The sequence below is a fragment of the Gouania willdenowi genome, chromosome 20 (genome assembly GCF_900634775.1).
Source record: "Gouania willdenowi chromosome 20, fGouWil2.1, whole genome shotgun sequence".
In the NCBI taxonomy this organism is placed as follows: Eukaryota; Metazoa; Chordata; class Actinopteri; order Blenniiformes; family Gobiesocidae; genus Gouania; species Gouania willdenowi.
Window position 1 is genome coordinate 8054363 of NC_041063.1, and position 60948 is coordinate 8115310.

Here is a 60948-nt window from a genome sequence, read left to right on the forward strand (position 1 = left end):
ACCAATAGACACAAAGTAGTTCCTGTTTTTGAATAGGACTCAAACCAGTTCAGTGCCATGCCAGAGAGTCCCACACAGTTTTCCAGTCGATCTATTAATATGTTATGGCCTACTGGGTCGAATGCTGCATTGAGGTCCAGTAATACCAAGTCTGAAATTTTGCCGTTATCTATTTAGGTGGATATCATTGAGGACCTTAGTCGTGGTAAAAAGGAGACAGGAGGACACATTAGTGTGTGACACATTAAGTGGTTCATAACGTACATCCTCGATTAGATCAGTGGTTCTCAAACGTTTTAGGCTCTAGTACCCTCTTTCTCTTATTTCTGAATTTGTAAATAAGTGGAAAGAAACAGTATTTAGTGCAGTGGTTCTCAACCTTTTATGTATTGTGACCCCATTTAAATATCAAGAATTTCTGGAATTTTCTAGAATTATGTTTTCACTGCATTTTAGTTCAACTATGTTCACAAAGTGAAAGTATAGAAATACAGTTGTTTAAGATTGTGTTGAAAAATCCAAAAATCTATTTGAATTTCTCAGAAATTTCAGGCGACCTCACATGCGGTCCCAACCCCAAGGTTGAAAAACACTGATTTAGTAGCTCCTGAATAGATTTATTCTTATAGTTTTTTATCATTTCCAGTCATCTCACGCCTGTGGTGGGACCAAGATTGATACTTTATTTGTTAAAAAATCTTAAAAAGGAAAAAAATAAATAATAAATCTAAATCTAAAAGAAAAAACAACAACCAAAAAATCTGCAAAACTCGCAAAATAAAAATCGGAAAAACAAAAACCTTGCAAAAGAATAATCTAAAAAACAAAACAAAAAAATAATCTAACTAAAAAAATGACAAAAGAGAAACAAACCGATAGAAACTCGACCTTTATTTTGTGCACATTTACCATCATTTTATATCAAATGTGTAAGTGAGCTGTTTAAATAGACAATGTATTTGTTAATTTGTCTTGCTCTCTTTTTCTTTTTTAAGTACCCCCTGTAGTGCCATCGCGTACCCCTCGGGGTACATGTACCCCCATTTGAGAAACACTAGATTAGAACACTGCTTCACAGTTTGCTCACAAAATGTGGCAATAACAACTTCACCTTTGAACTCACACTTCTGTGTGATATAAAGTTTTACCATAAATAGTGATCAAAGTCATCCTGCCTTTGATCTCAGTGTGTTGGTGGCAACAAAGTTACTGGGATTTCTTCCTGCTGGGCAGTCTCAGTCTGACACACACACACACACACACACACACACACACACACACATGAATCCATGTTCATAAAAATTCTGGAATCCCACATAATTACTTTTTTTCTCACGGACGTCAGTAACTACACATCTTTATTTATTTATTTTTTTAAAAAGACACGAAGAAGAAAAGAGCTCACACTAATGCTGCACCACCTCCAGCATGAAAACAACATCCAGGCTTTACATTTTCATCAACGCTGGAGCTTTGATGATGATTGCTTGTGTTGTGAAAATAATTAAAGGTATTTATAGTAATCTAATTACTTTCAAAGCATCAAAGAAACAAACATGAAATTAAGTCTGTGTGACGACTTGCTGAGGATGGTTATTTAATTAAGACGCTTTCATTATTTAGAAACATGTGAGATGAGAACAAATTATAATAATTTCTAAATTTAATTATTTTCCTTAAATTAATGAATAAGGATGAGTTTGATGAACTAAGTTCACTGCATTTATTGGTAATTTCATTGGAGAATAAAACAACCATGTTTACATTTAGCGTACAAGTAAAAAAAATACACATAAATGCTTCTAAGATTATATTTAATAAGAACAAATATGAGTTATTTTCAGGTTGGGGTGATTATTGATTTTAAATGGGTGGAAGATGAGAGGAAATAAGCCAATCAGAAGCAACACCAGTTAGAAAATAAAATAAGTATTTTTTAATAAAATTTAGTAAAAATAAAAATTATTCTAATTTATTTGATAGAATTTTAAATATAACATCTGCCTCCAGTAAGGAGTATTTATATTTTATTATAAGTGACAAATTAGCTCTGTACTTTCTTGAGCGAACTGAATGCATGTTTTTTTTTTTGTGGTCCAGTTAAAGAACTGTTAAATGTGCAAAGAATGTATTAGTATTTGGTTGATTGAATAATTATTGATACTAATATTGTTTTGTGTCTAAAGCATAATTGTAATAAATAGTAAGAATTTAACCAATTTGAGTGATCACAAATGTAAAAAAAATCATTTCAGTAATATCATGCAAATAAATTAAAGTTTCACTGATTTATTTCCATAAAAAAACTGCTGTCCAGTCTAATCTATTCATATTTCCAATACGTACCTTTTCAATAAGTTAACCAACTCATTGATAAATTAAGCAGATGTAATTATTACAGGAAATCACTTTAATCCACATTGTTAATGTGTTTTATCAGTAAAGTTTTCCTCTTCACAGTAGTTTATAGTAATTGTTGTGTATAAATGCTCATTGCCAGATAAAGCTGATGAATTCCCTCCAAACGACATCAAACAATCACATCCATTGATCATGTTCAACGATCACTAATGAGAATATTCATCAGGACAGTTTCCTGTTTCAGTTTTTGCCCCTCCCCCTTTGTTCCACTCCCTTCCATATCCAGCGTGTTCTTAACGTGTGATGTTTGTTTATGTGAAGCTGTTTTTCTCTAACATTCATCATCTCTCACTTTTGTCCTTTCCTCCATTCTGCAGTCAATGAAGAAAAATGGAGCTGCTACTCTTCCTCCTCCTCTTCATACGAACACTCCTCTAGGATCCTTGACCTCCTCCTCCTCCTCCTCCTCCTCCTCTTCTCTGTTTATCAACCTTGTGCCAAAGACACAAAGATCTTATTCTACATCTATTCCACTGCTCTGTATAAATGATAAAGGACTGGTAAACATGTATACACGAGAATGAATTGGTTGGTTCTGTTGTGTTTTATGTAATCAATCATGATCTGCTTATTGATTAAGTTAGGGGTTCTCAACCTTGGACCACATTTGGGGTTGCAAGACACTGAGAGGGGGTCACCAGATGCCTTCAAGAAACTAAGAATATTTTTTGAAGAATTTTATTTTTACCATTTTTCTGCAACTACACCAAACTTGTCATATTTTAACCTATTTTCATCACTTTTTCTTGCCATATTTTTGCTTTTTTTAATGCATTTTTGCTACATAAAATTTTGATGTCTTTTCTGCACATTTTTTTTTTTTTTTTTTTTATCAATTTCTGTGTTTTTTTAAATCCCATTTCACCACCTTCTCCACCATTTTTTGTCTCTTTGAACCGATTTTATTTGTGATTAAAACAAGGATTTTTCATATATATGACTATATACCAGGGGCAGACTGCAGTGGGAAAGTGGCCCAGGAGTCATTGATAAACCGGCCCACTTCCTGCGCAGTGTGGGGAGCCAGTCAGCAACACACGTTTCATGTCCCTTGAAAAAAACTGCATTTGATGTTGCTTTGGACAATAATCATATATTAATAATTAAGTTGAACCTATAAGTAGCATACAGTAAAATAATTACAGCAGTAAAGTCATATTAAAGCTAGGGTAGGCGATTTTCTCCAGATACACTTTTTAAGTTTTTGGTTGAAATTGTCTTTATGTCCTGACAAAAATTAAGTTAAATTAAATCTTATCTGCTCTGAAAAAGGAAATCTGTCAACTGTAGTTGCTGTAAATCTGTAATAACTTCAACCAATGGAAAAAAAACAAGCCATTTTTTTTAACCAATCACGTCTCCCTGCTCGTCCTCACATGCATGAGCTCACACTGAAAGCGCGTCACCACTGACAGAGTTAAAACACAGTTTTTGGTCATGTTTTTTAACATATATAATGGTACATTTTATTGTTTACTTACTGCTGAATGAGACATGAGACAACGAAGCTTCTACACAATACAAGCGATGAGCTGAGCTCCTCTTCTGCAGCAGCTGTGCACATGCATGTGAGTGAGACGGAGCACGGGGGGAATGTAGCCATCAGGGAGGCTACATTCAAAATCCTGCTAGCTTTTGAAAATCGCCTACCCTGCCTTTAATACTAACAGGTTATTGATACAATAAAATTTGTCTGACCCACCATTAACCAAGCTTCAGTATCCCTTATAATTTAAGACAAGTGTACAGGAAATCTAAAATAGACACTTATCAACCACTTACTAAATAGAATTATGTGATTAGAATCTGGTAGGCCTACCTTTGTTGACATTGAAATTCTGTGAACATTCCTACTAGGGCTGGGCAATATGGACCAAAACTCATATCTCAATATATTTTCTCAAAATGGTGATATATGATATAAATCTAGATAATATTTATTTCAAATAAAGTCTGACCAGAAAGACAATTCTGGGTTAAATTTGCTGATGTAAAATGCCACACAGGCACATTAATTAATTAAACAGCCGCACAATATGTGTCACTTTTGGCTTTTTCTCCTGTAAGGGACAGCACGTGTGAGTGAGTTCTGTAGTGTGGCTTGTTATGGGGAAGGTCTGGGTTGGGACGCACTAAGAAATCCATCTAACTGAGCTTTACTTCTGAAAAGTAAAAGCAGTGACTCCTAAAACAAGTATTTTTTATACAAACTACGATATATATGCAATATTGTATTAGTTTTAGTTTTTATTTTATTAGTTTTAGTTTAGTTTTTATTAGTTTTAGTTTTTATTTTAGTCGTTTTAGTTTGGTTTTTATTAGTTTTAGTTTTTATTTTATTAGTTTTAGTTTGGTTTTTATTAGTTTTAGTTTTGATTTTATTAGTTTTTGTTTGGTTTTAATAGTTTTAGTTTTGATTTTATTAGTTTTTGTTTGGTTTTTATTAGTTTTAGTTTAGATTTTATTGTTTTAGTTTGGTTTTTATTAGTTTTAGTTTAGTTTTTATTAGTTTTAGTTTAGATTTTATTGTTTTAGTTTAGTTTTTATTTGTTTTAGTTTGGTTTTTATTAGTTTTAGTTTTGATTTCATTAGTTTTAGTTTGCTTTTTATTAGTTTTAGTTTAGATTTTATTAGTTTTAGTTTGGTTTTTATTAGTTTTAGTTTTGATTTTATTAGTTTTAGTTTGCTTTTTATTAGTTTTAGTTTGAATTTTTATTAGTTTTAGTTTTGATTTTATTAGTTTTCGTTTGGTTTTTATTTGTTTTAGTTTAGATTTTATTAGTTTTAGTTTAGATTTTATTGTTTTAGTTTGGTTTTTATTAGTTTTAGTTTAGTTTTTATTAGTTTTAGTTTAGATTTTATTGTTTTAGTTTAGTTTTTATTTGTTTTAGTTTGGTTTTTATTAGTTTTAGTTTTGATTTCATTAGTTTTAGTTTGCTTTTTATTAGTTTTAGTTTAGATTTTATTAGTTTTAGTTTGGTTTTTATTAGTTTTAGTTTTGATTTCATTAGTTTTAGTTTGCTTTTTATTAGTTTTAGTTTAGATTTTATTAGTTTTAGTTTGCTTTTTATTAGTTTTAGTTTGAATTTTTATTAGTTTTAGTTTTGATTTTATTAGTTTTCGTTTGGTTTTTATTTGTTTTAGTTTAGATTTTATTAGTTTTATTTTAGATTTTATTAGTTTTAATTTAGATTTTATTAGTTTTAGTTTTGATTTTATTAGTTTTCGTTTGGTTTTTATTCGTTTTCGTTTGGTTTTTATTAGTTTTAGTTTAGATTTTATTAGTTTTAGTTTAGATTTTATTAGTTTTAGTTTAGATTTTATTAGTTTTCGTTTGGTTTTTATTCGTTTTCGTTTGGTTTTTATTCATTTTAGTTTTGATTTTATTAGTTTTAGTTTAGTTTTTATTAGTTTTAGTTTTGATTTTATTAGTTTTAGTTTGGTTTTTATTAGTTTTAGTTTGGTTTTTATTAGTTTTGGTGTTAGTTTTTATTTTTGTTTAGTTTTTGTTTATTTTTGGTTAGTTTTGGTTTAGTTTTTATTAGTTTCGTTTTTTGTAAATCTGGGTAATTTTGTCACGTGCAATTCTCAAAATTGTCAGAACATACAGAAATGTAGAAGAACATTTATTCAAAATATTGATAAACAGCTTCCCACGAATCAAATAAAACAGTCCACACGTGCAAACTGATTCATATTTTAAGAAAGCAATAAGTACTGGGCGCATTAATGTTAAACATTTTTATTTATTCAGACTTAATGTTTAATTGTATTTTGATAAAAATACAGATATTTCTTAAACGTTCGCTCTGATTAAGCTGGATAAAATTCATTAATAAATTGAACACACACAAATCCTTAATGATCATCCTTCGTTCACACTCAAACCCCTATTATTAATGCCACGTTCAACCAAACTGATACCAGGACTGAGGTCATATCTGATGTTTTTAAAGACAACATCAATAGTTGTTTTCCCCTCGAGGCATTTCCGATTTCACGCCAGAGGAGGCTTGATGTGAGAAAATGTAACAAGTGTGAAGGAAAATGTGAATGTTTTTCCTACTTTATAAATGGTGATGAATAGATTATTTGTTTTCTTTCCTAATCTCAGTGTGGCAAGTGTGTGATTTAACTCCTAACCCTCCCCGTAAGGTCAGAACGTACAGAACAAATAAATAAATTAGATAAACCTTTTCATATCTGATTGATTTCAGGGTTTTTCCATGAATAACAAATATAACAAACATTATGAACGAGTTTAGTGCTGAAAATTCATCTAGTGCACACATGTCAAACTCATGGCCCGGGGGCCAAATCCGGCCTTTTGAAGCATCCAATTCGGCCCGCAGGAGAAAGTTAAAATGAGAGAGAAAACATGAATCATTGTGTAAATGAAACTCAAAGTTATCTTGGTGCTTATATCACATGATTGCAGTCATTTTTAATGTCAAACTGTTGAATAAAAAATTCTTACAAATTCCTCCAATTTTCCAAAAAGTAATACATATTTCCCTTAATTTAATAGAAATTGGTACACAAAATCTAGTTAACTTAAAGATCCTGTTGTGACTGAAATCTCTTTGGTTAAATATTGTCGGTTTCTTACATATTATAGGTCAACACGGTTTATAAGTCGTGAAAATGTCTTGAAAGTGGAAAAAAAGTGCAGAAAAGACATTGAATTGTGATGTAAAAGTGTCAGAAATGGGAGTAATGTAGCAAAAATGCATTAAAAGGAGCGAAAAATATGGCAAGAAACAGTGATGAAAATAGGTTTTAATATGGAAAGTTTGGTGTAGTTGCAGAAAAAGGATAAAAATAATCAGAAATGGGCTCAAATTATCTTAGTTTCTTCAAGGCATCTGGTGACCCCCTCCCAGTGTCTCACGACCCCAAGTGGGGTGCCAACCTCAAAGTTGAAAACCACTGATCTACTCATACATTCACTGAGAATCTATGAGTTTTTGAAATTTTGCATCAACAGTGAAGAAATCTTTAGGACATTATGTGTTAATGAGTTAAATCCACATTGACGTGCCTGGCACTTTAATTAATTATGCTGGATTAATTCATTAATTAAACTTCACCACAAGCCTTTAAAAGTTCTGTTTTATGTTCGTTGTAAGAGTACTGTCTCAAACAACACACACACACACACACACACACACACACTCGTATAAACTCATCCCTCGTCGCTCTGACAGGTCGATCCACCTTTTCCTGCTGAGTCCTAAACTTTTCCCGTCAGCTCTTAAACATTTAGCTGAAGAAAGAGAAAAACAACACGACAGCAGGAAAGAGTTCATCTGATTAAACACAGCAAGAGAAATATGTGGATTCCCATTTACATTTCCAATTGTGTCATTGTTAGTGATGCATGTATTCAGTGAAACATGCAAAACAAAGGAAAAGAGGACATTTAGAGAGATACAGTAAGAAATCATTGATGCAAAAAATACTTAAAAATGCCCTTTAGTCTAAAAATATTATGGACATAAATAAGTATAGAACGGCATTTCTCCTGTTAAAGGTGCAGTCTGCAACTCTTATAAAAGTGACTTTTTGTCATGTTTGCTAAAGCTGTCACTATGTAAGGACAGCTTTACATGAAACTAGTAGTTTGTGTGAAATAAACAGGCTCATTGAGCCCCGCCCCCTGCTGCTCCTGCAACCTTTGGCAGATTGCCAGAATGCACAGCGACTGAGCAAAAAGACCCAATCAGAGCCAGGATTGTGTTTGATGGACTGTCTGACAGCTGTTGCTCACAGGCCCCGCCCCATTCCAGGGCTTGAGCGCCGTCTTTTTTACAGTGTATGGTCTGGAGGAGTAGAAGATGGAATTGGCAAATTTTCTGCTTGAAAGGTAACTACTGCTGCTTGATTTACAATACGTTTGATTTGTAATTGTTACACTAGAACTGGTGCATGTGTTTTTTGTGTGTGCAGCAGCCTCCGTGTAGGCTGCTGTAAGTGACACTGAGTTGTTGCTGTTGCTGAGGTGTGTGCTGCAGTAATATGCTTTTAACAGAGCATGTTATATTATTGTGATGTTGCTGTCGGACTAACGTTAGCTTGTTAGCGCCTCTGAGGGAGAGACTTTGGAAAGTTTGGAGGCAGGGCAAGAGAGCAGTGAGGAGGGAGGGGGAGAGAGGGATCTGAGAGTTGCAGACTGCACCTTTAAATGCATGAATGTGATGGATAATCAGGTTTTATAATGTGTGCTGTAAATTCATGTGACCAATAAACACACAAAATGAGACAGAAAAATACACAAGATGATTATGAAAATACACAAGAATAAAAGAGAAATATGCAAAAAAAAAAATGATAAAACTTCAATAATTACAAATTAATTCCCAAAATATGACAGAATTATTGCTAATCAAACCACACTGCTGTGTTCTTTATGTGAATCTTTTTACTATAGTGTGTCTGTTAGGTTTTTCAATAATATCCTCTTTTATGCAAAAACTGTGCTTGAAAAAAGGGAAACATTGCCATTAACGAAGGTCAGAGGGTTAATACATAAAATGAGCTCCACGTTGGAGGCTTTAACAGCTGCTCTTCAGCTGCTGATATCATACGTGCACACAAACACAAACACAAACCCGAGGCACTGAAGCTCCAGATGGAGACGTTCTGTGTATAACGTGAAAAGTTTAGAGAACGTACGCATTAAAAATGGAGGTTGACACAACCCTGAGTGTAATGCAAAAAAACAGGTTGGTTGAATATTTTTAGTGCTGCAGCCCCCTAAGTAAAGGCACAAAATGACAGCGAAAACACACTTTGCGACAACAAAAATACACAAAAGGACAGAAAAATATACAAATTTACAACAGAAATACACAAAATGAAAGAAAAATTTACAAAAAATGACAGAAAGATATGCAAAACGACAACTAAAATACACCACAATGACTCAAAAGCACAATATGTCAACAAATATGCACAAAATTACTCACAAAATGCACAAAAACATGACATACAAAACACATACAAAAAATTACAGAAAAAAATACACAAATTGACAAAAAATTACAGATAAATATTCAAATTGACAGCAGAAATACAGAAAAATATGCAATTTAACAACAAAATGACAGAAAAACATACAAAATGATGAAAAAAATATACAAAAATGCAAAACAACAACAAAAATGCTCAAAATGACTCAAAATGCACAGGCTGACTACAAAAATACACAAAATGACAGAAAAAATTACAAAACAAAAAAAAAAATCAGAAAATGAAAAAAATATGTAAAACAACAAAAATACAAAAATATAAACCAAAAAGCAAGAAAAAAACCAAACTTAGAACATCCGTTTGTGTGTCGGTGCTGTGATAGAAGTTTTCTTTCAGTGTGTGACGTTAAACAGTGAAATCAACAGGCCTGGCGTTGTTTTAAATAGTGATTAATATTTCATCAGATAGAAGTTAGCTTGGAACATACAGCGTTGGTTTGATGAATGAGTGCTAACAGCCAAGGATGGAAAGATAAACACCAGAGCATCACACAGAGCTCTGAGCACAGCGGGACGAGAGAGCATCCATCACACCAAGGTCGCCATGACAACCACTAGGCCGTTTAGTGGCAGCAGAGCATCAGAGATTGCATTAATCGCATTAATCGCACTAACTGAGCAGAGGAAGCTAACAACACTACTGCACACATCTGGGCCTGGAGAACTGTGCTGCCTCTGGTTCATGTTCCAGATAAAGAAATGACATTTCCATAATTGTGTCTGTAAGTGGACTCTATAATTATTTCCAATATAACTAATATCGCTGCTTAATTAATAGCAATTTTCATGTAAATTTGGTATGAAATGAGTTCCCAGTTCTTGGTCTCTGAGCGACGCTGCTACACAGTGATAAGCCCATAACCACCCCCTCCATCATCATCATCATCACTATCTGTCCTTCCTCATCACAAATGCCCCCCAACGACTGAACTGGGAACAAACCAATCAAACCATTGGCTGCAAACATTAAGCTGAGCAGCTCAAATCTGCAACTGCTGCATTTATTCATCATTTATTCATGAAAATAAGAAGCATTTATTGTTGGATTCATCACGACTTTTGACAGAGAAGAAACGTCTTTACATTAAAGGAGACGACTATTGATTCTTCTTCTTCTTCTTCTTCTTCTTCTTCTTCTTCTTCTTCTTCTTCTTCTTCTTCTTCTTCTTCTTCTTCTTCTTCTTCTTCTTCTTCTTCTTCTTCTATCATTCATCTTTTCTTGACCTTTCTGCTGTTCTTCTTGTTTTCCCCACAGCAGTAGCTCTCAACCTTGGGTTCAGGACCTCATTTGGGGTCACGAGACACTGGGAGGGGGACACCAGATTCTGAACAATTTGAGCCCATTTTTGCTTATTTTTACCCTTTGTTCTGCAACGACACCAAACTCTCCATATTTTAACCTATTTTCATCACATTTTGGCTTTTTGTAATGCATTTTTGCTTAATCACTCCCATTTCTGACACTTCGTGAAATTATATTGTCTTTTCTGCACATTTTTCTACTTTCAAGACATTTTCAACACTTTCCACCACTTTTCCACCTAATGTCACACGTGTTGACCCAGTATTGTCACTTTTAACCTCATTTCATGCTTATTTTTGCCCATTTAACCACATTCACGATTTGTTGAGGCAATTCTTTACCAGTTTAAACTAATTGTTCCAATATTGTTACTTTGAACTCTTTTTACCACTTTGAACCAATTTCTGTGGTTTTTAAAATCCCATTTCGCCACCTTTTCCACCATTTTTTGTCACTTTGAACCCATTTTATTTGTGATTAAAACAAGGATTTCCATCTTTAAGATGACTATAATAATAATAATAAACGTTCCTGGATAACAGTGGATATTATTCCGATGAATAAATAAATGTGGTTATCACAGATTCATAGAACAATGGACCATCATTTTGCTGACTTTATGGATGAACCCCTAAAATCTCTCCCCTTTATCCCCCTTATAGATGGTCCTGTCTCCACATGACTGTTCTTCAATGTTCATGTCTGTGTTCAACCACCTTCAGGTACTGTGGGGGTCCCTGCTCTCTGGAACCTTTATTTTGGGGGTGGGGGGATGAAGAGGTTTAGAACCACTGGCCTACAGGATGGACTTTCTCTTGTAATTCAATAATGTTTATTCTCTACCACCAAACTTACACTTCTCAACTAATATTTCTGTGTGTGGAGGAGTAGAAGATGGAATTAGTGACTTTTCTGCTTGAAAGGTAATTACTGCTGCTTGATTTACATTATGTTTGATTTGTAATTGTTACACTAGAACTCTGTAGTGCATGTGTAGTTTATGTGCGTGCAGCAGCCTCTGTGTGGGCTGCTGTAAGTGACATTGAGTTGTTGCTGCTGCTGAGGTTTGTGCACATAGAGAGAGAGAATATGCTTTTAACAGAGCATGTTATATTACTGTGATGTTGCTGTCGGACTAAAGTTAGCTTGTTAGCTCCTCTGAGGGAGGGACTTTGGACAGCTTTGGACAGCTGCTCTCTTGCAGGGCAGCAGCGGGGAGGGAGGGGGAGGGAGGGATCTGAGAGTTGCGGACTGCACCTTTAAGTGCTGGTGTGTGTGGGAAGTTTTATTCTGCTGTTAAGTCTCTTTATCAATCAGCTGTTGCCTGTGTTCAGGTTAATGAACACAACTGGATGGTTTCCCCAACAATTTGGTGTGAAACAAGGAGATGTTTAGTCTCCAACATTGTTTTCTATTTATATCAACAATTTAGTTCTTCAAATTAAAGCCTCTAATGTTGGAGTTAAAGTGGATGATCAGATTGTTGGAATATAATTATACGTGGATGATGTAGCTTCCTGGCTGATTATTAAGATGATCTACAGATTATGCTAAATATTGTCATTAGTAAGGAGTCCAGTTAGATTTAATGTAGGTATTATAAACTGATTAATACAAAAATCTTGGCTTGACATTGGACGAACATAAGACATTAAAAGAAGCTGTAGGTGTTCTAACTCAGTCTGCTCGTAGAGCTCTGGGGTCTGTGTTGAATAAAGTTAAACATTGTTAATCTGGGACTTTACACAACTTTATCATTCATGTGTCCAGTGTCTGATTATGCTTCTGGTGTTTGGGGGTTCCTGGAACCACCAAGCTGAGCTCTGAGGTCCATATATTAACGCTCACTGTGAATGGAGATATGGGATTGGAGCCTCCAAACATCAGACATAAATGTGAAATGCTTCAGCTTTGGAATCAGACTTGTTAAGATGTCTGATCAGAGACTCTTTATTTGGTATACCTATCACTGTCACCCTTGAGCAAATGTGTTAAAATGTCTATTTCGTATATGAATAGTATGCCCTTTATTTTTTTAAATAAGTTATCCTGTGATATCCAGGAGGTTAAGAGCAACATGTTTCTCATGTGCAGAGAGAAATGGTTTGTTGATATATGTTGTAAACCAAAACTAAGATTGTATTGTCTCATAAAAGATGGCTACAGGGTAGAAACCTATGGTAATACATTACGTTCAGGAACCTTTAGCTTTAGAGAGACAGTTCAATGTCATTCTGGAGGAAGACAGAGTTTCTTTACTTTGTGATCTAGATTAAATAGAAAATTCACTTTTTGTTTTACTGTCCATTGTATGATAACGTAAGGGATGTTCTTTTTTAAAAAATGTCTTCAATTTATGTAAAATTTTTTTGGTTAGATGATTACAAAAAACTTGAGTTGTGTTTCAAGAAATGAACCTTTGTTACTTCAGATTTTATTTTAAAAGCCCGGGTAAAGAACACATTATTGAAGATTGAACTGTGCAGCTATGTAATGTTAATGTTAACCACTGCAACTGAACTTTCCGGTGTCTTATAAGCTCATGAGGGTTGGGCACGTTGTGTGCATGACACGAAAATAAATTCAATCAATGAAGTCTTTCTTCCTGATATTTTTGCTTTATGCCTTTCATTTTTATGTATTCTTTTGTGTAAAAATGTTTATTCTATCCATCTATTTTCCAACCTGCTAGCTCCTTTTTCTCCACCTGTCATAGGCCGCTAGGCGTTGGTACACCTTGGACAGAGCGCCAGTCCATTGCAGTGTTTATTTTATTATTTTTATTTATTTATCTATACATTTTATAATATAAAAAATACATGAGCTATAGGCATAAAGGCCCTTTTGTTGATGATTTGAGAAAAGCATCCACACAGACATTTAACAGAACACCTGTAGAGCTCTGTGTATCTGTCTATATTTATCTGCTTCATCCTTTTACTTGGAAACAAAAGCATCGGTGGAAGTCCAGCTGTGAACAGGACGAGACGTAGCGTCGCTCTAAAAACATGCCTCACACTGACTATTCTCGTCTCTCACAATGACTCATAATAGAGCATCCATGGATCGTACATGTGGTCTTAGGTTTACACCACCATTTATGGACTCTTCAATTCCAATATGTTATTTGGAGGTTGTCAGTGTAAAAGCTCTATTATAGATAGATAAAATAAAACTATCATAATACCCTTAAAACTAGTGCAAATATGATGAGCATATTTAAACTGGGAAAAACACAGCAAGGCATAAAAGAATGAGGAAAAACACTCAAAATCAGAAAAACTGTAATTAAAGTTAATTAATTAAATCAGGGCTTTCGCCTTTATTTATTGTCATACATTGTGGCAAAAATAGTATTTAGTCAGCCACCAATTGTGCAAGTTCTCCCACTTAAAAAGTTGAGAGGCCTGTAATTTTCATAAGAAAAAAAAAATCCAGAAAATATTTTTTGGGTTTAGGGCTTAAAATAAAATAAAATAAAATAAAATATTTAAGACCATCAATAGACCCTAAAAACTACTGTAAATATAATGCACATACTTAAAATGAGCTAAGAATGCAATAAGGCATGGAAAATGTCAAAAATAAAAAAAATCACACAACTTTGGAGGGAAGGATAGGCATAAAATAAAAAAAATAAAAAAATTGAGATCAGACCATCATTAGACCCTAAAAACTACTGTAATTATAGTGCACATACTTAAAACAGGCTAAGAATGCAGTAAGAGACAAAAAATGGCAAAAAAAAAAAAAAAATCATCCAACTTCGGAAATAAGACTATAGTAAGGCATAAAATCAAAATATTCAAAAAAATTAAAAAATTTGTTAAGACCATCATTAAACCATAAAAACTACTGTGAATATAATGTACATACCTAAAAAGGGCTAGAATACAGTAATGACAAAAAACTAAAAATTACTCAACTTTAGAGGTAATGTGTAAAATCAAAAAAATCAAGATAAGACCATCAATAGACCCTAAAAACTACTGTAAAATTAATGCACATACTTAAAACAGGCTAAGCATGCAGTAAGAGACAAAAAAGGCAAAAATCAAAAAATCACTCAATTTCAGAAGTAAGGTTATATATAGTAAGGCATAAAATAAAAAAAAAATTAAAAAATGAGTTAAGACCGTCATTAGACCCTAAAAACTACTGTAAATATAATGCACATACTTAAAACAGGCTGGGAATGCAGAAAGAGACCAAAAATGACAAAAATTCAAATTCGGAGGTAAGAAATCTAAAAATGAATAAATAAATAAATAAATTGAGATAAGACCATTAATAGACCCTAAAAAACTGTAAATATAATGAACATACGAGAAAAAAAAGGGGGCTAAGAATGCAGTAAGGCAATATCAAAAAATCACCCAACCTCAGAGGTAAGGCTATATATAGTAAGGCATAAAATAAAAAATATTCAAAAAATGTAAAATTGAGATAAGACCATCATTTAGACCCTAAAAACTACTGTATATAATGCACATGCCTAAAAAGGGCTAAGAATGCAGTAAGGGACAAAGAATGGCATAAATCAAAAATTAAATAATTAAAAAATTTTAGTTAAGACCATCATTTAGACCCTAAAAACTACTCTAAATATAATGTACATACTAAAAACAGGCTAAGAATGCTGTAAGAGACAAAAAATGGCAAAAATTAAAAAAAAAAATCCTCCAACTTCGGAGATAAGACTATAGTAAGGCATAAAATTTAAATGTTTTAAAAAAATGAAAAATGTAGTTAACTTTAGAGGAAAGGCATAAAATCAAAAAATCAAAAAAATCGAGATTAGACCATCAATAGACCCTAAAAAATTAAAATTAATGCACATACTTAAAACAGGCTAAGTATGCAGTAAGAGACAAAAAAATTTCAGAAGTAAGGCTATAGTAAGGCATAAAATAAAATGAGTTAAGACCGCCATTAGACCCTAGAAGCTACTGTAAATATAATGCACAAACTTAAAACAGGCTAGGAATGCAGAAAGAGACCAAAAATGGCAAAAATTCAAATTCGGAGGTAAGAAATTTTAAATATTTCTAAAAAATAAAAATAAATATATTGAAAAAAAAAAAAAAAAAATCACCCAACTTCAGAGGTAAGGCATAAAATTAAAAACATAAAAAATAATAATAATAATTGAGACCATTAATAGACCCTAACAAACTGTAAATATAATGAAAATACAAAAAAAGGGCTAAGAATTCAGTAAGACACATAGAATGGCAATAATCAAAAATTAAATAATTAAAAAAATGTAGTCAAGACCATCATTAGACCCTAAAAACTACTGTAAATATAATGTACATACTTAAAATGGGCAAAGAATGCAGAGAGAGAAAAAATGGCAAAAATTCACCCAACTTTGGAGAAATCAAAAAATTTCAAAAAATAAAGAATTTAGTTAAGACCACCATTTAGACCCTAGAAACTACTGTATATATAATGTACATACTTAAAACAGGCTAAGAATGCAGTAAGAGACAAAAAATGGCAAAAATCGTAAAATCACCCAACATCAGAGGTAAGGCTTTAGTAAGGCAAAAAATCCAAAAAACATTTTAAAAATTGAGATAAGACCATCATCAGACCCTAAAAACTTCTGTAAATATAAAGAACATAAAATGAGCTAAGAATGCAATAAGGCACGAAAAATGGCAAAAATCACCAAACATCAGAGGTAAGGCTAGTAAGACAAAATCAAAAATTAAAGCAATTAAAAAGTTGAATTAAGACCATCAATAGACCCTAAAACTACTGTTAATCTAATGCACATACTTAAAACAGGCTAAGAATGCAGTAAGAGACCAAAAATGACAAAAATCTAAAAATTCACCAAACTTCGGAGGTAAGGTATAAAAACGGGATGAATACCTTGATCAGTTTGGAGGCATTTGAAAAAAATTTCGCCCTTTTTTATGCTTAACTATAGCCTTACCTCTGTTTTGGGGCGTTTGAAATATATTTTCCCCCTTTTTGTTTGCTTTACTCAAGCCTAAACTAAAAAAAAATCCAAATTTTGAGCACACTTGAACTGGGGTCAAAATGCAGTAAGTTTTGAAAAAATTAAATAAATGTTAAAAATTTAAAAAAAAAAAAAAAAAGCTCCCAAAATCTGTGGTAAGATTTTTCATAGTTGGTCATCATTTATCATTTATCAGAATATAGACACTGTAATTGTTTCACCAAGAGGTTATATCATTAATTCTGTTGTAATCTCAGCATTATTATAACCAAAGCACTCTAACTACCTCTGGACAAGCATAGAATAGGTAGATCATAGTCACTGTGTATCAACGTCGTGTTTATGTTGCTTTGCTTGTGTTGTGGACTCACAACTCACTGTAGTCACTGATGCTTCATGGAAGTCAGTTTCACACTGGGATCCATCAGCTTTGATTCTTGTTGGCGGCTTCACTGGAAGCATGTGTGTGTGTGTGTGTGTGTGTGTCACTGCAGGGGTTAGAGATGAGCAGTAGTTCGAGGGAAACATACGCAGATCTATTTTTGGACAAGGAGTTATCAGATTGTTGCAGATGAGACAAAGACAGGATTCTTTTTTTATTTCATTAAAAGACACATTTGAAAACAAAACCCAAACAGTTCTAAAGTCAAATGCTTTTACTTTTAATGCAATTGAACTCACATAATAAGAAAAGATGAGATCTTTGGGTATTTATCGACTGTTGTTTATTGTTTTGTAGAACTGGTCATGCTATGCTAGTTCTTGGAGCTAAGCTTGATAATAACACAACAAGCTGGGGTTTTTTTTCTTCCTTGATTTAATTCAATTTCCTGTGCTTTGATACAAAGTTCTGCAAATGTTTCCAGCAATAGTCTTTCCATTTGTCCTTTAACACACAAACTGTTAGAGATAATGTAAAACATAGCCTGTTTTATTATCTTATCACATGTCAGAGAAGCTTTGAAGACTTTTCCAAACCCGGTAAATTTCTAAGAGGAGTCATTGTGGCTTCGTATGAACCATTTTAATGAGAATAAGAACAAAACTCTTTAAGTCTTTGCAAATAGATTAGAGATTTTATGTCATAAAGTCATGGACAAAAGTATTGGCACCCCTGGAATATTTTGTGCGGTCCTTTTTTAACATTTTTTGCAAAATAATGTACATTTTGGCTTTCTCCTTCTGCATTTTTGTGTTTTTTCAATGCACATAAAGGAAATAAACACATGTATACAAAAAACATTTAATTGCAATTATTTCTGGGAGAAATGGTGTAATTTCTGGAATAATACCAGAGGTGCCAATACTTTGATCCTTGACTGTAGAATAGATAATAGTTTGAATGAAAAAAGCACCTCAACTTATCTTTGGGGTTTTAAAGGTCGCTTCCTGTGTGATTTGTCTCTATCTACTAAACTTACCTCCTGAAAATGATGTGTAACATTTCCAACTTACAAATGCTGACAATTGAAAAGTCCAGAGTTCAGGTCAGGACAGCAGAGATTGTCAGTTTTTCATCTTTGAAAGTTTTCTGCCAACAGGAGAAAAGTATTTTCACCTGTGAGTTTCAAGATACTGTATTTGTAATTTAGTTTTAGAGCATGTGTCAAACTCAAGGCCTGTTTTATATGTTACAAATAAACAAAAGATGTGAACAAACTTTAAAAAAAGTTTTTTGGTAAATCCTTTATTAACATGTTGGTTTGTGAGCAAAAGTAACAAGTTTAAAATAAAGCACAGAAACATTTTTCTGGAGATTTTATTTGAATATTCAAAATGAAAAAAAAAAACACTTTACAGAATCCATTATTGACAAAAAGCAACAAACATTAGCTGTAAGAAGGCCCACGTTGCGTAGATAAAGAAGCAAAGCCGAGCGCTACACGGTAAAGAAGAGGGAGGAGTCTGAGGGGGAACATAGAGGAAGCTGGTCGTATTCCAGCGCTGTTTGTAACGTGGATTCTCACAGAGTCCATGGACTGGACCTGGATCCCACACTAGTCCAGCTCACACTGAGCGTGAGCTACTTAGGAAAGTACCGGCCCGTGTGTTCATGTCCGTTTGTATGCGCAACTCATTTCTTGCGGTAATCTTCTGTGTAGCCTCTGTGCTCCTCCTGCTCGGGGAACTGGTCTCCGTAGCGTCTGAGGATGTCCTGCAGACTGGGTACAGCCTGGGACAGCGGCGGGTAGGACATGCGGGGCTCCTCCTGGCCGCTCTGATACGGCTCAGCATCGTACGGATCCTGCTCCTGCTGCTCGCTCTCTGCTGCCCCCTGACTGTGGCCGTCCTCCACACGCTGCTTCTGCTCGGGGTGGGCGGGCTCGGGCTCGAAGCGGCGCAGGCGGCAGTCGCGGTCATACTCTGGGTCACAGTGTGGGTTGGACGGCTCCAAGACGCCGTTGCGAGTGCCGTCGGCGTTCAGGTGCGGTTCGTAGGCCTCGGCGGGGTACGGGATGCGGCGGTGGAGTCCAGTGCGCGGCTCGCTGGCTTTCACTGGGAAGCACTCTCTGTCGTAGCCAATGAAGCAGTCGTAGCCCTCCTTGGTTTTACCGGGTGGGCCCAGAGGGTGGCGCTCCTCCTGGGGCGGCTCCTGGTAGCTGGGGTTGGAGAAAGGATACTGGTGTCTGGGAGTGGGGGGCCCGCGACGCTGCATGGCGGCGGCGACCTCTCTAAGGGCAGAGAATGGGTCATTTGGGTTGGTGTCAGGGGCGGCCTCCATGCGTGGGGCGTAGGCGTCGCCGGCCTGAGCCTGGGCCATGTACTGACGGAGCACGGCGTACGGGTCCACAGCTGGAGGAGCAGCTGGAGCGCTCTGCTGACGGAACATTGCATAAGGATCGCTAACTCTGTTAGCATTTGCATTAGCGTAAGCATCTCTAAACATGGCATAGGGGTCGAAGCTTTGTTGAGCCGCAGGACGAGGGGGGGCTCGGATGGCGGCGGCCTCCTCTTTCTCATCACTCACGTAGGAGTCGGGGGGCGTGGCGAATCGCGTGGCAGTGAGAGGGTTACAGCCATCTTCAAAAAGCGGGTTGCAGGATCCTGGACCAGCGGGGGCGGGGGGGTTAGGGGCACGAGCAGCCTGGACACAAAAAACAAGAGCGGAAAAAATCAGTGACACATGAAAACATGAAAGTAAAAATGTAACGATTCAGAAAGGTTCATACGGAGAGGGAGGCGGCGTAGGCACACATCGGGTCCCTGAGGGGGTCACAGTTGGGGTACTGAAGGTAAAGCCCAGAGGGAGCTTTCTGGACCAGTTTGGGTTTGCAGCTTGGATCTTTGCTGGGGTCACAGCCCAGGTGAGCGTAAGCGGGGAGGGACCCAGCAGACGGCATGTGCCCGTAGGCAGCTCTCACATGGTACTGCAAACACTCCACATCATCAGATGCGCAGATACGCAGAAGCTCTGCCTTCTGCTCCTGAAAGACAAAAAAAGACAGAAACCATTTAATTATGGACATCTTTCACCAGCTGAACTGTTTGACTCTAAGGAAACAAACCTTGGACAGGAAAGACTTAGTTGACGGGGCGTAGTAGTAATATCCAGACTGAGGGTCCTTGGCAGGAGCAGCAGCGCGAGCATACAGAGGAGCTGGGCTCTTGGCTGGTGCTGGTGCTGGGGGCGGAGCAGCAGCCACTGGCAGCACCAGAGGCAGGTAGGGGCTTTTCCCCTGAACTAAGGCGGCGTACAAACAGTAGGTGTCCTTGGTGGGGTCACAGGTTTTAATGGGAGCAGGTTTTGGGGGCTCAGGCTTAGGTTTGGGTCGGGTGGTAGAAGAAGACACACAGTTGGGGTCGTCAGAATCAGCACAGGACTGGTAGACCTCCCCCAGGTGGCGCAAGTAGGCTTTGTAGGAGCGACGCCCCTCGGCACGGTTCTTGTTCTGAAGATAAGCCAAGTAGATACGATCCATCTCCTGGACCTGAGGGGGGGAGGGAGGGGTAGAATGGAGAAATGTTAGGACAGGACACAGCACGGAGACCTCAGCAGCAAACAGATGGAGGAGAAACGGAGACATTGACAACATTTAAAATGTAAGGGTTGATTTTCACAGGCGACACATGGGCCCTGTTGTAAATGTCAACATGTCATCAGATACCAGCTGGACCGTCAGACTCAAGTTAAAGATATGAAAAGTCGGAAACACCTCAGCATCCATGGAGGGTTCCTGGACATGTCTAGCAACCTAAGGCTTTACACTAAGGACAAGGAGGACGAGGACTAGTGAGGATCATAGCCAGGATCCAGGAGGACATCAAGAAGATGCTCCAAAGGAGATGCTGCAGGGACCCGCCCCTACATGGAGAAACAGGGCCTTACATAAAGGGACACACCTCTACTTGAAAGGACATGCTCCTACTTGAAGGGACACGCTTCTCCTTGAAGGGACACGCTACTACTTGAAGGGACACGCTACTACTTGAAGGGACACGCTCTCACTTGAAGGGACACGCTCTTACTTGAAGGGACACGCTCTTACTTGAAGGGACACGCTCTTACTTGAAGGGACACGCTCTCACTTGAAGGGACACGCTCTTACTTGAAGGGACACGCTCTCACTTGAAGGGACACGCTCTTACTTGAAGGGACACGCTCTTACTTGAAAGGACATGCCTCTACTTGGAGGAACACAGTGGACTTACGAGGTGTACAAAATTATGTATAAAGTCATGCAGACAAACACACTTGAGGGTAATAATTACATAAATTATAATACATAATCATTTTTCATCAAACTTTTGTTTAGCTTAGTCTAACATACAATTTCTATTCTAGATCTTGTGCTTATGTAAATTATGTATCTTCTCTGCTGTTCTGGTGTGATACTATTATCTCAGCTACAAACTGCTCCATATTTCATGTCTTTGGTAGAGAATCACTGGATTACAAGAAGGGCATGTGGATTACTTTTATAGTAATCTGAGGTCTGTTTTGGAAATCTAAATATAGTCATCTGAACATGATGGACATATTAAAATAAACCATTAAAAAAATTGTCTACTTTAGTTTAAGGTGACTGTGAAGAGCAGGTTGTGTGTTCTTTGTGTTGCTTGTTGTGTGCCACTCACTGCTTCCTGGTTGCCGTTGTCAGTGAAGTACTTGTACCAGCCCCAGAAGTCGGCGTGTTGCTTGTACCAGCTGATGTTCCTGCGGTTCCGGATCAGCCTCCTGTGCTCGGCTGCAGCCGTCACTCTCTGCTGAATGCCCTCCCCTGCTGAACGCAGGACCAGAGGAAAAAACCTCAGATGATCTCCAAGGGATTTCAAACTCACTTGTACTTTCAGTGACTTTTTAAAAGTTATTCATCCAAGGAGTGGAATCTGATTAAAGCCTCATATTCTCCACACATTACTTCCACATCATTTCAGACATTAGTCACAAGCCAATGTTGATGATATTTCATTTGGGTATTAATGCTAAATCTACTTCGGTAGATCAAACTTTATAAACACTTTGATGATTTTTTTCTTTAGCTTTGATGTGTGAAGGTTAAGGTTGTGTGTTTACCGTCTCCTTTGCTCTCCTGCATCACTGGTCCCGCCGACAACAACTCTGTAATAAACAAACACAAGACCAAAATGCCAGTCAAAACTTGCTGATTTGCTTTACAGCGTCTGAGCTTGACAATGATATGATCCATAAGTGATAACGTGACATTTAGCATCAAACGCTAACAGGCCCGTATCACTCATGGAAAGCAGGTGGAGGTAATTGGCTCCAACTGCAGTGCAGCCACTGCAGGCCTTTGGGAAATGCAGCAGGAGGTTTGAAGTTACAGGCTCACCTATAAAATCTACAAAGAGCCTTTGCATGTACACACACACACAAACACACGCATGCACACACACACATGGACTGTTTGACCCCTACTCAGCAAAGGAAACAGCAGATTCAGCTTAAACTGCCTCTCTTTCATCTCCACAGGGAAAAAGTGTTAATCCCTTACAGGAAGAGAGGAAGAGAGACGGAAAGGAGACAATGACAGCTTCAAACAGATCCAAGGGTAATAATTGGCTGCTACGTGGTGCAAATATCATTAATGAAAGCTTTTGATTGGACGACGGTTTGATGAAGGATGGAAGGGACGGTAGATGTTTCAATCTGCAAAAGTAAAGAGTTGTGAAGGTGACTCGAGGTGACGAGGAGGATGAAGATGTTGGAATCATACACGGAGTGTTCAATATTAGAAGAATTGGGGCTTTATTTATCGTCATATGTCTATACATACACAAAAGTTGTTCTCTGCATTTGACCCATCCCTTGGGTGGGCAGCCATGGTGTGTTGCCTGGAGTTGGGGGTTAGAGGACTTGCTTAGCATCCCACCGTGATGGCCAGGGTGACATTCAAACTGGTGACCCTCTTAACCACTAGGCCACCACATAATATATAAATACTTTAAGTGCCATAAAACACAGTAACTACAAAATATATTTTGGTCAATTTGTTGGTCTTTTAAAAATACAAATTTTTTTTGGCACTCAAGTCATGTGACTTGGTTCTTTTTCTGTTGAGCAATTCTTCTTCACAATGTAAATGGTGAAGCGACACTGCACCCAGCAGGTCATGTATGGTACTGCAGCAAAAATTAAGCAAAAAAAATGTATCATGAATTTTCAACATTAATCTAAGGGCGGAGCTGCTTTCTTCTTGTAAATAGGAAGGTTACATTTTATTTTTTTAACAACAGTTTTACTGCATTTTGGACTAAATGCTGGGATTAATTGGATTTTGAGACCACTTTTGATGAAATATATGGATTCAGTCAGACATGGCATACCTTTAAAGGTGAGTAGTGCTGGCTTGTTTATACCGCCATTTTGTTTCTCTCCAAGTTTGACAAAATATTTGAGCGTATTTGTTGTGATGGTCATGTCCCAGAATGGTTTATATGGTTAAAAACAGAAGATTGTAAGCTTCCAAAAGCTAGATGATACTTGTGATATGCTGCTGTATTTGAGAAGCATTTCATCTCTTAAGAGCGTGAATGAATGAGAACATGCATGTTGACCCGTATTCAGGACGGTGCACATCCCAACGCAAATTTTTGTAGTCACCATTATCAATTATGTTACTAATTATTTTTGCATTATTGTATTGTATTATTATTTACATATTGTGGTTGGTGCGAATCTCAAGATGGTCTAATTGACAAAAATCTGAAACTCTGCTTATGGTTGGAGGTTGTGCTAAATCATGTGTCAAACTCAAGGCCCAGGGGCCAAATTCGACCCTTCAGAGTTTTCAACCCGGCCCTCAGAATTATTTCTGCACAGACTTTTATTAGTAAATATTAAAAGGAAAGCATTTAAAAATCAGTAAAATGTTTTAGTTTTTCATTCTGTATCTTCTTTAATAAATAAAAATAAAATAAACTAAAAGTTTATTCACTTTTCGGTAACACTTTAGTTTAGGGAACACCTATTAACCATTAATGAGCTGCTTATTAGCATGCATATTTGTAACATATCATAGTCATTATTAAGTACTTATTAATGCCTTATTCTGCATGGCCTTAATATACAACCAGTAAACCATTAACTAAGAGTTTTCCCTCAATAACCTCAGAATTATTACTTATTGGTATTAAGTAAGGAAGTTGTTGTATATGAATTACAATCTTAACATGCTATGGTTAGGATTAGGGTTAGGTTTAAGGTTAACCCAAACCCTAATCCTAATCCTAATCCTAACCCTCTTTGGACTGTGAGATAGCCATTAAGTGTATAATAAGGCATTAATAAGTACTTAATAATTACAAATTAAGAGCCAATATGTTAATAAACAACTAATTAATGGTTCATACAAGTTTCCTAAACTAAAGTGTTTTTCCAATCCAGCCTATTTGGAAATGAACAAAACAATGAACAAAACACTGTTTTGACAGCCCTGAAATCAAACATTCAGGAAAGTAAACTAACTAAAGATCTGAAACCAACCCACTGACATTAAATATTTTGTGTCAAACCTGAGGCCTGTGTCCCCAATCCAGCCCACCAAAAAAATTCTAAGGAAGATTTAGCTTGAACTGAAAATAGGGACTATAACTAGTCGTTACTTATAATCATTTATACATCAAAGTGTTCAAATTATGGCACAAAATTGTTAATAATTCCTCATTTTTTCTTAACAAATGCTTGGATTCCTCTGGTTCGGCCCACTTGAGATGGACCTGGTTCAAATGTGGCCCTTGAACTAAGATGTGTGCTAAATGCCGAGACCTGGTGTTGCCGCTGGACGTTTTTCCACTGTTTTACGAGCCTGTAAAAAAACAACTGGAAGCACATCTGGAAGTAGCTGAGCTTCAGGAGGAGGTGATGCTGACAGCTACTAATTTTTTTTACTGGACTTGAACCGATGAAAGGAAACCCTCCTCCTGCTGTCAAACTGTTTTCCTGCGAGGGGCGGGGCCTTGCTGCTTCATAAATGTGTCAAAGTAGAAACAGGTGGAGGGGCATTAATCTGCTGTGCTGTTGAAACTGATGATTTACCAGATCATAATTAACGTGAAGAACTGCTGACGATGTGGACTGAAGTTCCTGAACTGGTTAAAGGCAGAACCAGAAATAACCAACCTCTACCAAACCCTAGACCAGGGGTGTCAAACTCATTTTAGTTGAGGGGCCGTTTCATTTAAAGTGGGCCACAGATTTTATGCAGGAAAACGAGTAATTTCAACATTTTTGTGCCCTAGTTTACACTTCTACGTATACATAAAATATTAAATATGTAGGAAAACCAACAATATCCAAGCAATAAGACAGATATCAGTCACAACAGGGTCTTTGCTTTAAATTTCCTCAACTTTGTGACTAATTTCTATTTAATTAAGGGAAATATTAAGTAATAACTTGAGGAAAATTGAAGGACTTTATGAGAATTTTGAGTTTTTCAACAGTTTAAAAATGACTACAATCACCGGGAAAACAGTGAGCACTTACAAATATTGCTAAGTTTCATTCACACAACAATTCATGTTTTCTATGTCATTTTGACTTTCTCCGAAGGGCTGGATTGGATGCACCAAAGGGCCAGATTTGGCCCCCGGGCCATGAGTTTGACACATCTACCTTAGAAGACTGGTAGAAACCAAGTCAGATGCATTAAAATTAAGTGTTTATCTTAAGTAATCCAAAAAGTTGGGAGATTTTAGCAGTTTATTGTTTTAAATAAGTAAAATCAGGGTTAGGATTTACACCACAGAAGAAGAGCCGTCGTCGTCAATTCACGTTTGAGTGTTTATCATTTTCTTATCACATTATAACAGTTATTTTGCAATTCTCCTAGAGTTACAAAGAAAGTGAAAATAATATCATTACATAAGGAGAGATATTTAACATTGTTTTTCATGTTTAATTGATTTATTTTAAAGGTGCAAAGTGCTACTCTTTATTCTTCTGCTGCTGCAGAAACCAATAAAAGTCCATCTTATTTTATCTCATCTCAAACTGAACCATATGACTGCAGTAACTCTCCAACCTCACACTATTAAGAACCGTGAGGTTTTTAATTCTCCTAATGACAGCAAAACACAAGCATTACTGACGTGTTGCTTTTAATAAGAAGTTCTGCTCTTTAACAGAAGTCAGCATCTTTTTACAGTTTATATTTACTGCAGGGCATCAGTGTGGTTAAGTCATTTCCTTTATGACGTTATTAGTTGCAGTAGCCGGATGAATTAAACTCAAATAAAGATCTTGTGGGTGGTCGAATGTGTCGACCAATAGAAACACTTTCTGATTACAGCTTTGTGAAATGAACTAAAATCTGACTTTTTTTTTGAGGTCACGAACCAGACTTTACAAACTCTGTCTTCTTATATCTGTAGTTTTCAGAGGTGAAAGTAATGGATTACAAATACTCAATTTCTGTAATTGAGTTGCTTTTATTGGGTACTTGGGTTCTTTTTTGAGTATATTTCAGTCATTTTATACTTGTACTTAAGCACATTTTCAAAGAAGTAAAGTAATTCATTACATTCATACACCCAACCATTACGGAGTGAATTATTATTTTTTTGTTTTAAAATGATCAACAAATAGCCTCATGTTTCTGACATATGTGCATTTAAACGAAGGAAAACAATGAATTAAATTATACAGTTTATATAATGTTTACATATTAATATAACAAATTAAGTTCCAATTGTGGTAGATTGCGTTTCATCCTTTTTAAGTTTCTACATGAGATGTTTACTGTATGCAAGGGAACGTACCAAGATTTATGACCAACAATAAATGTGGGTGTGAACGTAACTACTATAGTAACGTTTACTATGAGCACTATTTGATTGAGCTACTTTTTACTTGGAATTAAGTATTTCATGTACAGCATGACTTACTTGTACTTGTGTACAATTTCAATCAAGTAGCAGTACTTATACATGAGTAGAATATATCAGTGTTCTTTACACCTCTGGTAGTTTTAAACCGCTGCAGTTTATGGAGTTTATTCTCAAAAATATAATCAAAGACTTTTATTTTACCTCAATAATGAAAAAGACGAAGAAAGAGAATCTACACAGTTACATCTTATATAGATGCTGATATTAACTCTCCTATTATAAACACATTTTACCCATGGGGTCATTCTGACCCCATGAGATATTTGCCTCCAGGAAAATTATTTTCAGAAATTTGTTGACTGATTTTTTGTGTGTCAGACACTTTGTTTATTTGTTGAATCCATAAATAAGCCCTTGATAACAAAACCTTGACCTGTTCTCTAGCGCCACCATCAGGACACAGTTTTCAAATAGAATGAATTTATCTTGAATAGTTTTCATCCAAATCGTCTCATATTTACTGATGGGTCACACACAGACAGACTAGTTTTCCACAGCTAAAACTGCTTGGGGTCAAACTGACCCCTGAGGAACACAAATGCGTGCAACGTGTTTTCAGCACGTTGCAAAAAATAACATGGACATTTCATGGAAAAGTCATGAAGTATGAAGCAAAAAAACATAAAATCAGCTTTAATTTTTTGAGTGATAAACATTGAATGGGGTCAAATTGACCCCAAGGATAACAGGAGGGTTATTTCAGCCTGTGTGGACTCACCAGGCAGCAGCAGCATCACAGCCAGCAGGACGGCCATCATCACACCTAAGAAGCTCCTACGTTCAGCCATGGCTGGACTTTGTGTCCTGTGGATTAAAAAATGCAGAATTAACTAGAAACCACACTCAGAAACATCTTTAATAAAACATTCTATTTAATAAGTTGCTAATTTTAATGTAAAACAGTTTGAAATTGACCATCTAATATTGATCTCACCTGTGCTTGGTTTAAAAGTCGCCAAGTCTCTGAAGAAGAGGACTCCTCAACGCTGTGATGACTCCAGCCGGTGTGTGTCTGTGTGTGTTTGGAACTGCCCTGACTCTGGGATCTCACCAGGTTTTTAAACGGGGGCCACATCTCACACACATGCATCAGAGGAACCACCGGGGGATCCAGGGCCAGACCAGCCAGAGGCTCCATTGGCTGAAGGCCTCAGCCAATCAGAGGCCCCGTAATTAAAGACAGCAGAGGAGGTGATGATGGAGATGTGGAAAACAACACTTTAGAAAGTTGATTTGGTTTTAAATGTAAAGATTCTTATGGGACAAAATTAACCTTATAACGAATGTTTAATGGGTGGTGATGGTGTGACTACAGGAAACAAACAGAGTGAAGACAGGAGGACGACGTAAGGAAGGCCAGTGAGGTGCCACATAAGCAGTTCTTTAACCTGAGTGAGGGCCACAGACACATGTGAGGGCCACAGACACATGTGAGGGCCACAGACACCGTGAGGGCCACAGACACAGTGAGGGCCACAGACACATGTGAGGGCCACAGACACACAATGCAAAACCAGCTGCTTTTCACATGAGGAATTTGATAATCTACAGTTTCCCCCTCAGGTTGACTGTGTTCAAACATGCCAGCCTCCCCACACCCACACACACACACACACTAGAAAGCTTCACGTTTAAAACTTATCTCCACATCTTACCGTTAATAGACTTTACTACTGTGCACAGTTGCCACATTCAATATAATTTAAATCACATTATTGTTTATTTTGGATAAATTTTGTTAACATTCTACAAATCCAAGGAGATTAAAGAAGTCGTTAAATGTTGGAGGATCATTGTGAGCTAAAAAGAATTAAACATTTACAGTAAATACAATGATTTACTGAGTGCAGTGACTTCTTTATCTCAGGATTGTTCATCGCTGATAGCATTTCAAATTTCAAATTATTTCCCCAAAGCAAGTGTGTCAAACTCAAGGTCCGGGGGCCAAATCCAGTCCTTTAGAGCAGGGGTTCTCAACCTTGGGGTTAGGGTTAGGACCCCATTTTGCGTCGCGAGACGCTGGGAGGGGGTCGCCAGATGCCTTCAAGAAACTAAGAATATTTTCTGCGACAACACCAAACTCGCCATATTTTAAACTATTCTCATCACTTTTTCTTCCCATATTTTTGCTCCTTTTAATGTAATTTTGCTACATTACTCCCATTTCTGACACTTCTACATCACATTTCAATACCTTTTCTGCACATTCTTTTCACCTTCAAGACATTTACAGCACTTATAAACCCTTTCCACCACTTTTCCACCTCATTATTGTCACTTTTAACTTCTTTTCACCATATTTCATGCATAATTTGTACAATTTATCCAGATTCACTATTTGTCATGTTCATTATTTGCCAGTTTAAACTAATTGTTCCAATATTGACACTTTGAACCCTTTTTACCACTTTTTCTCTCTGTTTTTGTCCACTGTTTTAACCAATTTCTGTGGTTTAGTGGATATTATACAGATGAATAAATAAATGTGGTTATCACAGATTCATAGAACAATGGACCATCATTTTGCTGACTTTATGGATGAACCCCAAAAATCTCTCCCCTTTATTCTCCCTTATAGATGACCCTGTCTCCACCTGTTCTTCAATGTTCATGGCACATTAGACGTGAAACAACAAAGGAATGCAGAGTTTCTAAGGAGGTTTGAAGCATGCATCTTCCTGCAGAGAAGTCTCACGGGATGAGATCTGAGAACCTTCAATGGAAACACCTTCAGGAATATCACTTTGATTTTGAGAAAAACTGTAACGAAAACACAGCTAATTATTAGCCAAATAAGTTGGTAAATCTCAGCATATCATACATCGCTAATGGAGACGAAATTGTTGATTTAACAGTTGTTTTTTAAGTTTTAAAAGGACTAAAACATAAACCTGTATAATGTGTAGTTTGTGTTTGACTCCTGGTCCTCGGGTGCAGAGCCTTTGAACCTCAGTAGATCCAGACGTATGAGGCAGTGTTAGTGTGGGGGCCCTTTGTGTGTGCGCGCTGATCCAGCAGCTAAACCTGTAAATCCAATGAGAAAGCTTCCCAGAACCAGGGCGAGCTATAAAAGCAGCAGATTAGCGTCCGCGGTCACGGTAAACAACCACATGTGGATGCAATTTCTTTTTTTCAAACACCTTTGTGTGTTTGGCTCTCCATGCATCCAGTCTGAATGTAAATGTGAGGTATGGATGGATGAAAGAAAGAATGAAAACTGAAGCTTTCTGAGTGTCTGCAGAGAATACAGAGGTGGATTAAAGCAGTGCTTCTCAAATGGGGGTACGCGGTGGCACTACAGGGGGTATTTAAAAACTACGAATAGCATTATGCATTTTTGTTTAAAATGATAATAATACTAAATATTACCAGCAACTCATAAAACAACAACAAAAACACACAAATTAAGAAAAAAATATATTGAATAAAAATAACGGACTAACAACAACAAAATAATCTTGATTAGAACATGAATTGAAAATACAAAAATCAGTGTTGGTTACACACCAGGAGTGAGTGACAGGAAATGATAAAAACTGTATAAATAAATCTATTCATTAGGCACTAAATACTGTTTCATTCACTTCTTTACAAAGTTTGATTCTTTAAATTGTGTGTTATCATCAATCATTCCATCATTATGATCTATGGTTGTTTTTTCACAGAATTCTGAGCTAAATGTGGTAGTCGGACATAAGGGGGGACTAGGATTCCACAGTATGAGAACCAGTGTATTAAAGCAAAGCTGGATGTGCACAAGGAGGAACAAACGTATGGTTTCTCTCTGAATGTAGCTGTTGATGATACTTTACACTTCACATTAGTCCTCCTCTGCTCCTCTAAACCCCGCCCCCGTCCTGTCCCGGCCCAACGCTCGGTGTTCATGTTTAAAACTGTAACTCGTGTGTAATTACATTTGCTAACAGGTGTTCCTCGACGCTCGCAAACCTGCAATCCAGCTGCGAGCAGATCGGAACACGACGTCGCACAAACATACTCATAATTTTCTCCAAAGCTGGAATGTGAGGGATCCTCAGAATTCATTCACACCTGGTTTTCACTCATGGTTTTAGTCCCAACAAAGAGGCTTTATTTCTCTTTGGAGATGAGACACTTTACAAGGAGAAAAGAGGAGAATTAAAGCAAAAAGTCAGAACAAAGTCCATTTTTTTCCCACTTCAATGATGAAGAGAGAACATCGTCATCGTCACTGAAGGTCATCGTCGTCAAACAGATCCTCAAAGTCTGAGAGGAAACATAGAGAAAAACATCATCCTTAGAATAAAATCATCTGATCTGTGAGAATAAAACAACATCCACTGAAAAACTGTTGGTTCTAATTTACACATAGACATTAATCTAAAACCACCAACACACACACCAAAATGAGTGGTGGGACTCAATTAAAATAATTACTGGTAATCTAATTACTCAACAGACTTTGTAATTAATTAATCTAAATTAATGTCCTAATAATAATTGAAATGAGAAGCAACGTTTTCCAGTTTAAATGTATGTTGGTATATGACTGAATCACTGAAAACAATAAATGAGCTTTAACAACTAAATAGTGTTTATTATTTCCATCAATGAGTGCTAGAGGTGTGAACAAAAAAATCCATTTCACAACTTATAGCAATTTTTTGGGTGCAGATTTTAAATCGATTTTTTATTACATCATGTTTTTTTTTTAACTCGGAATTAGTTATTCGGAGTGTTCTGCGTCGTGTTTACAGGGAAATAGTAATTTCTGAACTGAGGTTTACATGGAAAACCGGTTTATTCGGCTTTATTTAATTCTGCTTTAGGTCTGGGGGTTGGGAGGGCTCTGACTGGACAGGGGGAGAACGTGATGTATTACGTCTATCAGGGAAAATACACAACAAACCTTTTATTCTCGGCTGTAACACAGAACACCACACATGAGAACTGTTTTCACTTTTAATAGGCCGGGCTACCAGACTCAAAACGCCACTCACTTTGTTCTTGTTCTTCTTGTTGTGTACACTAGTTAAAATCACTACTACTCTGTTATTCGTGAACGGATCAGGCTGAATTTTGGTAGGTATAATCTATGGATGTGTACGCATCGACGTTCGGAGCCTGATTTTAGGGGGTAACAATAGAGAAAAAAAACGAAAGTCGATTTCTCATTTATTTTGCCAGTTAAATATTACGATGGTTGGTGGTACCGACACATACCAATATCAAATGACTACTCCTCCATTAATGCTCGTTGAATCGGCTGTAATTTGACATGGATTTTCTATGAGCGGATGTCAAGAGCCTGTCGGAGACCTTTTCCAGTAATTTCTAAATGTATCGAAACATAATCGTGTAATATATTTTCAAAGGCAATTCACCGTAGATTACGATTTTACGTTGCACATTTTCACTTGTTTTACTCGGTGGATCCGAGTCATTTCACTGAATTCTTGGGAAGGTGGTAAGTGTTATTTGGCGCAGAAACATTTGGTGGGCCCGGCCTTGGTTCATCAGAACTTGTTTAGATTGTAGTTTTGAAGCAGCAGCTCGACAATAACATGGTTCAGTTTGTACCGCGGAGCAAAAGGAGATAGGAAATAATCACTAAATAATAATAATAATCAGTAAAAAGCCAGTAAAACAATCACCAGGAATAAATAGTTGCTCCCTGGTAAAGACAGTAGCTCTAACAACTGGAACATTGATAAACTTGGTGTTATTACAGTGTGTACATGCAGTACGGGGACGAATTTACTCCACCTCCGGGTCCTAGTGCCAGCCGTCCGGTGAAGCCTGTTCTGTTTACCGCGTTTACCGAGGTCTGTGTGTGTTTATTAAGTCTGTGAGTGTCCGTGTGAAAATCTGCATGATTATGCTTCTGTCCATCCACTCTTTTCATTATATCCATGTATTCTTATGCTCTTAAAAATAAATAGTCTCGGCTCTAGTCCGGACGGCCATCTTGGATTATGTCGTCATCGAGGTAAATCGCGCATGCGCAGAACGTCCCGAATTACATTAAAGCGGAATTATGTAAGTTAAGGTTTTACAAGAAAGAGGAATTATCTAATTCGGAATTAAATTCGGAATAAACCTGCCACCTAATTCAGATATAAGTTTAATTCGGAATTAAATTAGCATTAGGAATTAAGTGTTTACATGGTCAGTTTCAGGAGGAATTAAGTTTTATTCTGCTTTATAAAGCTCCCATGTAAATGTGGCAACTGTCTGCACTACGACCGTAGTCCCTGCTAGCTTCTACATGTTTAGCATAGAGGTGCTAACTGCTACATGTTTAGCATAAAGGTGCTAGCTGCTACATGTTAGAATTGAGGTGCTAGTTGCTATATGTTAACGTTGAGGTGCTAGCTGCTACATGTTTAGCATTGAGGTGTTAGCTGCTACATGCTGAGCATTAAGGTGCTAGCTGCTACATGTTAGCATTGAGGTGCTAGTTGCTATATGCTAGCATTGATGTGTTAGCTGCTACATGTTAGCATTGACGCTCAAGCTGCTACATGATTAGCATTAAGGAGCTAGCTGTTACATGTTTAGCATTGAGGTGATAGCTGCTACATGTTTAGCATTGAGGTGATAGCAGCTACATGTTTAGCATGGAGGTGATAGCAGCTACATGTTTAACAAGGAGGTGATAGCAGCTACATGTTTAGCATTGAGGCGTTAGCTGCTACATGTTTAGCATTGAGGTGATAGCAGCTACATGTTTAACAAGGAGGTGATAGCAGCTACATGTTTAGCATTGAGGCGTTAGCTGCTACATGTTAAGCAATGATCCACAAACTCTTTCTCTTACAATTTTCACACAACTGGGCTTTAGTTTCCCATCCAGTGTTTTTATTTAAACTAAAATTAACGCCCATGAAGCACAGCAACAACTTCTCCTCTGGTTCTCCTGTTTCTTGTGTTGTGCTCTGTGCATCAGTTTTATGGGTATACCGGGAACTAAAGAAATGAGAAAGGTTCCATGCTGTTTGGAGTGCGTTATTTTTCTGTAATTAATTAATCACAATTAACATGATAAAGTCCCAACCCTCTTCAAAATAAAAGCCTGTCGTGTCACTTTCTACAAATAAAACCCAGAAACTCATCAGTTCTGAATCGTTCTAAACAAACATGATGATGATGATGATGAAATCACTTCAGTCCAATCAATGAAGTGAATAATAATAATTAGCCCTTCAGGTCAGAGAGGGTTTGTTTGCTGCTCTGACAGGAAGTGGCCAACATGAAAGAGACGTATCCATCTTCCCTCTGAGGCTTTATTAGAAGTCTTTACGAGGCTCTTCTTCTCCTCGGACATTATTAACACGCCTCGACACCTAAAGCGTGGACGAGCTAACATGTGTGGACTGGTAATGGACTAAAGTCAGAAGCTGATTGTTGGAGGATGTGAGAGGTTTAGAGAGCTGTGGGTTTACAGTGCGCCACATCTGGAGCTTTAATGAGATAAAACAATGCAGCTCTGCTCAGTGGGAGGTATCCTCCACCAAAAAAACACTTTGTGAACGTTGGAATTTCACTGCATTTAAACACATGATGTTTGTACGTTTTTAGCTTCACCTCTGAGTGCTGACGCCGTTCGTTAGAGAAGCTAACGGTGACAGACTGAGTTATAAATAAGACGTCGCTCATCAGAGCTCACAGACAGGCAACCTGATGACCTTTGACCTAAGAGAAAAGAGTCAACCCTGACCTGTAAACATCTGCACACAGCTGGATGCTGTCTTACTTTTATCAGTTTATGGAGTTTGCATGTTCTCAAACACAATAAGTGAAGAAAGGATTAATGAGTCTTTAATACGTTTATAATAACTTAAGGGTGTAAGAAAAAAAATCGATTCAACCACATAGTGCAATATTTCACCACGCGATTATCGTATCGATCCAAAAAATAAGACTGTTAAAAATAAGGATTAGATGCACACACATTACAGTAGTAAAAAATAAAGTAAGATAAATGATACAAATATAATACAGATATATACAAGAATTAAGGCTGTGCGGTTACAGTGATGAATTGTAAAGTTTAATGTTCACAGGCAGGAATGTATTCCTGTGGCGTTCTGTGGAGCGCTGTGGTGAGATCAGCCTGGTGCTGAAGGTTCTAAAGGGGCTAAAGGTGCTGAAGGTGCTGCTGGGACTGACCAGCACATCATGGAGTGGGTGGGACTCACTGACTAAGATGGCCTTCACCTTGGACAGGCTCCTCCTCTCTGTCACCACTATCAGAGTCCAGTTTAATCCCCACAACATCACTGGCCTTGTGGATGAGTCTGTTGGCGTCTGTGACCCTCAGTCTGCTCCCTCAGCAAACAACAGCGTAGAAGATCACACTCACCACCACAGACTCAGCTGAGGTCCTTCTACAGATGTTGAAGGACCTCAGCTATCTCAGAAAATAGAGGCGGCTTTGGCCCTTCCTGTAGAGGGAGTCAGTGTTTCTCCCCCAGTCCAGTTTATTGTCAATCACTACTCCTGCGTACTCGTCAGGTGTACATACTGTGGTCTGCCAGTTAAGTAGTCCACAATCCAGGACACAATGGAGGAGTCCACCTGCATCTGTCAGCTTCTCACCCAGTAGAGCCGGATGGATGATGTTAAAAGCACTGGCTTGTCCAGGTGAGAATAGACATGGTTCAGCATGAAGGTGATGGCGTCCTCAACTCCAACCTTGGGTTGGTGGGCAAACTGTAACGGGTCCAGATGTGGTCTAATAAATGGTCGGAGCTGCACCAGGATAAGTCTTTCCAGGGTCTTCATGATGTGGGAGGTCAATGCAACCAGTCTGTAGTCCTTAGAGCCACTGAGATGTGGCGTCTTTGGAACAGGAACCAGTTAATCAAGTTACCTCTCATTATTATTATTATTATTATTATTATTATTATTATTATGAGTCAATTGCACTTTTTACCTTTTTCAGATACTTATAGCATCATCGTTTCCCCTTCATGATTATTAATCAAAGTGCTGCTATTTATGGAGCTGACGGAGAAAAATGTGGTTTTCTTTCAAACTCAGTGTATTTTATGGTTTTAAACATCTGCTGCAAGTCAGTGAGCATTAACTTATACAGAGCACACGTTATTAGTTTGGAAGAGGTTCAGTGTGTGTGTGTGTGTGTGTGTGTGTGTGTGTGTGTGTGTGTGTGTGTGTGTGTGTGTGTGTGTGTGTGTGTGTCTAAAGCAACTGAGTGGCGAGGCGTCCCACTGAGGTTGAGTCTCTGACAGCAGCTATAAACTCTTTTTACCGTTTCTCCCTCTATGATGGTTTTTTCTGGGTTGTTTTGCTGCTGAGCTCTAAGTTTTTAAGTTTTGTGCCACGAGTTTTTGCTGCAAGACGCAAAACAGATGATTTTGTGCCTTGGCCTCAGGCCCAGTTTGTTTTCGGCAACAGCAGGGGGACTTTAAAAGGTTAACGCAGGAAAACTAAGTTGAATAAACTGGAAAACAAACTGTACCTAATCTGCATTATTTTAGGATTGTCAGTTTAATGCATTAATTTGCAATTAATAAGATACAGGAAAAAATAAAACATGAAATAAAAACTAATGCCATTAATTGCTTCTTTTTTTGCACTCAAAAGAGTGCGGAACCTTTCTCATTGCACGCGTTCCTGGTATACCCATAATACTGATGCACCGGCTACAACGATAGAACCTGAGAAGAAGTCTTTGTGCTCCTTAATTTTAGTTAAAAAACAACACAACGGATGGAAAACTAAAGCCCTGTTGTGTGTAAATTGTGCAAGAAAGTGTTTGTGGATCAGGGGAGCTCTGCTAGCCTCCAGACTTCCAGCTAGCACCTCAATGCTAACTATGTAGCAGCTAGCACGGAAAGCGGTCCTTCGGACGTGGCCCATACAATCTACACTGGACACTCAGGGTTCAGAGCCAGACAAATGAACAAAGTCAGTGGATAAATGATTGTAGTGGACAGTCGACCGCTCTCAGTGGTTGAGGATGTGGGCGGAGCTACTACTACTACTACTATTAGAAGTGATTACTTGATGTTATTACAGTACTTTATTTTGTATTGAACAATGTTATTTTTTATGTTCTAATTTACAGCACTGTGATTGATGAGTCTGTTTTATTTATTATATATTATCTGAAGGAGAGAAAAAGCAACACATTTGGTGTTCATTAATTGTAATGGTCATAAAACTGTTCTTACTGTTTATGATATGCTAACTTATAGAACTATATATGGACCTGATGTTTGATTTCATTTGTATTTTCTACTATTTGTCAATATTTCCCTGATGGTCTAAATTAAAAGTGTCAGCAGCCCTTTATAGTCTCACATACAGAGGAATGGAAATGTGTTTAAAACAATAAATGACTTTATAAAAACACTTTGTTATACATCAATGTTTTGATCTGCCACAGTAATGGAATTTAATTGAAAATATCTCAAGTTGAGGGCGTTTCTCAGCAATTTTTAGGTGAGATTAAAAAAGAGATTAATTAGATTAATTAATCACAGAGCATAATTCATTAATCGCACAATATTTTTAATCTATAGACAGCACTAATTATTATGTACTTTTCCTATTTTTTAACTTACATTTTGATTGACAGTCTTAGAAGCAGCTATAGGATGTAGACACACTTTACATCCATCAGTGTTTTCAGTAAACACGTAGCTTTGAATGAACCAGTTTGTCACCATTAAGAGCGTCTCTCTCTGTGTGTGTGTGTGTGTGTGTGTGTGTGTGTGTGTGTGTGTGTGTGTGTGTGTGTGTGTGTGTGTGTGTGTGTGTGTGTGTGTGTGTTACAGAGACACTTGTGGGAGTCGTACAGGTTTAACAGCTCACACCTTTTAGTCACATTATGACATGCTCTGTGCTTTTCAACACATTCAGCTCCTATTTTTAGAACACTAAACACATGTGAGACATTGAGCTTTAAAACCGCTTAAGTTCAGAGTTGATTGAAGGGCTACGCTGACACATAAACTGTTTTCTAGCTGTTACTAACAAAAATAATACTTCGTATGGCTGAAGCATCACTTATATAAATAAGTGAAAACAAGAAATTCTCTCACCTCTTTGTGTACCATATGTTGTATGAATGACGTTTATTCACAAATGATTTGTGCTGTATGATTGACTTGTATGAGGAATTCCAATTTGAAGTTTTATTGTATCTGTTAGTAATCTTAAAATTATATTTAAAATGATTATTATTTTATTTTTTAACTGATATAATGTACATAACTTGTACTGTAGATATTGTTAAGCTAGCCTAGTACAAACATCTCTGTTTTTATAATTTAATGTATTTATATGCTGTCCTAATAAATGAATAAAAAATAAATAAATAGTAACAATAATATAAATAGCTCCTCCTTAACAAGCATTTTATTGAATTTTTAAACATTATTTTTTCTCTTATAGCTGTTAGTATAAATAATATAAAAAAGGAAGAAGGGTTGCTAATTTAATGTCATCCATGTGAAGGATAAAATCTTTGTTTTACCGTTAAAGAAATCCGAGTGTACTGCTTTCTCATTGGCTGCCAGGTCCATTAGCAAACCACTGCTGCCCCCTGCCTGTCAACAAACAGAACTACAGCTTAGAAACAGGATGAATTCACTGTGTAGAAACTACAAAAGGACCAACAAGAAGAGCATGAACCAGAGCCGTATAAAGAGTCCAAAATGTTTGACCGTCACGTGATTCATGTAAGACTGACTTTGTTCCTGGAAGTTATTGGTGGGCAATTCAAATCTATTGATTCCTAGTGACATAACTGGGTAATTTGTCGTCAATAACTGCATTGATTGACAATATTCATACAGCACACCGTCATATGCATGTGTATATACAATATATGTTTATGTAGTTCCATAAATAGTTCTTTTCCCTAACGTAAATTCTTACGTTAGAGAAAAGGTAAGTTAGCTGTAAACAGCTAACTTACCTGCTTTTTTGACGTAGTTAAGGCCAACATTCATTTGGTTAAAAAATGTGTTAATATGTACTATATACAGTATGTATTGCTTTGAATTTTCTTTTAGTTGTGAGTCATTTTGTCTGTTTATGTGGTATTTCCTTATTTTGATCTGTTTTTGAAGTTATTTTCAGTGTATTTGCTGTTATTTTGTTTGTTTTTGGAGTCATTTTCTGTGTATTTGGTATTTCCTTATTTTTCATGTGTTGTTAGAGTTATTCTCAATGTATTTGTTGTTCTTTTTGTGAGTTTTTGGAGACATTTTCTGTGTTTTTGTTGTTATTTTGTGATTTTTCTTTGAGTCAAGTTGTCTGTGTATTTAAGGGAGCTTAATAATTGATGTCATCATTTAGATTGTTCCATATTCTGACACCCTGAACTGAAACACACCATTCTTGTGTAACTGTTCTCAATTTTGTGTTTTTTTAATATTTGTATTCCTCACTATAGAAGCTAGCTTATCTGCTTTTTTGACGTAGTTAAGGCCAACATTAATTTGGTTAAAAATGTGTTAATATGTAGTGTATACAGTATGTATTGCTTTGAAAAAAGGCAGTAATTAAAAAAACACCACACGTTAATGTTTAGATACACTGATAATAATAATAATAATAATAATAATAATAATAATAATAATAATAATAATAATAATAATAATATCCAATATGATTATTTAAACGTCTCAAAGTTCACAAACTGTCTCATCTACTGTAGCTTCAATGCACTACAATAGTAAACTGATCACTTCTGGGACCAAATGTGAGGCTCCATGAGCCGCCATTGCTGTAAAATAAACAGTAACTCTCTTTCTATCTATACGGCTCTGATACGTACATTAGAGATAGGAGAACTAATCGATACATTCTGAAAATTAACAATTAAAATAAAAGCACACATTTACAACAATCGTTTATCTAAGTGGTAAATTACATGAAACACTAAATAAAAATGACAAACAATATTGTGAAAGCCCTGTTATGAGCTGCTGATTTATATATAAATGTATATATTTAATATATCAATAAATATATATAAAACACATAAAGATGTGCCTGGTACTTGAATAACTAAACTTCATTATTTATATTTTTTTGTCGATAAGGTTAAAGTATTTAAATCAAGTGTATCTTTCTTCTGCACCTTTGAGTTATGTCACATTCAGATGTAGCCATTGTTTATTTTAATTTAAAATCTTTAACTTAATCTTTAAATCCACGATCACGTTTAGGCCTGGGCAATACATCAAGATTCAAGATATATTAAGGTTTCTATTGTGTCGAGATATAAAATTACAATATTGTCTATATCAATATATATTTATTTTATAGCGTATTATGTATTAAAATAGTCATTTAAGGAGTCACTACTTATGCTACGTCTTAGAACAGCATGAAAAGCACAGTTAGATAGATTACTGTACTCACCTTCCCCTAAACAAGCCACACTGCAGAACTCACTCACACGTGCTGTCCCACAGTGTGGAATTTTGCATCAGCAAATTTAACCCAGAATTGTCTTTCTTGTTGATATCGCCCAGCTCTAACCACGTTACGTTTTTCTCTAAAGAAGCTTTATAATTGTATTTGCTTAGTTCCGTTTTTCATTCTGTTATTCTGATTTAATACAGGTTTTCTTCCCATTATAATGTTTACGTCTCTTAGTTGGTTTAATTTAAAAAAAAAAAAAAAAATAATCCTTTACTACTAAAGTAAAATGTCCTATTCCTCGGAAACAATGACTTTATCATTTTGAATCTAATTCTATATGCGTTAATTTTATCCGCATCAACCCGTTTGACATCGTTTCAGTGTTTGTTAGCATTAGCATTAGCATGTGTTATTGTGGACCTTACAAACCTCGTCCAGGTCCACATATGGTCCCGCTCCTTCAGGGAACATCTCATCCACTGCAGGCTTCATGGTGTACCACGATTAGACCGCTAACGTGTGGGATTTTAACCAGTTTATCCGCTAGCCGATGCTAATATTTGACATAAACAAAACGAGCTTGTGCGACAGTAATTTCTGACCGGCTTCTCCACAGGCCCCGCACTCAAAGGTTCCGCCCGCTGCATTTATTATTATTATTAATAATAATAATAATAATAATAATAATAATAATAATAATAATAATAATAATAATAATAATAATAATAATAATAATAATAATAATATTTTACTACGTCCTTTGTGGCGTTTGCATGTTCTCTCAGCGTTTGTGTGGGTTTTTCTTTGGCTGAATTAAACTTATTTTATTTTTAAGGACACATGAAGCCAAATATGATCTCAAGATGCTGTATTTGGACATTTAATATTTTGTTTTTATCCCTTTGTTCTAGTTTTTGCCCATATTTGACTTTACAAGAACTCTTTCCTGAACTATAAATAAAATCAGGACACTGGGCACAAACTACAATATTTTGTTTCTTGAACATTGAAAAAACAGTATAGGGAATTCTGGAGAAGATTCAAATATATCTTAATAAAACAGAGTGTGAGATTTTTTTCCAGGGGGGTAAAAGAAAAAAAAGATTTAAAAATATAGACCGTCTTGAGATTTGCGCCAACCACAATGTGTGCAACATATACCATAATGCAAAAACGATTAGTAACCTTATTGATAATGTTTCTACAAAAATTTGCATTGGCGCGTCGTTTAATGTTGTAAATTTCAGCTTCATTTTTGCTGCAGTACCATAACATGAACTGCTGGGGGCAGTGTCGCTTCACCATTTACATTGTGGAGAAGACAAACCAACCTAAAGTTTCAAAAGTTTTGCACCATTTCACTGAAAACATATACTATATTACACACCTGAGGTAGAACTAACATCTGTGACATAAAAATAAGAGTAATATGCTAGAATCAATGCAGTACATCTATTTTCAGACCCACTTGTTCCTGTTTTACAGGGTCGCGGGGGTCTGCCGGTGCCAATCTCCAGCTCTCATTGGGTGCTGGGCAGGTACACCCTAAACAGGGCATCAGTCCATCACAGGGTAACACAGACAGACAACCACTCACTCTCATTCACTCCTATGGGCAATTTAGAGACTCCAATCAACCTTACAGTCATGTTTTTGGATTGTGGAAGGAAGCCGGAGTACCCGGAGGAAACCCACGCAGCACGGGGAGAACATGCAAACTCCACACAGAAAGGACCCAGGTGTCCACCCCAGGGCTTGAATCCAGGACCTTCTTGCTTTGAGGCGGACGTGCCAACCGCAGTAAGCCACCGTGCACCCCAAAAGCAAATTTAATATTTGGTTTGTTGCAGTCTGATAGAAACAGACAAAAAGGCACAATACTTCATACAAACTGTATTTATTGGAGATTTTTACAGTGAAACTGAGGCTGTGCTACAACCATAACTCTAAATCATTTTATTTTTGTTCTCCAACAGTTTGTCTAGTCTTGTCCTACAGACTAAATCCTTCTCTATATAGTAGTAACATCAGTTGATGCTCAGTGCTCGTGGCCTGCGTTGGTCTCATATCCCAGGGTGTCTCCGAGCGGCTGGTGAGCGAAGAAGGCTCGAGCCATCTCATTGATCTGGTTGTAGGCGCCGATGGATCTGAAGTATTCAACGTAGTTCCAGAAGTCAGAGGTGGAGTACGGCCAGTAGGGAACAGCCGGGGCTTCATCGTAAGGAACTGCGAGAGAAACGTCACATGATGACAGATGTCATTTCCTGCAGGATCTTAAATTTCCCTGATTTTGTGACCAATTTTTATTTTATTTGGGGGGATTTTGGGGAATAATTTGAGGGAAATTGTAGGATTTTGGAAAAAATTTTGACAAAAAATTACAGCCAACATGTGACATTGTGTATTTGGAGGTACTGAGATATCTACAGCTGAATTAGTTGGTGATTTACACCAGTGTTTCTCAAATGGAGGTACGTGTACCCCTCGGGGTATGCAATGGCACTACAGGGGGTGCTTGAGAGAAAGAGAGAAAGTGGAAAATTAACAAATAAAGTGTCAGTCTTGGTCCCACCCCAGGCGTGAGATGACCAGAAATGATAAAAACTAGAGAAATAAATCTATTCAGGAGCCATTAAATCACTGTTTTTCAACATTGGGTTCAGGACCCCATGTGGGGTCATCTGAAATTCCTGAAAAATGTAAATAGATTTTTGAAATTTTAAAATTATTATTCATTTTGAAATAAATTAAAACACAATCTGAAACAACTGTATTTTTATACTTTCACTTTGTGAAATATAAATGTAGTTAAACTAAAATGCAGTTTAAAAAAAAAGAAAAATCTGAGGTCAAACATGATCAAAAACTAATTCTAGAAAGAAAATGCCTTTGGGGTCTAAGACTAATGTTGAAGATGTGCACTCATCTTTAAATAATTCTACATGAAGCAACCCTTACCTGCACTGAATTGAAATATTTTAGAACAATCCACTGAAATACAAGACTTTACAGAACAGCATGCTATAGTAGACTCTACATGTAAGGTTAGAACATGATTTTTATCAAAATGTGTTTTGATCGTTGGCCGGTCTGAGGTATGAAGCTCCAGGGCTGAAAATGAGTCCCACTCCGACCCTGCTGTAGAAGAAGAATGTGGTGGAGTTTGCAGAAAACAATCAGATTTTGTATATATTTTTGGTACAATACACCTGTATAGTACTGTGGGTGTGATCTGAGGAGTACTTGAATGCAACATGAAGCTCCCGTTGGCTTCTGACGGCTTTACCGTAATACGTGACGTGAACGGGCATTCTACTTTAAACCACTGATTATCTCGGGCCCCGAGTTACTATCTCGTGCCCCAAGTTATTATATTGGGCCCCCGACTTACTAAGTCGGGATCCCAACATAATTACCCCTTTTTTATCTCTTCCATGTCCCTTACCAGGCTCCGTACTAAATACTGTTTCTTTCACTTATTTACAAAATGAGATTCTTTAAAATGTGTGTTCTCACTCCTTCATTCCATCATTATGATCTATAGTTGTTTTTACGTCGTTTTCTAAGCAAAATGTTGTCAGACAAAGAGGGGACTTGGATTCAGAAATAAGAGAAAGGGGACGAGAGCTAAAAAAGGTTTGAGAACCACTGGTTTACACAATGTTTTCTCTGTCATTTTTACATTTTCTCCTGTGGCCCAAAGTGGGAGCTTTAAAGGGCCAGATTTGGCCCCCGGGCCTTGAGTTTGACACATGTGCGTTAGAGTATTTTCTTACGTGTCAAACTATAAAATACTTGGTTTTTAGAAGCTTAAGGTTTTCCAGTATTGAGTAAATATTTGGAAATGATAATTTTTTTAAACTTTTCTAGGTGTATTTTGAGATTAGATCCTATAGGATGCACTTTGTGTTTTATTTTTAATGTTGGCCAACTGTAATGTGCCGTATTATTTATTATTATCAGTATTTATTGGGAATCATACCTCCTTCTGGGATGACTCTGGCCTCTGGAAGGAAGAAGGAAAAGGAAAAGTTAACGTTCAGCAGCAGCATTCCACAACATTCTGTTCACAAAGACTGGATTCAGAGAAAACTGAGGCTTTTCACACACAGCAGCTCCCTCTGCAAATACACACACACACACACACACACACACACGCGCGCACACACACACAAGGTATTTATCATGAGCGCTCAGACAAACTCCTCTTTGTAGACAAATCCTTTCCAATGTTTTAAACACAGACTCCTGGTTAAAACAAATCCATAAATATAATAATAAGTAAAGATATGTTTGTAAAGTTCAATCAAACACATTTATTTAAAAAGTGAGATTCAGGTGAAAAAGGTGAGACTCACCACTGAGATGGAAGGAGACGAGAATAAGAGCGAGACACACCCACACCTTCATCTTTTCCCTCCAAAAACAAAGACTTCATCTAAAGTTCCAGCTTTTAAATAAACATTTATTACACGTTATTATTTACACACACGTTAGAGTTTAATATTTACCAGGAGGATGCAGATGTTGATGTTGAAGGGTAGATCAGATGTGCTGAGATGTTGCTGCTCTGCTGGTGGACTGTAGTCTGAGGTGTGTGTGTGTGTGTGTGTGTGTGTGTGTGTGTGTGTGTGTGTGTGTGTGTGTGTGTGTGTGTGTGTGTGTGTGTGTGTGTGTGTGTGTGTGTGTGTGTGTGTGTGTGACCTGCACCCCCCCCACACACAGCAGCTTTTTAATCAGAAAATCTACATTTCGTCCATCACTAGTAATAAATTGTGATGAGCAAATAAGAAAATAAAAAAGGGAAGAAAGTGTTAAAGTTTTATTAGATAACTCAGCTATAATAATAAGAATATTAATGTGAGGAAACAGCCTGTGTCTCTTATTGTGATTTATCTCTTTTTTCACCTCTAAAAGTCAGTTTGAAAAACTAATAATAAAATTCAGAATTTATACACTTCTTCAATCTTTTGAATAATTTATTTAGAATTTGATAAAAACATAACTTTTTGTTTATTTATTTTTCTTCATAATTTCAGTAAAGAGCAGTGACTCCTCTAATAATGTGAATATTCCTTATTTTCTGATATTCTGTATCTCATCTAAAAACTGCTCCATAGTGTAAGGTTTATATGTAAAATATATTTTGCCATGTTGGTTACCTATTTCTGGGACTTTTATTTTGGTAATACTTTTGGAGCTGTAAGAGTTAATTTGTTTCGTGACTCTTTGTTGGATACATTTTCTTCAATTTGTATATTTATATGCTGCTGTGGGGTTGTTGGTTTACTGAGTTTTGGCTAAAAAAAAAAAAAGATGACTTTTTTGTGTATGGAGGGAATAATGTAAGGTATTTTGCCATGGTTACGTATTTCCAGGACTCTTATTTTGGTAATGCTTTTGGATAATGGAAGCGAGGTGTATAGAGTGATGTGTGTTTGGCTAATAAATAAATAAAAACAGGACCTGCATGAAGCCTCCGTACCTTCATAGATGATATATAATACAGTATATATTTATGACCTGCATTTACCAACGCAGTGAGATCACTTGGTTACAATAGTTTCATTTATTTGTATTTAAGTTGAAATTTTTCCCTCCGTTTGGCTCGTTATTTGGAGGTGAAGTTTATTATATTATATATTTAAGTAAATGTTGACTATTTTTATGCTGTGGTCAGCAAATCACAATTATTAACTAAACTAGTCTAGAATATTTGTATTTCCTGATGAAAATGCAAGTAAGGATGCAGGTGCGGGCATTAGCATTACACTGACATAGCATTAGCTAGCATTACCTATCATTAGCATTAGCTAGCATTAACATAAGTTAGCATTAACATTAGCATAGCATTAACATTAGCATAGCATTAACATTAGCATAGCATTAACATTAGCATAGCATTAAAATAGCGGTACCTAGCATTAGCATTAACATTAGCATAGCATTAACATTAGCATAGCATTAAAATAGCGGTACCTAGCGTTAGCATTACCTAGCATTAGCATGAACCTAGTAATAGCATTAAATTTAGCAACGGCATTAGCCTAGCATTAGCCTTGCAGTTGAACATTTCCAATAGAAGTTAATAAGTGAGAAAAAAATTAATTAGTCAAAAAGTTTAAAAGTTACAAATTATATAAGCCATAGCATAGATCTTGGGAATTTTCAAAAATTTTTGATAGCTTATTTATCAAAATTGGACAAACAGTGTAGATGAAGGAGGCATCCTCTCTATTGTTATCCATTTTTATCAAATATTCTAATTACAAAATTATTGCATTTCCTGAAGAAAATGCAAGTGAGGATGCAAGTGCTCGCCCGCATCGCACTGCATTAGCATTAGTTAGCATACATTTTGTATTAGCATGAATATTAGCTAGTATTAGCATTAGCTAGCGTTAACATACATTTGTATTAGCATGAATATTAGCTAGTATTAGCAATAGCTAGCATTAACATTAATATTGATTAGCATTAGCTAGCATGAGCATAGCCTAGAAATAGCATTAACATTAAACTAGCATTAGCTCTAACTTAGCATGAGCTCTAACTTAGCATTACCCGTTCCTCCAGGATTTCGCGATGTTGCGAATTAACGCAAAATCAAGCAAACTCCTTGAAATCACTGTGGCATTGCAATTTTTCCAAAAGCCCTCAACTTTCCCGCAACTTTGCTGAAAAAAAACAAATATGTGGCCGCTTATCGTTATTTTTGGCATTTTTTTTTTTTGTTATGCCTAAAGCAATATGTCTTCATGACAGGTTATGCACTTTAAGATTCCTTAAGTTCAATATTGTTTACTGACTTGCACTTCTGATCATCATTTTGATTAAAAATTGTTGCACCTTTTGCATTCAGTGTATAAGCTAAAAAAAAAAATGTTTGCATATTTTCCAAAATTGTGTTGGTGTTTGCTTGACAACAATAAAGCCTATTTTTTCGAGAACATGTCTGGTCAATATGTATTTATAATTGGTAGAAAAAAAAATTAACCTAATTGTGAGTAAAGTATGTTTTCGGGCTGAAAAAAAAAACTTTTGGAGAAATGGCCCCCACAATCAGACATTTCAGCCCGCAACAATCACAAAAAATGCCCGCGAAATCCTAGAGGGACTGATTAACAATAACCTAGCATTAACCTAGCATTAGCATTAACCAAGCATTGGCATTAACATAGCATTAGCATTAGCCAAGTGTTAGCATTAATCTAGCATTAGCATGAGGCTCCAGGGTTGGGGTCAATTACATTTTTCAGTTACAATTACGTCTTCTTAATTGTAATCTATGTTCAATTACAATTCAATTACAATTACGTTGAACAGCATTTTTTTTAAATTACAACTAAATTACAATTAATTAATAAATTACAATCAAGCTATACCCATTGATTTCATTTATTTTTTAATGGTAAAATGATCTTCATAACCTAGCTCATAACAGCCAATCCATAATAAAAATAAATAAAACTTCCCTGTACGAGTTACAGCAAACCATGATTAATGCTGAACAACTGTAATACCTACTGTAACTGTTAACTTCCCCTTCTTGGCCTGGTTGGAAGATACCTTGTTGGTCGCTCATGTATTTTGTTGGCAGGAACAAGGCTGGCCAAGAGCAGTGAGTGCTATCTGATATGTGTAATTTAATTTTCATGCCAATTACAATTACAAAGTCAATTATCTAAACTCAATTACAATTCAATTACAGTTACAGCAACTCATTTTTTTCAAGTATACGTAATTACGTCATAATTGTAATTAATTATCAATTACGCGATAACAATTATAATTGACACCCAACCCTCCATTAGCCAAACATTATAGCATTAGCCTAACATTAGCATTAACCTAGCATTTGCTGAAAATTATCAATAAGGTTGAAATGGGTTGAAGGCTTGACATTTCCAATAGAAATAAATGGGAAAGAAAAAATGTAATAAGTCAGAAAGTATAAAAGTTACATATTATAAAAGCGATAGCATAAATCTCGGGAACTTTTTGAAAGCTTATTTGTCGAAATCGGACAAACGGTGTAGGAGGAGTTTATGCGGATGGAAGAAAAAACAGATTAGTTACCGTATAGTTTTCAGTATTTATCTTCTTAAGTTCCATAAAGAATGTTTAGAGCAAAGAGTTGTTACTATAGTCGCTCTAGGATCAGCAGAGAAAACAAACTGTTTCAAGAGAATGTGTGTTTATTATAGAAACATAATCAACATAAGTAACATGTGTCACTGATTAAACATACAGTTATTTACTTTATAGACACTGGGACTGTCGATAAAATGTATGATTAACTTTAAAACTATCAGTCTATGGTGTAACGGAACTAAAAACTTTTAACGGATTAGTTTTAAGCTTCTTAAAGGAAACATTGCATCTGACCCACATGATGGAGGTTCTTCCTCAGGTCTCCTTACAGCCGCTCTGATCTGTGGCCTTCATCTTACAAAGATCAATCCCTTCCTTGATGAGCAGATCTTTAGCGTAGGAAACCGTCTCATGTGGGAGGAAGCGAGAGCGTCCAAGGATCCAAGCGTAGTCGATGTGGAACAGGCGGAGGATGTCAGTGCAGGAGTAGACCACTGATATCTGGGTGTAGTCAGTGGTTAGAACCCAGTACGGACTGTAGGGAGTGACTGGAAACACAGGAGAAACATGGAAGAGGGATGTATATTGATCCTTTAGAGTCAGAATATTTCATTCAGTCTCTAAGTTCACTTTAAGAAAAGAATAGATATAAACATTTAGCATTCTGTGGATAAATAAACTAATAAACATGGAAGTTTTACCAAAAATTAGCAAACATGAGACAATTAAACATTTAGAAACCCAAACCTTTTCAAATTATTGGCCCAACATTTTGAAGATGAGATCAGTCAGAGTCAAACCTCCTCTTGGATCCAAATCTGCTCTTTTCCAGATATTCTCAGTTATTGTGTATCAATGATCCTGATCATAGTACCAGGATCAATCACACTTTATAGGCTTGGAAACAAATCATATCCTCATTAATTCTTTTGGGGAAAAAACAACAGCTTTTAAAAGATGTGAGACCAACACCTGATCTACCAGACCTTCAGCAAAGGAAAGGTCAGAACATTGTTTGTATTTTCCACAGTGAATGGAACAAAAGCAGGGAGTGGCTTTGTGGATGCGCCTAGGCTGTTGTCATTTTCTCCGTGTTTCTATGTTTCCAACACAAACAATGGATGTGCTGCCGTGTCATGAGATATATCTTGTTGGGAGAGTATCGTTTATAATTCATATCATCATTCATAACCACACAGTGGGTCACAGTGTATGGATACACACATTTTTTTAAAGATAAAATGACAATGAAATGATCAATCCAGATCTGATCCAGCTGAAACTTGGTGAGGTGATTGATGAACCAACCCAACAAAACGGAATCAAATTTAAAGTTTGTGTAAAGCAAATTCAGCCATTTTGTTCTAAACACATTAAATAGGTCATAAATGTATTTGTATTCCTTAAAACATGTAAAAAGCCATTCAACCATTTATACTGTAATTGTGGCTCGAGGCTTCACAAACTGTGTTTCAGGATTTAATCAGAAATCATAGCCGCGTTACGTAACGGAGCCATCATTAGCATAAACCCTACCCTGCTGCTGAAGCACATCAAACTCCTGCGGTCTCCAGCGAGCGCCATTTAGCCAAAAACAAATCACACATTCAGACTCAGGAGAATAAAACGCGTCCGCTGGTGACACATTTTCTATGAAATTAGCACTTTTTTAACACCGCGATTGTGTGTTTCGCCACTAGTGGGCGCAGTTCTGACTCTACCCAGATGCACATATTCGGACTCGGGTGGAGCAGCCCTCTCTGCTGACAGCTTGTTTGGCCCGATCTGAGCACGTGTGTAAAACCAATGGGAGAAGCCACATTCACACTGCTCTCTCCCATCGACGTAGTACAAGGAGGCGGCGCCCTTCCCACGTGCGGGCGTGGTTCCAGTGCCTCTAACTGACACGCCCCCAGCGTTTTAGAGCAAGTGCTTGTTTTTCCATGATTTTGAGACATAGTTTTATATACTTAGCGATTCTTTTCATCTTTCAAATGTGGCTCAGTGGTCAATGACACATGTTTCTGTGGTGTGACAAACTCATAACACACATTCATTTCTGCTTTACAATGACTTTAATAAAAAAACTAAAATAAAAAAAAAAAAACGGTCAATTAAAAACCAAGATATTAGTTTTAAAATTTCGGCAACGATGAGATTTTTCAAACTGATCTAGAATCATCATGTTAAGGTTTCATTTATTCAGACAACATTTTTCATGAAATTTGCTTTGATCTCCTGACATGTTTAGACTGCCAACTGATCACTTTGATGTGTCCTTATTTGTAATTTCTGGGAGTGGCCAACTTGACAGTTCTGTCAGGCTGGCCACGCCCCCTACTGCCTGATGGTCTGCTTCTCAGCAGATGCCTCTGAGGAAGACGGACAGTTGACAGTCAAAAATGTCAGGAGATCAAAGTCAATTTCAAGTCAATTTCCTGAAAAAAGTTGTCTGAATAAATTAAGTGTTTAAGATATTATTTCAAACAAGAAGACAAAATGAAAATGCTGAAATTACTGATCTAGAATCAGTTTATTGATCCAGAATCAGTTTATTGATCCAGAATCAGTTTATTGATCTGGATTACTTCCAAAATGTAATGAATCTTCTATTGCTTAAGGTCTGTTTTTGGGTCAAATCTGTTACTTTTGATGTAATCCTGCTCAAAGACAAACATATGCTGGTGAAGGTATGAGCTCCATAGCTAATCCTAGATTGGATTAGTTTATACTCACAGTAGGAGAAACTGACTCCAAGTCTGGCCGGTTCTCTTGGGTCTGAAACCACTGCTGTTCCTTCTGCTATTCTCACTTTATCTTTACTGGAACACACACACACACACGCACACACACACACACCAACACACACACACACACCAACACACACACACACACACACAACACATTGATGTCACACATGGTCGTTTTAACAGATAAATAACTACTGTTCCATTGTCTCCAGACGGCTTTTCATCAGTGAATGATAATATATCAGCACTAAGCCTCTATTATTGATTCAAATTCTTAAAAATTACTTTACATTTTTCTTTGTATAATAAAGTAATAGTAAACGCTTCAAAAAGAAACAACTTCTCACGCCTTTAAATCCACACACGAGTGACAAAGAAACATTGGTTACGTTTGTTTTTAAAGTAACGTCTGAGTTAACCTTAAAAAGTTGTTAAACTACATAACTCACATTTTTAAACTGTTCCTGTGTTCTCATAAATCCTCTGAAAAGTTTCACTCACTGATGCTAAGGTAGAAAATGTTGTTCGGACGTTTGTTTTTTTACTTGTTTTTTCAAATGGTCATGTGACTGGAACTTAGGAAAACTTTTGCATTGTGGGATTCTTCCTGTGGTTATTGGGGTCACGTTGGCATCAGGAACAGATGAAAAGAATGTTTGGATGAAATATATGTAGAGTTTTAAATGTGATTAATGTGGTTCAGCAGCGAAAACTCTACATATTCCTGATTTTGTACTTTTTTTGGACAAAAAATGTCTAAAAAGCTAGGTTTTTTCCCTGGTTGTTGCTAACACAAATGCTAAGCTAACAGGCTTCATTCTTCAACATATTTATCAGATTATCTCCCCTGGCTTTTATTCACTGCCATAAAGATAGAAACACTTACATTTGATTGCTATTTCTTTTATGTTTTCAGTGTGCGTTTTCTCTAAAATGTAAAAACTGTTGCAAATAGAGTTGAAAGCGTCACATTCTGTAGTCAGTCAGTCCGTCTGTGTAAAACATTATTATAAAAATATCCAGTGAGAAGTTAAATAGAGAGAATGTTTAAATCATGACTGAGGAAAACAAAAGGTGAAGAACTCACTAGAACTGAGAGTTTAGAACCCGAATGGTTCCGTCCTTCCTCAGAGAATAATTGGCCTCGATGCATTTTCCTCTCTCGAAGGAAGCGGGAAGTTTCTCAATCTCATACCACCTGCCCAGGTACTGGAATAGTTACAGTTATAGTTATAGTTACACTGCTGTGTGACTCCTGTACATGTGTACAATCTGTGCTAGGCTAAGGATCTGTGCTAGGTTAAGGATCTGTGCTAGGTTAAGGATCTGTGCTAGGCTAACCATCTGTGCTATGCTAACAATCTGTGATAGGCTAACAATCTGTGCGAGGCTAACAATCTGTGCTAAGCTAATGATCTGTGCTAAGCTAATGATCTGTGCTAGGCTAACGATCTGTGCTAGGCTAACGATCTGTGCTAGGCTAACAATCTGTGCTAGGCTAACAATCTGTGCTAAGCTAATGATCTGTGCTAAGCTAATGATCTGTGCTAAGCTAACGATCTGTGATAGGCTAACAATATGTGCTAGGATAACCATCTGTGCTAGGTTAACGATCTGTGCTAGGCTAACAATCTTTGCTATGCTGGCTATCTGTTCTAGGCTAACAATCTGTGATAGGCTAACCATCTGTTCTAGGCTAACCATCTGTTCTAGGCTAACAATTTGTGCTATGCTAACCATCTGTTCTAGGCGAACAATTTGTGCTAGGCTAACTGTTGCATGATTGATGTGTGTCCTCAATTGACCTACTTCTGGGTGTGGGTGGGGCTACACACCGGTGCGCAATCATCGATAAATGGCAAGAGCTGATTCACACTGAGTGTGACAAGCAGGCCAAACGAATGTCGGTTGTGTCTCCATTGTTCCTCCGTATTGCCGGCTATCTGCAGCTCTTACACGGTATATGGCTGCGTCAACAGGTCATGGGCCCAGTAAAGAGTTTGGGAGCCGATGGAATCGCTTATGCTTTGACGGAGATTAAAAGAATTATGAACTGTGGGAAACAAAGTTCCTGGCACACTTACGTCTGCAAGATCTGAAGTCCACCATCCTGGGTGAAGCCCCCGCTGTGGATGAAGATGGTGCTGAAGAAGACGCCAATAAAAATGAGGAGGCGTATGCAGTTCTAATTCAGCTGTTGGATGATAAAAGTTTATCGCTTGTAATGAGAGACGCCGCTGATGATGGCAGGAAAGCGCTGCAGATCCTGCGTGACCATTACGCAGGGAAGGGGAAACCGCGCGTAATAAGTCTGTACACGGAGCTGATTTAAGTTTTGCTGTCAGTAAATTGTCACAATATCTTTCTGAACCAAAACAACAACATTGGGTTGCAGCTAAACATGTGCTGAGATACTTAAAAGGCACTATAGACCAGGAGTTGTGCTACAGAAAGCATGAGAATCTTACACTTTTGGCCTATTGTGATGCAGACTGGGGTGCAGACCAAAATGACAGGCACAGTGTGACTGGCTACTGCTTTAGTTTGTTTGAGAGTGGGCCTGTTATTTCCTGGAAGTCCAAGAAACAGCCCACAGTAGCTTTATCCACGTGTGAAGCTGAATACATGGCTCTGTCAGCTACAGCACAAGAGAGCCTTTACCTCACACATTTGTTGGATGGAATGGACAATGGGATGAACTATACCCCTGTAACTATTTTTGAAGACAATCAAGGTGCCATTGCACTATCAAAGGATCCAGTCTGTCGTCAACGGTGCAAGCACATTGATATCCGTTATCACTTTGTTCGATCTGTACTCTGTGATGGCAAAATAACCATTTATTGTTGTCCCACAGACAGAATGGTGGCAGATATCTTTACAAAACCTGTTTCCAAAATGAGGATGGATAAATTTGTGTTATTTTTGTTTGGTGTTTGAAATGTTGTAACATTGTATCACACAGAAAGTGTTTGTCATGTGTAAATAGGATGCACTGTTTTGTACACAGGTCAATGTAAGAACAAGTGGGGGTGTTGCATGATTGATGTGTGTCCTCAATTGACCTACTTCTGGGTGTGGGTGGGGCTTCACACCGGTGCGCAATCATCAATAAATGGCAAGAGCTGATTCACACTGAGTGTGACAAGCAGGCCAAACGAATGTCGGTTGTGTCTCCATTATTCCTCCGTATTGCCGGCTATCTGCAGCTCTTACACGGTATATGGCTGCGTCAACACTAACAATCCTTGCTAGGCTAACAATTTGTGCTGTGCTAGGCTAACAATCTAGGCTAGGCTAAGCTAATGATCTGTGCTAGGCTAACAATTTATGCTAGGCTAACCCTCTGCGCTAGGCTAACGATATGTGCTGTGCAAGGCTAACAATTTGGGCTAGGCTACGCAAACGATCGGTGCTAGGCTAACAATTTGTGCTAGGCAAACGATCTGTCAGGCTAACTATCTATGCATAGCTAATGATGTGCGCTAGGCTAACCATCTATGCTCGGTTAACACTGACCTTTTCCAGGCTGAATCCAGGCTGCACCTTGGGAACAGGACAGGGACCCCAGTGGAACGTCTGAGCTGAGATCAGCGGTAGGAGGAAGAGGAGGAGAAGGAAGGTAGACATCTTTAAGGTTTATGAAAAACACCTGTGGAGGGAAACCAGACACTGATATGAGGGCGTGTCCACTGACAATAGTACATTAAATAACGTTTCTGTGATATTTAGCAATAAACGAGAAGACTTAGAGTGTGGTAGTGAAGAAAAAACATTAGAATAATAAAATAAAATATAATTTAAATATACTAGACCAGTGACGTGTCATGAGCACTAGGGTCAGGTAGGCAGGGCGTTGCAAATTGAGACCACCAATGTCGACACCAATGACAATTTCATATGTTTGGGCTGGCAAGTTTTAATCTAACAAATCAAGATCATAAAACACCATTAAAAAAACTTAAACTCTGTGTAAATCAGAAATAAATTCATGTTATGAGTTTGTCACACCACAAAAACATGTCATTGACCACTGAGCCAAATTTGACAAATGAATAAAATCGCTAAGTATATAAAATTAGGTCTCAAAATCACGGAAAAACAAGCACTTCTCTCTGCTCTAAAACACTGGGGGCGTGTCAGTTAGAGGCGCTGGAACCACACCCACGTGCGGGAAGGGCACCGTGTGGAGCCTCTGCCGACACCCGGCGCTGTGAGCCGCTGGCCCGGCTTGAACGCTTCTCTGAAGACCGCTCTACAGCAGAGCCGCTTGGATCAATTCACTAATGCACTGTGAACGTACGTATAGCATTTAGCATAGCACGGTTACATCCAAATGGTTTTCATTTTGGGGAACTGACTGGGAACAAACACATATAAACATAGGCTATGAGGCCAGAGGCAGAGCAACAATGTGCTTTTTGGGAGAGGGTGTGGCCGCCTCCTGGCTCCTCCTCCTGGCTTACAGTGGAGTGAGACTGTGCAGCGTCTCTGCTGTACCAGGAAATAGCGATGTTTAGTCGTTTGGTCTATGAAAAGCACAAAATGCTGACACTTTCAAACTTATAGGTACTGTAGGCTATTGGAAATGCAAAGAATTAATTATAAGTATATTATAATTAAAACAAATAATCAAAATATCAATTCACCCCTGGTTAGGCACTGCCTACCTTACCTACACTGACTGCACGTCCCTGTACTAGACCATTATATTCTTGAAATTCACAGAATGATCTTGAATGGACCATCATGTACTGGAGTTATTTCTGTTAGGTTATTTTTCTTCTTCTTTTTTGCCTCTTTTACATTAAACCAAAACCTTTGAGCACTAAATGAAGTTTTTATAGTTTTGTTTCCATCAGAGTTTAGTTTTCACTCATGAGCCATTAATGAGAAATTTCACCTCAAAGGCAAAACTCAGACATCAAAACATCGCAAAAACATGACTGACCAGTATAAGATTTACAGTTTAATTAAAACTATAAAAAAGTAACATTTTAAAACCATGAAAATGGGAAGTCATCAATAAACGTAGTCAATATTTTACATTATTTCCATATGTTATTTTTTTATCATTAAAAACACTTTTAATCAATGTTTTACACGGGTGCTGCTGTCGTTGTGTGACATCAGAAAACTGATATTTGAATTTTTCCCCCCTCGACTGTATCGAGTAAGAGTTCCGACATCAGACGGCGTTCCACAGCACTTTTAAAGTAGGAAGTCGTAAAATCCTTAGTTCAGAGTTTCATGGAATGCAACCAAGATGAGTTGGAGATTGTTTAAAGCAGTGGTTCCCAATCTTTTGTGTCCCACGTACCCCCTCCTCATATCACAAGTAGCCTCTACATCATTTCACCTGCTTTTTCATTTGTAGAACATTGAGCTCTCCTAAAGCTTTAAGAAAGTGTTAGTTTGTACGGTTGTCGTACGGACAACCCCCGGTGCTACGTTTACCGAAGTACAAGTACGTAGCATCTTAGGGTTAGGGTTAGGTTATAACCCAATATCGCAACAATTTTTAGGGTTAGGGTAAGGTTTAGTCACGTGACCTAAATTGGCCAATGAGGGGAGCTGTGTACGGATAGAATGTAGGTATAATGATACGGATAGCCTCTGCCAACCCTTAACTGTGTCTCGAATGTTGGTCCTTTAAGGCTTAATCTACAAATTCAAAACAATGAGTGTAATTTATTTAAAAAATACCATGTGATTATTAAATAGTAAATAAATACGGTCTCCTTTGTAAAATGTAGCTAATTATTGTCTCCTATTGTAATAAAATGGCCTCTATTGCATAAAATAATCCTGTTTCAATAAATAAATTATAGTATTTTATTGGGCAATAGTACTGTTAGTTTGTGGAGAATTTGTCCAAAAAATAGGTATTTTTTAAATGAATTGTTATATCTTTCAGAGTCCCCCCTGTAATGTGCTCATGTACCCCTCGGGATACATGTACCCCTGTTTGGGAACCACTGCTTTACAGTCTTTGAGGAAGAAAGTAAATAATAGTTTAAGTTTTCGTCACTTGAAAATCCGCTTAAAGATGAAAACGTTTGAAAGGAATATGAAACAGACTCTGCACAGACTGTTACATTTTACTGAAAAACATATTTGGCATCTTTCTCTAACAAACTTTAGATGAAGTTCTAAATACATTTAGTGAAAGGACGACTCTGTTGTTTATAAAGTATAGAATGTGTTTCTGCTGACAAATAATCATTATTAACAGCTTTGATTTTAGTGAAAAATTATTTAAACGTCAAAATAGGTCGAATTAAAAGTTTAAAGTTTATTACAGTTTGTTTTGGAGAAGATTTGACTGCAAACATAAACTAATAAAGGCGTAGAATCAGATTCAGAACGTGACGTCTTTACACAGCAACATTCACTGTGTGTAGTTTCATTGTTACACAAAATCTGTGATTGTTTTCAGTTCATTTTTTATGAACAAAAACCCCAACATTGATGCTGCTACACCAGTTAGACAACTTTACACACACACACACACACACACACACACACACACACACACACACACACACACACACACACACACACACACACACACACACACACACACAGAGAGAGACAGAAAGAAACACATACAAACACACACATACAAATACACACATAGATACACAAACACACACATAGTTACACAACACACGTATACACAAACACACACATATACACATATAGTTACTCAGTAACACACACATACACACACACACACACATACATACAAATACACACATAGTTACACAAACACACACATACACACACACACACATACACATACAAATACACACAGTTACTCAAACACACACATATATACACACACACACATACACACACATAGTTACACAAACACACATATACACACGCATACAAATACACACATAGTTACACAAACACACACACACATATAAATACACAGTTACTCAAACACACACATATATACACACACACACACAAAGTTACACAAACACACACATACAAATACACACAGTTACTCAAACACACACATACACATGCAAATACACACAGTTACACAAACACACATACAAATACACACAGTTACTAAAACACACATACAAATACACACAGTTACTAAAACAAACACACACACACATACACACTTGTACAATCTTCAATCAATGCACATATTGGTCACAAATCAATAATACATATTAATAATATTAAATCAATAATCTAACTTCAGTTTTTCTAATTAATTCTAGATCAATTCAAACTGACAGTTTTCCAGATTTGATCCAATCCGATTGACCATAATCTGATCATATTACCTTCAGATGATGTGATATAATCCTGTTTTGCTGTGCTGCCTTCACTGCGGTCCGTTAATCAGAGTTCTACCTGCTCAGGTCCAGCTTCCGTTCACACTTAGCAGCTCGTGTCAAACTGTCCTCGTGAAACACTGACAGTAGGCGTGACGTCACTCACGAGGCAGCTCGTTATCTAAATTGTTATCATGCGCACATTCCCGCGCTCTGAGCGCTACAGGGTCCACGTGCGCTTTAAAAGTATTGTAACGGACTGGGTCCTGTGTTTGTGTGTTCTGCTTGTTGTGTGTTCAATGATTCACTGGTGTTGAGATGTCCGATGGCTTTGAATGCACCATCGTTGCGTGCAGCTTTTCCTACCAATGTGTATCTTTGTTTACGGGAGTTCTAGGTGGTGATTGGCTGGGAGGCTGGGGGAGGAGGGGTGTGAGACGGTACCTCCGTCCTGTTGTGGTTGTTGGTTTGGCGTCGACTACGGCCCACAGTAGTCGGGTTTCTACTTCTTCATTAAAGTTCACAAAACTTGGATTACGGCTGGAGGCTCGTCATTACATTGGTGTCAGAAGTGACGGACTGACTCGCCGACGGTTTCACTACTCTACTCGTCATCCAGGTGACCGCTGGGTCCGCTTCTGTGTGTGTTAATGGCTGCTGGGGAGGACGGAATGCTGCCGTGGATGAAGCGTGAGTTCAAACGGGAGGAGGAAGCTGGTGATATGAGCCTAACCGGAGCCGCAGCTCCCGCCATTTCTGACCACAAAGGGCGGGGGAGAGGAATGACTTTAGAGTTGGCTGCTCAGGCGGCCCCTGGCTTCCCCTACCGGCCGATGAGCGCTAACATACCCAACCCCACGGTGCCCCGTCCTCTGGAGACACATGGACACAGTGAATTACGGGGTTTTGCTCCACCACCAATAAAGACACCCAGGTATGATGGACGTGCTGACTGGGATGCTTTCCACGCACAATTTGAACTGTTAGCAGAAGCTTCCAGGTGGTGCAGAGAGGAGAAAGCTCTTCAGCTGTCTATGTGTCTGTCGGGGGATGCTCTTTCAAGCTTGCTACTGCTCTGCCCTGCGGATAGGAGAGACTATGATGCATTAGTAGGGGCACTGAGGAGGCGGTTTGGACGTCATTCTGCTGATAGCCTGCTGCGTACTGAGCTGTATAACCGCCGTCGCCGGCCCAATGAGCCACTGAGAGAACTTGCTAATGACATCGAGGGTCTGGTCCACCGGATCTACGCACGCATGCCATCTGACACTCAGGGTGAACTGGCCAGAGACCACTTCCTACAAGCCCTACTGCCTGCCGAGCTGCGTGTCCAGACATTATTGGCTCATCCCAGATCAATTCAGGAAGCACTGGAGTTGGCTTCAGAGAGAGAGATGCTCTATGCTGACCCCTGTAGGAATACATCATCCGAACAACCCAGAGTGAGAGCAGCGGACGTGTCAGAGGGGGCACAGAAGGAACCAGACTGGGTGAGAGAATTAACTCAACTGGTACGATCGGCCATTTTGAAAGACGACCCACAACCCAGACCCCGCAGGCTGCTTTGTTGGGGATGTGGTGAACCTGGTCACCTGCTGCGACGCTGCCCACACGTCACAACAAAGCAGGGAAACGGTACGGGGTCTGCATGACCGGGACAATGCAGGGCCCTTATTCGTCGTCCCGGTGGTCGCAAGACGGAGGGGATGGCCAGCCTGTGCAAGTGGTGACTCTGGGGAAAACCTGGGTGAAAGACTGTTGGTACGTCTCCATGATGGTGGGAAATAACCACTGTTCGGCATTGGTGGATACAGGCTCCTCTGCAACTTTAATGAGGCCAGACATCCTCGATGACAGTGTTTCCGTGCTCCCAACCTTGTGTAGACTCCAAACAGTTACAGGTGAGAAGGCTCCTATGCTGGGAGAAGCATCAGTGACACTAAGCATTGGATGTAAAGGGCTCCATTGCCAGATCTGGGTGGCTGCTCTAGACGACTGTATTTTGGGTGTGGATGTACTTGGAGCTCTGGACTGTGTAATAGACACCAAGAGGGGGACCCTCACATTTCTTGATGGTGAAGTCATCCAGATGTTTAGGCGGAAACCGCAGACAAACCAACCAGAGGGCCTTCCTGTGACTCATGCCAGGATGCTCCTTGGGACTGATGCAACTTCTGTGACGTCCTCACCTCCTCCCCCACCCCCTGCTTGGCCAGTGGCGTGTGACATAGACTATGACCCAGGGGGCGCCACTTCGCAGACTGACCCTGATGCTCGGATGCTGGCTGTGAAGGGCATATGGGAGAGAAATTGTGATGGACTGTCTGACATTGAG

At 37.6% G+C, this 60948-nt stretch overlaps 4 protein-coding genes across 5 annotated transcripts; all 4 read right to left on the minus strand.

The window, feature by feature from the left end:
- Positions 1-18578: 18578 nt before the first annotated feature.
- Positions 18579-28648, minus strand: and1 (actinodin1). 2 transcript variants are annotated; one of them, XM_028434584.1, is made up of 7 exons: positions 28014-28648; positions 27798-27883; positions 22245-22289; positions 21806-21951; positions 20236-20658; positions 19900-20154; positions 18579-19814 (listed from the first exon to the last, which is right to left on the minus strand). In XM_028434584.1, exons 2-7 carry the CDS (start codon positions 27865-27867, stop codon positions 18804-18806), a joined length of 1950 nt encoding a protein of 649 aa, XP_028290385.1. In that variant the 5' UTR covers positions 27868-27883; positions 28014-28648; the 3' UTR covers positions 18579-18803. The 2 variants fall into 2 exon arrangements, with proteins under 2 accessions (XP_028290385.1, XP_028290386.1); XM_028434585.1 differs by having other exon boundaries at positions 21806-21948; positions 27798-28648.
- A 2492-nt stretch (positions 28649-31140) lies between these two features.
- On the minus strand, positions 31141-41073 carry cops9 (COP9 signalosome subunit 9). Its single transcript, XM_028434663.1, has 3 exons — positions 40895-41073; positions 38565-38637; positions 31141-31324 (listed from the first exon to the last, which is right to left on the minus strand). Exons 1-3 carry the CDS (start codon positions 40955-40957, stop codon positions 31287-31289), a joined length of 174 nt encoding a protein of 57 aa, XP_028290464.1. The 5' UTR covers positions 40958-41073; the 3' UTR covers positions 31141-31286.
- Positions 41074-42343: 1270 nt separating this feature from the next.
- otos (otospiralin) lies at positions 42344-45077 on the minus strand. Its single transcript, XM_028435148.1, has 4 exons — positions 44977-45077; positions 44824-44882; positions 44448-44471; positions 42344-42691 (listed from the first exon to the last, which is right to left on the minus strand). Exons 2-4 carry the CDS (start codon positions 44873-44875, stop codon positions 42504-42506), a joined length of 264 nt encoding a protein of 87 aa, XP_028290949.1. The 5' UTR covers positions 44876-44882; positions 44977-45077; the 3' UTR covers positions 42344-42503.
- Positions 45078-48645: 3568 nt separating this feature from the next.
- apodb (apolipoprotein Db) lies at positions 48646-58777 on the minus strand. Its single transcript, XM_028435147.1, has 5 exons — positions 58623-58777; positions 54829-54961; positions 52397-52518; positions 51296-51381; positions 48646-49107 (listed from the first exon to the last, which is right to left on the minus strand). The coding sequence occupies exons 2-5, from the start codon at positions 54937-54939 to the stop codon at positions 48875-48877; spliced, it is 552 nt and encodes a 183-aa protein (XP_028290948.1). The 5' UTR covers positions 54940-54961; positions 58623-58777; the 3' UTR covers positions 48646-48874.
- Between the last annotated feature and the right edge of the window lie 2171 nt (positions 58778-60948).

What these genes read in the sequence shown, in the direction of transcription:
- and1 (XM_028434584.1), bottom strand. Translation starts at nt 27,867, where the DNA reads ATGGCTGAACGTAGGAGCTTCTTAGGTGTGATGATGGCCGTCCTGCTG. An exon ending in TGTGATGCTGCTGCTGCCTG is followed by an intron (nt 22,290 to 27,797) that starts GTGAGTCCACAC and finishes TGTTTATTACAG; the next exon opens with AGTTGTTGTCGGCGGGACCA. An exon ending in ACAACGGCAACCAGGAAGCA is followed by an intron (nt 20,659 to 21,805) that starts GTGAGTGGCACA and finishes TCCCCCCCTCAG; the next exon opens with GTCCAGGAGATGGATCGTAT.
- cops9 (XM_028434663.1), bottom strand. Translation starts at nt 40,957, where the DNA reads ATGAAGCCTGCAGTGGATGAGATGTTCCCTGAAGGAGCGGGACCATAT. An exon ending in CATATGTGGACCTGGACGAG is followed by an intron (nt 38,638 to 40,894) that starts GTTTGTAAGGTC and finishes GTTTGTTGACAG; the next exon opens with GCAGGGGGCAGCAGTGGTTT. An exon ending in ACACTCGGATTTCTTTAACG is followed by an intron (nt 31,325 to 38,564) that starts GTAAAACAAAGA and finishes GTTTCCTCTCAG; the next exon opens with ACTTTGAGGATCTGTTTGAC.
- otos (XM_028435148.1), bottom strand. Translation starts at nt 44,875, where the DNA reads ATGAAGGTGTGGGTGTGTCTCGCTCTTATTCTCGTCTCCTTCCATCTC. An exon ending in CGTCTCCTTCCATCTCAGTG is followed by an intron (nt 44,472 to 44,823) that starts GTGAGTCTCACC and finishes TCTTCCTTCCAG; the next exon opens with AGGCCAGAGTCATCCCAGAA. An exon ending in CAGAGTCATCCCAGAAGGAG is followed by an intron (nt 42,692 to 44,447) that starts GTATGATTCCCA and finishes TTTCTCTCGCAG; the next exon opens with TTCCTTACGATGAAGCCCCG.
- apodb (XM_028435147.1), bottom strand. Translation starts at nt 54,939, where the DNA reads ATGTCTACCTTCCTTCTCCTCCTCTTCCTCCTACCGCTGATCTCAGCT. An exon ending in GTTCTAAACTCTCAGTTCTA is followed by an intron (nt 51,382 to 52,396) that starts GTGAGTTCTTCA and finishes TGTGTGTTCCAG; the next exon opens with TAAAGATAAAGTGAGAATAG. An exon ending in TGGAGTCAGTTTCTCCTACT is followed by an intron (nt 49,108 to 51,295) that starts GTGAGTATAAAC and finishes CTGTGTTTCCAG; the next exon opens with TCACTCCCTACAGTCCGTAC.